The following is a 72,089-nucleotide window of genomic DNA, read 5'->3' on the forward strand; positions in this document are numbered from 1 at the left end:
GAGGAGACAATTCAGCAGAACAAATTAAACAAAAAAGCTGACACCAAAGAGTATACAGTGTGTTTTGGATTTGATAAATGAAAAGTCTATCAAAATATTCAGATAAGAGTAAAATTATCTATAGCATTAAGATTTTGCAACAACAGTTACCTTATATACTCATGTATAAGTCTGCTTTTTAGCACATTTTTGTGCTGAAAAAAGCCCCCCCCCCCGACTTATACGCGAGTGAATGGGGGGCGAGCGGGTGGGAGGAATGGTTGGAGAGTGAAAAAAGGCTGGGAGCTGAGGGTGTTTTTCTGCACCTGCTCCCTGCTATGTGGACACAAAGGCAGCTCCCATGTAAGCCTTGGGCTGTTGCTTTGCTGCACTACAGTAGCTTCATTCACAGTGAATATTCAGTGAATAGGTGTGAATATTAAATATTAAATTTATATGTTACAGAATTTTTGGAGGAAGCTCCATGAATGCTAGGGAGCCATACTCATTGGGAAATCTGCACCATTGGAGCTCATGGTGGCAGGAATCCCCCCACACACAGGGTGCCCTGGGGTGCAGCTACTGCCAGCACCTTTCTCGGCCCCCACCCAGTGTTTTTGGAAAACAGGTGGGACTTCTGTCCAACTGAGCTTGCAGACCTGCAAAAAATACTTGCTTTGGAGCAGCGGCTGCCATCACCATGCAAGCATCTTCACTGTGTAATGATAAGCTATCTGTGTTGAAGGAGAACCTGTAGGAACTTTTTAAAAGGGGGATCTTGTTGAGCATCTTCCCTATGAAACTCTGAAGAGATACTGTCTATGAGAGTTATATATTCCACTTCAGAACTTTTAAAGTTATTGTTGATACCATACTGTTTTTCTTTGAAATAAATATTCAAAAACATTTTATTGGTACCGATTTTTATTTTTGAAATTTACCAGTAGCTGCTGCATTTCCCACCCTAGTCTTATACTCGAGTCAATAAGTTTTCCCAGTTTTTTGTGGTAAAATTAGGTGCCTCAGCTTATATTCGGGTTGACTTATAGGCGAGTATATACGGTATCAATGTTGACTACAAAAGAAATTGAAAGAAACTTGAGTGTTCTAAATTAAAAAACACACACTTTTGAATGGACTAACAAACCAGGAGAAATGCTGGTTGTGAAACTAAGGAAGATTTGCAAGAACAGATTTATTACAAAATACAATGGAAAGGTGGTCTAAGCAATGCTGAACAGACTATCAAAAAGACATTATTTAAATATATTAAAATTATTTGAAAGTAACATATCAAAGGAGGAAGAAATTGAAGATTACTTAATAAAGCAAAAATTGCCAATAAAATATAGGGTAAAATATAATAATATCAACAAGATAACTACAATCATAACAATATACCTAACAAAATATCAGTAAATATAAATAAATATTGCACAATTATTTAACAAAAAACAACAATGATCCTAGCTTAATAACAGTTCAAAATACAGATAAAGATGGAGACTTCAAAAATGAAAACTACAAATACAACCTAGTTCTAAGTATCTAATAGTCTATAGGGTGGTAGGGCAATGGCTAAACCTAACACTAACTTAAAGATAAGAACAGCCACTAAGCTTAATACATAAACATACTATCCTAACACTAACTCTATAAATGACTAAGAATATAACAGCATTCCCACCAGTGGATTTGCCTTTCCCCTTTGGATGAGGCTGTTAGTAACAAAATAGATATGACTTCAAATCTATACGAATATTGATTCTGGTTCATAGGCTATTTTAGTTGGTGGATGTACAAGAAAAGGAAATCCATTTTAACAGAAGTTCTGAATTTTAAAAAAAATTCTTAAGCTTTGGGGGAGATCATTTTTGCAAAATACTTCACATTTCACATCTTCAAGTTGTGATATTCTAAATCAAACAAATAGCTCCAATTTTGGAATTTGAGTGTATATAGATTCTAGTGATGATTGTGTATGGCCTGAATCAGATGCTGAACATTGAATTCTTGGCTTCTTTCCTTTATTGTTAAGCAAAAGGTCAAATTTGATAAAAATAGTCTGATAACATAACAAATGACTTCTTGATTTCTGACTTAGCTTTAGTGTATAAAGCTGGAAACAATGTCCTAAATAAAGTGGAAAGTGGAAGCAATGTCCTAAATAAAGGCACATAATCTGCCTAAAAGAGAAAAAGTCCCCGTAGAGTTTTCTTGGACTGAAAGCAGAGATTGGCAAATTAGCTTTTATGAAAAGCTTAATTTTGGTTTACTAATGTAGGCTTACACATGGTCTAATTCTTAATCAAATATATTGCAGCAGCAGGAAGCCTAACATTCAAATGATTAATTGAAAATGTAATTAAATGCTGTAGAATGCAGATGAAAGTGTTACTGTAAAGTTTCAGGTCATGTTATTCATGCAGCCGACCAACAGCTGAATATGAAGCAGCTGGATCCAAACGTAATTACCATTACTGAATCAGCATTGACAGGTTTCCAGGTCCTACTTGTAAACTTGCACAAACACTGTACAGATCCATTATCAAAACCAGTTAGCCCCCTGTCACTCTGAGTGGCACATACCCATAACTAGGGACCTGCTCCACAGTCTGTTCCTCCACTTAACAGAGATATGCCTCTCCTGATTTGAAGTCAGCCTTTTTATGTCAGCCTTTTCTCTGGCTTTCCTTGGGGCCTTTCACTATGAGGAGTTAGTATCCGACTCCCATCATGACTGCAGCGGGTGGGCTATCACCCTGTAGGATACCTGGGATGTGTGTGATGCAAAGATACATGTCTGGCTGCAACACTCTAAGACAGACCAGCAAGGTCAAGGTACACAGGTGGTTCTATGTTCCTCCCCCCTGGCCAGTCATACCCAGTCAGGGACACAGCTGAGTACCGTATATACCGGCGTATAAGACGACTGGGTGTATAAGACGACCCCCCCACTTTTCCAGTTAAAATATAGAGTTTGGGATATACTCACCATATAAGAGAACCTGGCGTATAAGACGACCCCACACTTTACAGATGATTTTCCAGGGTTCAAAAGTAGTCTTATACGCCAGTATATACAGTACTTTTTGCCTTGGCCAGCAGTCCCTCGCCCTCACTTGTTGTATGCTGAAAGGTCCTGCCTATCCCAGTTTCACTTCTCCAGTGTTCTGAGAGCTTGCTAGGGTAGCATGGATCTCCCCACTAGCCCTCACTCCTTTCAGATCGAGACAGCAATCTCAGTGGCTGATGAGGGAGTTCATCTTGAGCATATCAGGTCACTCAATTGCTGACATCCTTTGGCCTACATGAGCTATATTTGCCCCAACTTGGTATGCAATAAATGCAATAAGATAACAGTAAACATTAAGAACATGACCCTTTTAATGCAACTGTAAATGTTACAATATGGTTCCTATTTCTCTTAATTTTCTGTTCTGTTTATGCAAAAAATAAAATGAAAATAAATTGAAAAAAAAGAACATGACCCCAAATTTCAACTATGGTGGCAACTAAGAATTAAGATTCCATTAGGGTACCCATCAAGGATACTGCAATAGCCTGACAAAACTCTACCTATCCCCAGAAATGTTTTTTTCTGCAGCAGTTGGGGCTGGGGAATAGCACCAGAAGACCAGCAAGTTATAAAGGGACCATGACTGCCTCAACCCAAGGCCGGGTGGAACATCTCCATTTTTTGCATGCCCTGCAGGATTAAGGTCCCTCAAGACCCTGATGTCAGATGGTGGGGAGTTCCACCAGCCCAAGGTCAGGTCCATGAATGCCTCATCCCTGGCTGAGGCTAATCAAGTGTCCTTGGGACAAGGGACTATCCAAAGGTTACTACCCATACAACAAAGTGTTCTCCAGGGGCAATATAGGGGTATGAAGGTCCCAAACCAGTCAAGACCACAAAGGTTAACACAAAAACCTTGAAGATGATCCAGAACTCAAGGGGTAACCAGTACAGGTGCACAGTACAGGTCAAATGTGTGCTCTTACTGAGGTCCCAGTAAGAACTCTTGATACCACATTCTGAACCAGTTGTAATTTTCAGAGCAATCTCAAGAACAGGATTGCAATATAGCAAATTACAGTAATTCAGCCTGGAGGTGACTTTTGCATAGATCACTGTGGCCAGGTCCAAAAAGGACAAGTAGGGTGGCAACTGTGTAGTTGGTAGAAGATGGGAAAAGGCCATTTTGGTTGTATGTGTGATCTGGGCCTCCATAGAAAGGGAGGACTCCAAGTTCACACCTAGGCATTTGACAGAAGAGTCAGATGTTAAATACACTCCATCTAATTCTGGCAGTTGGAACCTCCCATCTTCAGCCCCCACAAGCCAAGCACAGGATTTTCATCTTTGATGGATTAAGTTTCAGCCTGCTCTGTCTCAACCATCCCACTGTGACCTTCAAACACCTAGCCAGATTATCAAGAGCAGCAGCCAGATGGCCCTCCATCAACAAAAAGGTGGGTGCCATCAGCATACTGGTGGCAATTCAACCCAAAGCTCCTGACCAGCTGTGCCAGGAATTTCATATAGATGTTAAATAACATTGAAGAGGTGAATGCCCCTTGCAGCACCCCACAAAACAAGGAGTGTTGCTGGGACATCTTCTCCCCAATTGCCACCACTGTCCCTGATTTTGGAGGAACAAGGACAACCATTTCAAGGTTGTATCCCAAACCCCAATAATATCAAGGTGGTGGGTCAAAAGGTCATAGCCAACCAGGTCAAATGCGGCTGTAAGATTTAAAAGTAACAGCAGTGCAGACTAGATTCAGCTGAAGTCAGAGCTCGACTGTGATGGGGTGGTCAGCACAATCTCCATCTCATGGTTTGGCCAGAAGCTGGACTGGAATGGGTCCAGAGCCAATATTTTATCCAAAAACAGCTGCATCTGCTCCTTGACTACTCCCTCAATTACATATGCAGAAACTACCTTACCCAGGAATAGGGGAATAAGGTGGTCCATAACAAAGGACGGAAACTATTTACAAGTGTTACACAGTCTTGCTGGCCAATTAACCTCCTAAATTATCAACTGTAGCTCTACTAATGAATGGGCCAGCAAGTGTAGCACTTGTAAATAGTTTCTGTCCTTTGTTATGGACCACCTTATTCCCCTATCCCTAGCAGTAAATAAAAATTATCTTTCTTTTTCTGTTTCTCTCACAAGCACTAAATATATTTCATTCAAGGGCCACTGGGTTTAAGTCTGTAAGGTGAAAGATTTAGGTGGAGACCATATAAGCAAATCTTTACACCATGCTACCTGTTTAAACATCACATTAAAGACTCTGACCTTCACAGGGGGTCCTTAAGATCTGTGGGTGCCAAGCCTCATAGGGTTTTATGTGGGCCTTCCCTTGAGACTAACCCGGAAGCTGAAGCTGGTCTAGAATGCAGTGGCTTGGCTTCTTACGGGGCGTACTTATCAAGATCATATTACCCCCGTGCTGCACCATCTGCACTGGCTCCCGATGGAATTCCGGATCACCTTCAAGGTGCTGGTAGTAAACTAAGTAAGGCCCTTCATGGCTTGGGGCCCTCATACCTGCAGGAACGTCTTTCCCCATATGTCCCAAATAGGCTGCTGCATTCGGCGACGGTGTATTACTGGAAGTCCCCAGCCCTTCAATGATGCAGCTAGCCTCTACCCGGGCCAGGGCCTTTATGGCCCTGGCCCCTGCCTGGTGGAATGCTCTTCCTCCAGCTGTCCGGGCTCCGCAGGGCCTGTAAGACTGAGCTGTTCCACCGGGCTTTGGGTGAGGCTGCGGATTGGCTGCCCCCTCATGAGGCCCCTGCCATATTTTGTCATCCCTGGCAGTGCCCTATATTGGTTTCATCCTTAGGTGCTGCCAGCCCCTCCCGGCCTTAAGCCCGGGTGCTACCAACATGGTTTTTAGACTGTTGTCAGTTGATTTGTTATGCTGCACACTGAATTTTAAATATTTTTAGATGTATTTTAAGTAACTTATTCGACATTACACTGTATTGTGAACCGCCTAGAGCCCTTTGGGGATGAGGCGATCTATAAAATCAAATAAATGAATGAATGAATGAATGAATGAATGAATGAATGAATGAATGAATGAATGAATGTCAATACCAGCACCTTGATTTGAGCCTGGAAAGCTACTGAAAGCCAGTGTAGATTAAAGAAGACTAGAATTACATGTTCTGTACTGCCCTCTCCAGTTAACACTCCAGTCAGAACTTGACTTTTGAGAACATAAAAACATGATATATGATACTTGCTACTTTTTCTGTATCTAAAACAAAATTGGTATGTCATAGTTATGAATGTATTTGCTGGAATTTGGGCATTGTTTCTGCCTATACTTTAGACACATTAAAAGAAAAAAGGAATAGATTTCCTTCAATTCTTTCAAATTGTTCTTCAGAGGATTAACACTGCAGCTATGTCTCTTCCTCTTCCTACCTCTTATTCAAGAACTAAAGGATAATCACATTAATAATATGTTGTATGGGCCAGTTCATAGTCTGCTATGCAGGAGTCTGACCATGGCACTTGTCTGATTATAGCCTTTTCACATTACAGGATAGTTAGAATCACTAAGCCATAAGTGTACATCTTAAAGAAGGTCATCACATTATAGCCTACTGTGAAAAACTGGTAGCATGCAGACAATGTTAGATCCTGTAGCTAATCTCTTTCAGCTTCCTAAATGTGCACAGATGTTAACTTTGTATATATCATAGGTTTCTGGCAAGCTGCTCATGCCAAGATACTGAACATCAAATGGCCCTAGTAACTGCTATGTTGAATCCCAAGGGAATTTCAAGAAACATTTAACTTCTATGCAGTAAACAAATGTATCATCTTTCATCAATTTTCTCCCTGCACTTTACTCCAGCTATTTGCCTCTATATTACTTTTTCAGTGTTTCAGTGAACAGAAGTTTGTACTACAGAAATATATTTCACGTTTTTAATGACATTTCCATGTTTGTGCATGACTTGCAGCATAGGACAGCAGTAAGCAAAATCAGCTCTCTTCTACATATCTTGCCCTCATTTGTACTAAGCAGGTGTGTGCACCAATTATTGGTGGCATTTTTAAGATTTGACTTAAACAAATCTAAAAATTTTCATTAAAAAACTGAAATAGCCATATCCCCATACTGATACAGGATTGTTTTGGTGATTTTTTTAAATCCAAAATGTTGAGGGTTCATTAAACTCTATGACTAAATTTGCAGGGCTCCAGGGAGGCTATTTTTAGAAGTAGAGGCACTAAATTTGTCATGTATCTGCTAGTGTCTCTCCTTGAAAGACCCCTGAGTTTTGTGAAGATTGGGTCAGTTTTATGGGCCCCTAAATTATCCTCCATTGTTTCCAATGTAGGATGGATGGGACACTCTCTTCAGAGCACCATAAAATTGGACCCACTAATCAAATTTTCACCAAACTCAAGGGTTCTTGTAAACAGAATCACTTGCAACTATGGGTCAAATTTGGTGACTCTATCCCAAAAAACTGTTCCTCTAGAACCCCACAAATATAATGAACCTGAATATAATGAAACCAGAAAACCTGAAACCAGCACATGCATATCACAAGGCCTCCTTTTTCCCAATGAAAAATAAACTTGAGAAACTGCGCTTTGATAAGTGACTGTGAAAGGTCTGTTCAGTTCTTTTCCCACTAGTCATCTCTCTGCTTCAGACGACTATTCCGGCTGCTTTTCCTTTCATTAAAGTATAGATGTATATTCATCAAAGTAAATATGTATCCAGAATTCACTGAGGTCATTTCTGCATGGCCAGTTGAGCGGGGATGCATCGGCAAAGCTCAGTGGTGGCAAACCTATGGCACTCCAGATGTTCATGGATGGCAATTCCCATCAGCCCCTGCCAGCATGGCCAATTGGCCATGCTGGCTGGGGTAGATGTGAATTGTAGTCCATAAACATCTGGAGTGCCATAGGTTCGCCACCACTGGCATAGTTCATTCCAATGCACCCCTGGGGGCCATTTGCATGAACGGCCCTGCTGACTGTACAACCAGCTGTGCAGCCTTTGCATGGGCTGTACTACTCCTGAGCACCTCCTACTTCCTGCCGCCTTCCATCACTTTGTGGAGGCCAGGGGACACGCACCCATAGCCAGAGTGACACCTCTGGGATTAGAGGCCAGGGGACATATCCCTTGGCCTCCACAAAGTGATGGAAGGGGGCAGGAGGTAGGAGGCATCCGGGAGTGGCACGGGAAATTTGCTGGCTTCCACGCGTTGCTGTTCGCTCAGCAATGGATGGAAGCTGGCATTTTCTACAAACCTTGCTCAGGGAGTGAGGATCAAAAGCACTGTTTTGGGGGGGAGCACCACTGCATCTATTTAGAGTGGTGCTTGTGCAAAGGCTCCCCCAAATGGTGTTTTACCGGGAAACAGCCTGAGTGTAAAGAGAGAGGGAAGTTATGATGTGAAGCAAAAAAATCTCAAAGATACTGAATTATTTATGACCAATGACTGAAGTTTATCTTCAGTGTTCTTGAGCAATAAAAAGTTGCAAAAAATATGGAACATACAAAACAACAGAGTATCTTGTTCAGACTTTAATTTGATTGGTTTTTGAATTTTCTTGCTATGCCCAGAAGTTTCATCCTTACCACAGTAATGGTTTCTGCCCTATGCATAATACTCATGCTGCAATAACAACTCTTGTAGATGATGGCAAGATTTGAAGACCTCCTTGGGAAACCACTGGTTCAAACCGCCTTTTGAAACTGGATTAGTGGTTATGTCAATGCACAAAAGGACTAAAAAACTTACCTGGTTAGCAGGTAAATCCAGTGTTGATGGCATCTTCAATAGAAGCAGGATTTTATATAAAGGTGTTTTCCAAACAAAATATTTGCCATGTGTATGTCTGGACAGGAACAAAAGAAAATCTATATTACTTCAGTTCCAAGTCATCCCATTCATTAATTTTGTTTGGTTTCAATAAAAAGTATTATACTTTTTATTGAGTGGAGTATCTTTTAAAAAGTGGATTTTTTTTAGATATTCCAAAGAAAGATAGGAAATCATAGAAAAAGAAGAAATAAAATTAGGTAGTTATTCCACATTTTTAATACTTAATTCTTGATGAGTCTTTTACTAATTTCTTTTTTGTTATATCTATGACAATGTATTAAAATGTCTCCAAAAAGTTTTAAAAGTTTGAAAGTGTTCAAGATTTTAAAAATAGAAATAATATAGAACACTGCAATATGAACATTGAGTAATGCTTTCTGAAAGCTGTGAGAAACAGGGTGATAAGCTGGATGGGTTCTGAATGCATTTTAGTGCACCTGTTCCCTAACTTCATTACAGAAGAATAGCAGATGAGTCACAGATTGGAATGTTGTAGCAGAGTAATTGATGAGAATTTGTATAAAATTTAAGATGCAGAATCAAACTGTGAGTGAATGGCTTGTCTCCAACTGCATTGGAAAGAAATCCTTTTTTTATTTTTAAAAAACTGGAAACACTGCTTATATTCTTTAAAAAAAATACCCCATCTCTGAATTAGCCTGCAGCATGTTGATTCTGGAGTTCTTTCAACTCTCTAAGGCATAGAACGTAAGTGGCAACCCCCTGCTGAGCCTAGCTACAGTTGAATCCTAGTTATGATTTGTTATAGACAGAGAGTGTACCATTTCACACACAGAGAAAGTTTTAGTCAGACATGAGTTTTTTACTTATTTTTAAAAAGAGTTTAAATTAATAGAATTATTCTGAAGAGCCGTTAGAATTCATTCCTCTACACAGCACATGCCAAATTCCTGTCTCAAATACAAATCTGCTCAAAAAACAGGCAGGCAGGCAGGCAGGCAGGCAGGCAGGCAGGCAGGCAGGCAGGCAGGCAGGCAGGCAGAAAGAAAGAAAGAAAGAAAGAAAGAAAGAAAGAAAGAAAGAAAGAAAGAAAGAAAGAAAGAAAGAAAGAAAGAAAGAAAGAAAGAAAGAAAGAAAGAAAGAAGGTGAGTCAGTGAGTGAGTGAGTGAGTGAGTGAGTGAGTGAGGCAATACTCAAGTAGGTGGTAGAGATGTCATAGTGTTGGATCCTGAGAATAAACCTGGCCAGAGCGACACAGTGTCAATTGCTTTAACCAGTGAGATGATGAGCAGCTACTTTATGTGAAGACATGATGTTATTAATTTTGTCAAAGGACATTCACTGCCTTCATTAAAACCATGATCACACAAGATTGTAAGGCATATGTCAAATACCCCTGGAAGGAACACCATCATTGCATCCATATTCTGAAATCCCACTTTGTGTACTGTCTGATTTGACAATATAAGCCCATTCTTGTTAATGCTTCTCTCCTTCTTAATGCCATATCTTTCAGGGAGCTAAAATGCAATCAGTTTCTGGACTTCCAAAAATAAACTGGAAGGGCGCCAAATTCACAGCATTAATTAAGATCTTTAGTTGGTGTGCTGAGCTGTTGTTTGTCTCCTACTGCTGAAACATTTCTGCTTAATATATTGCACCTTTTTATAGCTATAAAGCTCTTTCTTGACATTATTTCTTTTTTCCGATATGTGCTTAAATTCCAAATTAATTTTAATTAGTAATTTGTCATTAATCCTAGTTGTAAGTATGTGTACTTAGTATGCATACTAATAACAAAGCAGGATGTCTCACTCCTACATTGTGTTTACTATGAAAACAATATTCAAACTCTTGACCTGCTGAGGATAATATTATTAGAATAATGTGATATTAACAGTGCACAGGAACTTAGGATACCTTACTAAACAAAATTCAGACATCACATATTATCAAGGATGAACAGATGCTCTCTTGAATCATTGAACTTAAGCAAGTGGGGAGGGGAAGATAAGTAATCATTCATCTTCCACTAAAATGTAATCAAATGTGATATTCAGATCATAGAGAACAGTTTTCAAACTTTATAAAAAATCAACTGTGATGGATTGCTGATGAAGGGTTAATTTTAGAATGCATGTACACCAGTGCCTCACTGCTCCCGGGGCCCATTCAGAATCTGCCAGATACTGAAGGAGTATTGGTATAAAATGTTTTTAGATGGTATATGACACCTGGAATGATTAAGAAGATGACTAAATAACATGACGGTGTCTGCTAGAGATGTAATGAAGTTAGAACTTTTTTTCATATGTGATGGACTTGTAAAAAAAACCCATTATGTCCTGGATAGAAATACATAAGAGGATACAGCAGATAATCAAATTTAAATTTCCTCTAACTGCAAAAAAAAAAAAAAGCTGTTGGATATATTACCAGAAAAGCTTCCTAAGAAACTGAATGATCTGTGTTGGCACTTTGCTGCAAGAGTTATAATAACAACAAACTGGAAATCCAACAAAGGCCTCACAATAAAATGCTGGGAGGATAAAATCAGAGAATATGCTATCATGACCAAATGAACTAATCTTGTGAAACAATTTCCAAAAGATGAATTTGATGAGAAATGGAGTCCTTATTTTTCATATCAACCCGACCTGACCATGTAAAAACAAAATATCTCGAAGTCTGGAATTTAACAATGTTTAAGATATAATTAATTGATTAGTAAAAATGCTTAGAAGTATATAAATGATAAAGATTTCAAAACCTTATAAAGTCTCTCTAACAATTAGAAAATGTTATATTGGAATCCATTATGTAATATGTACTTAATATAATGAGGGGTAAACCTCTCTCTCTTTTTGATGTAATCATGTCTGTTTTCTATTATTACTTTTACTTTTCTTCTTTTTTCTTTCTTTTTAAAATAAGTTTAATACATTTTAATATGTTTAATAAGTGTTGAAAAATAATTTTAAAATATTTTAAAAATAAAAAAGGTGCTGGACCTTCTCTTCCAAGAAAGCAACCAACTTGGACTTACTGAAGGTATAGCTACCCACATCTTCCGGCAGAAAAACAAGCCTACAACAGCTGTTGTAGATAATTGCAGCAACTCCCTGACCATCCATATTTAGTAGTCTTAAATAGTACAGAAACAGACCTATGGGCCTCTCTTTCAAAATGTTCCTTACTAAACTCTCCCACAAAATATGAGTATCACTTTGCCCGTTTAGTCAAACCCCTGTTCCCTGAGGTCCAGGGACTGAGACCTTATGACTGAAGCAAACCCCCAGTCAAGTCTCTAATTTACCTTCTATTCTCTCCCAAAAGATTGGTTCTTAGTGATGAAAACTGCATGTACTGTTACGTGTACTCCATGTACACGCGTACTCTGCCTCTCAGAGGTTTCTCAAAAGAACTGGATGGCAGTTAAAATAGAGCTGGTGACTCACTAGAAGCTTGACATTTTAGAATCCTGAGGCAAGGCAAGCCCCCAAAACAAAAAAGAAAACTCGCACAAACAAAAGCCTTCAAACAACAAACACAGAGGTTCTAAAAATACACAGTGTTGAAGATAAGGTTTTAAGGCTAACCCCACAAAAATAGAGCTCACCTTTTGTTTTCTGTTCAACTGAGAGTCAGTGTGATGTAGTGGTTAATATCAGGTGCACTCTAATCTGGACAACCAGGTTTGATTTCCCACTCTGCCACTTGAGCTTTGAAGGTTTATCTGGTGGACCAGATTAGCTTGTGCACTCTAACACATGCCAGCTGGGTGACTTTGGGCTAGTCACAGTTCTTTGGAGCTCTCTCAGCACCACCCACCTCACAGGGTATTTGTTGTGGGGGGGGAAGGGAAGGAAAGGAGATTATAAGCCCCTTTGTGTCTCCTTACAGGAGAGAAAGGGGGATATAAATCCATACTACTACTACTACTACTACTACTACTACTACTACTTTTTATTTCTTCTTCTTCTGCCATTTTCTGCTTCTCAGAGATTTCTGAAGAGAGCTGGATAGCTTTTTCTGTTTCAACAATCTTTTTATTAAACTTTTGAACTTTTGTTGTGCTTTTGTTCAGCTGTGACTTACACACAATCCTTACTACTCTATCCCTGCAGCAGAACAAGCAGCTGAGCAAAACGAAGGGGGAAGAAATATCTATTGCTTATTCTATAGTAATAACTCTGGAGTAATAATTCCTATTATCCTCTGGAGTAATAATTCCTATTATCAGATGTGGGGATAACAGTTTATGGCAAACCCCATCCATCCATTGGATAGGTAGAAAGGAAGTAAAAAGGGGATAGGGGACAAGGCAATCTTCAGTCCAAGAAAAGGATTCCTAAGCTGATCTTTCACACCCAAGCACCCCGCTAATTCTGAAATAGTAGGTCATTGTTAATTTCATTTCTTTTGATCAGCAAGAACATATTCCAAATCTGCCTGTGCTTGAGTCCTAATTTTGACATCTTAATAATAATGTACAAAATGTAGAAAATTGTAGACAATGGTTTATGTCAAAATGTAGCATTCATTGTTACTTTTTGTTAAAAAAGCAAAAATACTTCATAGTCAAGCTGAGACAATTTTTTAGTTTCCTCCATAGCAGCAAAGTCATTATAAGCTCAGCCATGTAGCTGTTTGTGGAAACATTCATTTCTTACAGTCATCATAAAAGTCTCCTCTCCTCATTTAACAGACAGCACACAGAGAATGCAGCATTCTCAATGATTTCATTACTCTCTGAAATTCTTACTACTTTGCCTTCTAGCTCTACCTCATGTTTGTATGGAAAGAACAAGCAGATTGCCTGGCACTCCACAGAGACTAGCTCTTCATGAGTGGGAAATATTAGAAGCCAACTGAAAAGCAGCAGGGCAGGAAATAATGTGACCTCAGACTATAATGTAGAATGGTAAGAACAATCAGAACTGTGTTTCAAAAATATAAACTTCTTGCTACTACAAATTCTGCAAAAGAGTACCCTCCCCCAAAAAGATACAACCCAAATATAAAATAATTGAAGCAATGAAGCATTTTTAGTATACCTTATTGTTTTACTTATCTAAATAGAAGCTGTTCACTGTAATTTTAATTTACATTGTTCTTTATGTCCACATATTTTGAATGGAAATATAGGGCTTCATTCCTGCCCAGATTTAAATAAGAATCAAAGCAAGCAGACAGACTATTTCCAAATATTAATTTTAAGCACCATATAGAACACAACACTGAAACTGGCTGAAATTATATCTTTTGGTGGATACTGAACCTAAGTTATCTTAATGATCATGTGGCTTCAGGTTCCAATATAAGGCAGTTGTGATTTTACAAAATACTGCAGGAATCAAGATCAGTTCAATAGAACTATTCTCATGGAAGATGTGCAAGATGGTGCATAATTTGTAAATGTCCTGCAACAGCTAAAAGCTTCTAGTCTTTGAAGCATGAACAGCCAATTAGCAGTTACGCCTAAGTCTATTTGAATGCTACTCTAACATTCCAATCCATTTTTACAAAACTGAATGTAGGGGAGGGGAGTGTAGGAGCTGAGAGTTACTATCACCGGAGCAAGACATATGCAAAACTCAGCCTCAGAAAGAGTGTGGAATGGCATTAACTCTTAGGAAGAGAACAGAGTGAACATTACAAGCCTGTCTCTCATGATAGGCAGACCTTTAATAATTTGACTCTTGGGGTAGAAGGTACACTAGTGTGGTTAGAACTACAGTGTGTGACATGGTCTAATGTGGGGCTATACTAGATGCACTGGGGCAGAGGCGTTCCTCCTATTGGGCAAAGTGGGCAGTTTTCCAGGGCGCCACCTTGTGGTGGGCGCCAAAAATGCAGGTTCGTTTGTGGGATGTTTTTGTATTTTCAGTTTTTTCAGTTTTTGGCCTGCAGGGGGCACAGGTTTTAGGCTAGCAGCACCAAAATTTCAGGGATGTTTCTGGAGATGCTCCTGATGCTATCAGCCAGGTTTGGTGAAGTTTAGTCCAGGGAGTCCAAATCTATGGACTCCCAAAGTGGGTTCCCCCATCCTTCATTGTTTCCAATCGGAGCTAATAGAAGATGGGGGCTACACATTTGAGGGTCCATAACATTGAACCCCCTGAACCAAACTTCACCAAACCTGGGTGGTATCATTAGGAGCTTCTCCTAAAGATGCCCTGAAAGTTTGGTGCTGCTAGCTTAACAATTGCACCCCTGACAGCAGGCACCCCCCAAAAAAATTTCCCCAGATTTTGCTTTTAAAGAGAGAATCTGAGGTCCCCAGTTTAAACATTGAAAGTGATGCTGTTTCAGGGTGGAGGAGAATCCACCCCAAAATAGCATCACTTTCAATGTTGTTTAAACTGGGGACCCCAGATTCTCCCTTTAAGGTGAATTTAAAAGGAGAATCTGGGCTCCCTAGTTTAAACATCATTGAAAATGATGCTGTTTGAGGGTGGATTCCAGCATCACTTGTTTAAACTAGGGAGCCCAGATTCTCCTTTTAAATCCACCTTAAAGGGAAAATCTGGGGTCCCCAGTTTAAATACCATTGAAAGTGATGCTGTTTCCCCCAATTGGGGGGACTGGATACAACACCATAAAATGTTTTCATAGCAGTAATAAAACATTTTGAAAGCATTTTGAAAATGCTTTCAAAAATATTTCTGCTGTGGGCATGGTCCATTGCTATGTTCAGATTTGTGAGGTGGGGCATGTTCTATAATGTGACTGTGACTTTGAAAAGACCTGGTGTCAAAATCATTGTTTGGTCATGGTGGGGGAGGGTGGCCAACCATGGGGGGGGGGGAATCAAACTCAGGTTTTGCCCAGGGCTCCAGTTTGCCTAGGTAAAGTGGAATGCCAGCCCTCAACATGGAATGGTAGTCCTTAAAACCAGATAAATCACTCTAGGCCTTGAAAAACAGCTCCCAGAGTGGAATGATAGTCCCTGGTAGTAACAGAAGTGTTCCTAAACTAGAAATACAGCATCCAGATTGGAATGATAGTCCCTGGAACTAGAAAAACTGCTTTTGGACTAGAATGACAGTTTCCAGGGTGGAAGGACTATCCCAGAAACTAGATAAACTGTTTATTTGGGTCCAAGTACTATAATTCCCCTCTGAGTCCTGCCATTCCAGTCCCAAAGCAGTAATTATATTCCTGGGGACTGTTGCTCCACTCTGGGAACTTTCATGCCACTCTTAAAATGTTTATGCTATTTCCTGTCATTTCACTTAGAGGGATATTATTCCATACCCAGAGTATCCTAATTTCAGGGGCTATCATTCCAGTTCCAGAGCAGTTTAAGAACATAAGAACATAAGAACAAGCCAGCTGGATCAGACCACAGTCCATCTAGTCCAGCTCTCTGCTACTCGCAGTGGCCCACCAGGTGCCTTTGGGAACTCACATGTAGGATGTGAACGCAATGGCCTTCTGCGGCTGTTGCTCCCGATCACCTGGTCTGTTAAGGCATTTGCAATCTCAGATCAAAGAGGATCAAGATTGGTAGCCATAAATCGACTTCTCCATAAATCTGTCCAAGCCCCTTTTAAAGCTATCCAGGTTAGTGGCCATCACCACCTCCTGTGGCAGCATATTCCAAACACCAATCACACGTTATGTGCAACAGCGCTTCCTTTTACAGTCCTACTCCTTCCCCCCAGCATTTTCAATGAATGCCCCCTGGTTCTAGTATTGTGAGAAAGAGAGAAAAAATGTCTCTCTGTCAACATTTTCTACCCCATGCATAATTTTGTAGACTTCAATCATATCCCCCCTCAGCCGCCTCCTCTCCAAACTAAAGAGTCCCAAACGCTGCAGCCTCTCCTCATAGGGAAGGTGCTCCAGTCCCTCAATCATCCTTGTTGCCCTTCTCTGCCCTTTTTCTATCTCCTCAATATCCTTTTTGAGATGTGGCGACCAGAACTGGACACAGTACTCCAAGTGCGGTCACATCATGGCTTTATATAAGAGCATGACAATCCTTGCAGTTTTATTATCAACTCCTTTCCTAATTATCCTCAGCATAGAGTTTGCCTTTTTCACAGCTGCCATGCATTGAGTTGACATTCCCATGGAACTATCAACTAAGATGCCTAAATCCCTTTCCTCATCTGTGACTGATAGCACTGACCCCTGTAGCGTGTATGTGAAGTTTGGATTTTTTGCCCCTATGTGCATCACTTTACATTTTGCTACATTGAACTGCATTTGCCATTTCTGAGCCCACTCACCTAATTTATCAAGGTCCGCTTGGAGCTCTTCGCAATCTTTTGTGGTTGTCACCACCTTACATACCTCTAAGTATCATCTGCAAACTTGGCCACCACGCTACCCACCCCTACTTCCAGGTCATTTATGAATAGGTTAAAGAGCACTGGTCCCAAAACGGATCCTTGGGGGACACCAATTCTCGACATCTCTCCATTGTGAGAACTTCCCATTTATACCCACTTTTTTGTTTCCTGTTTCTCAAATCCAGCTTTTAATCCATAGGAGGACTTCCCCTCTTATTCCTTTCATATTGCTGAGTTTTCTCAACAGTCTCTGGTGAGGAACTTTGTCAAAAGCCTTTTTAAAATCCAAGTAAACAATGTCCAATCGTTCACCCCTGTCCTGTGCCTGCTTACACCCTCAAAGAACTCTAGTAAGTTTGTAAGACAGGATTTGCCCTCTGCAAAAAGCCATGCCACTCTTTCTCAGCAGGTCTTGCTTTTCTACATGTTTTATAATTTTATCTTTAATGATAGATTCTACTAACTTACCAGGAACAGATGTCAAACTGACTGGCCTGTAATTTCCCGGGTCCCCCCCTAGATCCTTTCTTAAAGATTGGTGTGACATTGGCCATCTTCCAGTCTTCAGGGATGGAGCCTTGATTTCAGGGATAAGTTGCATATTAAAGTGAGAAGATCAGCAATTTCATGTTTTTGCTCTTTAAGAACTCTTGGGGTGAATGCAACCTGGGCCAGGGGATTTGGCAACATTTAGCTTATCAATGGCTGCCAGGAACTTCTTCCTTGCCTACCACAATTATCTTCAAGCTAGTTCCTCTGATTCACCTCCTCCTAAGAAGCTTGGTTCAGGTGCAGGAATGTTCCTCACCTCCTCTTGGGTGAAGACAGATGCAAAGAATTCATTCAGCTTCTCTGCAATCTCCCTGCCATCTTTTAGCACACCCTTTGTTCCTTAGTCACCCAACGGGCCTACCGCTTCCCCTGCTTGCTTAGCTTGACATGTACTTGAAGAACTGTTTGTTGCTGGTCTTGATGTTCGCAGCCATGCGTTCCTCATAATCCTTTTTTTGCCTCCCCTACAGCTAACTTGCTTCTCTTTTTTGCCACCATTTGTGTTCCCTCTCATATTCTTCTACTGTAGCCAAACTTGACTTCCATTTTCTAGTAAAAGACATTTTTCTTTTTTTTCTGATAATTTCCTCAACCTCTCTCTTTGTTAACCATGGTGGCTTTTTTTTGATCATTGGTGCTGCCTTTTTCTAACCTGTGGAACACATTCCAGCTGAGCTTTTTTTATTACTGTGTTTTTAAATAACCTCCAAGCATCCTGGACAGTTTTGACTCTCTTGATTTTCCCTTTCAGCTTCCCTAAGCAGACTATCCCCCTCATCTTTGAGAAATTTCCCCTTTCTGAAGGCGGAATGCACCACATTAGTAGTTGCCACTTCTTTTCGTGATGCTGAGATACTGAATTTGACAGCATTGTGGTCGCTGTTCCCTTTATCGGCTCAACAACACTGACTTCTCCTGCACCAGGTCCTGGGTCCCACATAGAATTAGATCTAGGATCACCTCTCCCCTGGTTGGTTCCACAACCATCTGCTCTAAGCCATTGTGTCATTTAGCATATCCAGGAATGCTCTCTCTCCTTACTACAGGACCTGACCATGCATTTTTCCAGTTGATATGGGGATAGTTAAAATCACCCATTACCACTACATTTTTGTTTTTGTTGGCCTCTCTAATTTCTTTTTTTTTCCATCTCAGAATCCTCTTGTGCACCTCTTTTGGTCAGGGGGACTCCATAATATATTCCTAATATTAAACTGTCCTTCACACCTGGTATTGATATCCACAGTGATTCTGTAGGGGAACCAGCTCCTCTTGCATGCATTGTCTATTTTATGTATTACTATGCTCTCTTTGGATGCAAAGGGCAACTCCACCCCCAATGCGCTCTGTCCTATCCTTTTTCCTATAGAGCCTGTAGCCTGGTATAACAGCATCCCACTGGTTCTCCCTCATTCCCACCATGTCTCTGTAATGCCCAATTATATCAAAGTCCTCCTTCAAAACTCTGTACTCTAGCTCCCCCATTTTAGGTCGAATGCTTCTACTATTAGCATAGAGACACCTGTATACCTCTGCTCTCTGTCCTTAACCTGGGATTTATGTGCTTTTACCCTCAAGTCTTTTGTAGACACTATCCTTTTGTCATACATGCACATTACTAGGTGTTCACTCTCTTGTATGTGATTGATTTTAGAAAAAAACTCCCCTCTCTGTCTGCAGGATCCCCATAGATACTGTATTCCGAACTGAAGTCACCTCTAGCTCCCCAGTCGGCTTTCCCCCAGTGATCAGTTTAAAAGCTGTTCTTACATCTTTTTAATGTTGAAGTTTCAGCAGCCTGGTTCCTCTTTGGTTAAGATGAAGCCCGTCCCGTTTGTACAGGCCTGCCTTGTCCCAAAGGTTCCCCAGTTCCTGACAAAGCTGAAACCCTCTGCCTTACACCACCTTCACATCCACGCATTGAGACCCTGTATCTCCACTTGCCTAGCTCGCCCTGCGCGTGGAACGGGTAGCATTTCTGAGAATACCACCTTGGAGGTCCTGGACTTCAACCTGTTCCCTAGCAGCCTAAATTTAGCTTCCAGAACCTCCCGAGTTTTTCTGGGCCGAGATATCATTGTAAATCAATTCCACATTTTCATTGCAACTTTTGTGTGCCATAATGTATTTCAAATCAGTTGGTTATTATCGGCTCCCATTATATCCAAAGGGCATTCTAGTATCCCCCATTGTTCCCAACAGGCAATCCTGTCATTTGTTTTAAAACATCCCTCTTTGTTAAATTGATTTGGCTTGAATTTTTTATTTGACAATTGGCTTTAACTTTTATTTTAAGATTTTTGTTAGAAATGCCACATTGCCTGGTGATTCTTCTGGGATTCCTTATTTCTGCATTAGTTCTGCCAAATTAGTTGGTTTTGTTTGCATTGGGAGACTTTTAGCCAGTGGTTGTTTTGCTTGCTTTTGCGTCTTTGGCTATTCTTTGCCCTGGAGAAAGCATGGAATTTCCTTCCTATACAAAACTGTGGAGGATGGCTGGAGGCACCTTGTTCAGGGATGCATAGAACTAAACTTCTTATTTCAATTCACTTGAAACTTGGGAAAGGCTCCATCAACTCTGTTGCAAATTGGGTGCTGTTTGCTTAAAAATACCCCCGCCATCCTTTCCACTATTCATCCATGGGTTAGTTCCCCTAGGAAGTAATGAAGCCACATAATATCATACTTGGGAAGAGGAGGTGTCAGATACAAATGCTAAACAGATATTTGAGACCTGGATAATTGGCAATACCAACATTTTTTTACCTACCCAAAAGTCATATCTGAAAAATACCAATATTTTGGACATGCCAACGCAACCCCAGGGCAAGAACAATGGAGGAGGCTGGAATCAGGATAGGACTGAAGTGGGGCCAAGTCAAAAAGAACCAAGGAGAGGGAGAGAAGGGAATCAGAAACTGGGTAGGGGCTGAGGAGAGAGAGAGAGAAATGCACATGCCAGGAAGGGAAATTTTTAAGTTAATAATTTTGTATGTCCATTGAATTATGTTATAAATATCCAAATGGCCCTTGGCAGAAACAAGGTTCTCCACCCCTGTCATACAGCATGTCAGGATAAAATAGAGGAACATGATGTAAAAAGCATTGGGTTCATATTGTGAAGAAAGTCAGGATATAAATGAAGTAAATAAATGGAGCAGATAAAAGGTAGGTGGTGTATGGATGTGAAGGACAGAAAAAAGAAGGGAAAGGTGTGGATATTATTATTTATAAAATTTAATAGACCACCCTACCCCCGAAGGATATAGGATTTGCTAGAAATCAGGGAAAGGGGAAATAGTGTGGAGAAGAAATGAAAGAGAAAATGATGTGCCCCCTGCAAGTCCCCACAGGTTAACTGCAGTGTAAATGGGCCCAAATCAACTGGCACCATGCAACTGGGCCACAGTTTTCATGAAAAGAGGCTACCAAAAGAAGGCAGGAAAGAAAGCCGAAGAGAAGGGGCAGATGGCTGCCAGATGGGAAGGAAAGAAAAAATCAAGAAAAGAGAGGCTGCAGGGACATTCAGGAAAGGCAAAGAGAACATACTGTTGAAGGGGAACATGAGATTTCTCCCACAAGTGTTTGCAGGCCCCACATTTGTAATTATCTAGGACCTCCAGAGTGGACAAAGTTATTGCTGAAGTAGTTTACCTATAGGGAGTCTTTCTTACAGGTTTAAATGAATAAATAGGTAGGAATTAGTGCCTCAAAACTAGAATAGCTGGCAAATAGTTACAGAACCTTGGACAGCTACAAGTCTCAAATATAATCAGAAGAAGACTCATCCTCTTTACAGTGACCAAGGCCTAGCTATTCCTCCCTATGATAAGGAACCCATGTTTGTTCTTGGATCTTGGTTTTCTGTGGTCCTATGTGAACATCTCAGGTGAATACATTATGTAATTTCAGCATAGTATAGTATCCTGCATAACTTGTATTCTTACTTTTTTTTACTATCAAGTTGTAGCTGACTTATCCTGTTTAGCTTCTGAGATCTGATGAGATCTGGCTAGCCTTACCTATCCAGGTCAGGACATTATTACTATTACCATTATGATTACCTAATTGTGTTTTGTAACATCCTATTTCTTAACATTCAGCTTCAAGAGTTTTATTTTTTTCCTGATTTATATCCCGCCCTTCCCAACAGGGCTCAGGGCGGCAAACATCAGTAACCATACAATAATCATACAGCATAAAGCCAACACCAAAACTAGTATTATTTAAAACATTCACAGTAAGCAATTAAAAAGACAGATGGTGATAAAACCCTAACCAGAAACCCATGGGAAGCAATGATGTTCCAGTCAGGCTGGCTGGCATGATATAAAAGCCTGGTGGAAGAGCTCAGTCTTGCAGGCCCTGCAGAACTCACAGATGTCCTGCAGGGCCCTGATCTCAGCTGGGAGCTAATTCCACCAGGTGGAGGGCAGGGCCAAAAAAGCCCTGGCCCTAGTAGCATCCAGCCGAACCTGTCTCGGGCCAGGAACCACCAGTAAGTTCTTCCTGATGAATGGAGGGGTCTAGAGGGGCAATATGGGGAGAGGTAGTTCCTTAGGTATGTAGGTCCAAGACCACTCACGACCTCAAATGTCAGAACAAGCACCTTCAACCTTATCTGGAACTTGATCAGCAGCCAGTGGAGCTTATACACAGTGGCGTTCCTGCCTAGGGACAGGGGGTACCCTATGTCCCCGGGCGCCCCCCCATTTGGTCACATGGGGGGGCGCCAACATTTCAGGGTCGTTTGTGTGTTTTTAAACTTTTTAAGTGTTTTTCACGTTCCGGCCTGCAGGGGGCGCATTTTTAAGGCTAGTTGCGCCAAAATTTCAGGGTACCATCCAGAGACTGTCCTGATGGTACCACCCAAATTTGGTGATGTTTAGTTCAGGGAGAGCAAAGTTATGGACCCCCAAAGGGGGTGCCCCATCCCCATTGTTTTCAATGGGAGCTAACCTGAGATGGAGGCTACCCATTTGAGGGACCATAACTTTTTGAGGTCCCCTGAACATAACTTCACCAAAACTTGGGTGGGCATCATAAGAATAGTTAACAGATGATACCTCTGGAAGGATTTTGCGTAATCACTAACACAAAATACAGCCCACCTTCCAGGCACCCCAAGAAATTTGCCCAAGATTCTTTGTTTTGCAGTGACTTTGCTCCATTGTAGCCAATGGGGAATTTCTGAGTGTGTAGGCAGGCTGCACATTTTTGAAGATAGAGGCACCAGACTTTCAGGGTGGCTCCAGGAGGGCCTCTTGGAGGCCTTTACTTCTGGGGGTTCGATTTTATGGGCCCCCAAAAGGCTTATTTTGTTTCCCCGCTCCTGCACATGAAAGCCTGCGGGCTGAGTTCTCTCAGAACTCTCTCACTCCCCTCCCCACTCCAGAAGCAAAGCTCACCAAGCTTGGATGCTATTATTCAAGGCCTCTTGGAGCCACCTTGAAAGTCTGGCACCTCTATCTTAAAAAATGTGCAGCCTGCCTCAGAAATTCCTCATTTGCTACAATGGAGCAAAGTCACTGCAAAACAAAGAATCTTGGGCTAATTTCTTGGGGTGCCTGTAAGGGGTGAATTTTTAAAGCTAGTGACACCACATTTTCAGGGTTTCATCTGTTAACTATTCTTATGATGCCACCCAAGTTTGGTAAAGTTATGTTCAGGGGGACCAAAGTTATAGTCCCTCAAATGGGTAGCCCCCATCTCAGGTTAGCTCCCATTGAAAACAATGGGGATGGGGGCATTCCATTTGGGCATCCATAACTTTGCTGCCCCTGAACCAAACATCACCAAACTTGGGTGGTATCATCAGGGCAGTCTCTGGATGATGCCCTGAAAACATGGTGCCGCTAACTTTAAAAATGCGCTCCCTGCAGGCCAAAAAACACCAAAAATACCCCCCCAACCCCAAATACCTCGCATTCGCATTTGTTCATATTTGGGCAGGACATAATCGGACAATTTTTGTCCGAATGTGTCCAAATTTGCCCAGATTCCAGCCGAATTTGCTATTTGTTTCATCTGAATCTCCAACCCTCAAAAGTGATGCTGTTTCAGGGTGGGGGGAGAATCCACCCCCAAACAGCATCACTTTCAATTTTGTTTTAACCGGGGACCCTAGATTCTCCCTTTAAGGTAGATTTAAAAGAAGAATCTGAGCTCCCTAGTTTAAACACCATTGAAAGTGATGATGTTTGGGGGTGGATTCCACTGCAGGTGTTTTGTGAGAGATGATGCTGACATTTGTTTGGTAAATGTTTTGCTGGGGGTGATTTGTGAGAGATTTACTTGCTTAATACCCACTTGTACTGGCTTGGAGTTGTTTCTCAGGCTAACAACCTACCTCATAGGGTTGTTGTGAGTAGGAAATTAGGAAAAGAGTTGGTGGGGAGAGAGCCATGTATGTTTTGATGGGAGTGGGAGGTATTTTGTGAGTTGGTACAAAAAATCATTGTTTGGTCATGGTGGGGGAGGGTGGCCGCCCGTACGCCGGGCGGGGGGGCACCAAACTCAGGTTTTGTCCCCGGGCGCCAGTTTGCCTAGGTACGCCCCTGCTTATACAAGACCGGAGTAATCTGGTCACCCTAGTGTGCCCCTGAAAGGAGCCTGGCTGCTGTGTTCTGAACGAGTTTTAATTTCTGGATCAGAGCCAAAGGAAGGCCAGTGTACAGAGAATTACAATAGTCTATTCTAGAGGTGACTGTTGCATGGATCACAGTGGCCAGGTCAGAGGTAGAGAGATATGGAGCCAACTGCTGTGCCTGATGCAGATGGTAAAAGACAGCCCAGGTAGTTTCTAATATTAGACCATTACACCATTAATTAGCCCCTCTGCAGGATGATATAGAACTACGTATATTTTTCATCCCACAAACAAAACTATCTATAAAAGATAATATTAAAATAACGTTATTGTTTGACTTCAATGTCCATCTGTTATACATACCTACATTTTAAGAATGTAATATTCTAACGGAAGTTATTTACATAAAAGTCTTTATGGATATATTGAAGCTCAAGAAAGTAAAACGTATCTTTGATAAATGGGCATTATATATTTTAAATATATCTGAGAAAGAAATAAGAAATGTTGAGGACAGTTTAACACAATTTATGTTCATGGAGGATCTTTGCAAAATTGTCTAAAACAGATGTTTCCATAATTGTGATAGGTTTGGTAGATTAAATGTTCAATTGGCCTCAAAAATTTCCATTTCTTACCTTAATTTAAGATAGATTCAAATTTGCCTTTGAGACAAAGTATTCAATAATGGTTCACTCTCTTTCCAAAATTATTTTTTCCAACATAAACCTTTAGGTTTACTGCGCTAATGAATTCCTCATTTTCTCTCCATCCAATATACCTATCTATTTTTACATTTTAAGATGTGAAATATTATACAAAAGAAATTCTGAGTATAATTTTTTTTTTAATTTTTATTAAAAATTATAAAAGTCATTACAATTTTCATTGTCTTTGTCATTGACTTTCAAAAACACAAAACACACATTTTGCAACCAAAAATAGACAAACCTAACAGGCAGTCAGACAAACAACAAAAAAGAGTAGTAAAATCATAGGTATAATAAAAGAAACCCTGGGGGATGACATTCTAATACTATATATCTACACCTTTGAGTTTCTAAATTCAAAACAAAACTAGCCTGGCTTCCGCAAACTTTGTGCGAGAACACCTCAGTAACATCTTAAGTTTTTAAATCTATCTCTAGTGTGACTTGTTAAATTGTATATTTCCAACTAACTAATCTCTAGTCAGATTAACCTAAATTTAAAGTATCTTACATTTCATATTTAAATTGTCATATATGTTATGTTATTATAATTCAGCCTCTAAGCTTTATAAAAATATCTATTATTTTTCATAAACATTTTCATGTTACTTCTCAGAGCGTACAATTAAACCTAATACTAATACATATAACCCTCGACGAGAGTTTTAATGCCTAACCTTCGTCTTAATCTTATCTATATACATACATTATATTTCTAACAATGAATCAGTACATATTATCTAAGCTTAATAATTCTATGCTTTTCCCAAAATTCTTCAAATGGTTCCCATGTTGATTTATATTTCTTCAGAGGGATATCTTTCAGACGAGCCGATAGTTTATCAATGTTTTTATAGTCTCTTAAAGAGTTGATCCAATCTTTGCATTTTGGGGTTCTACAGTTCTTCCAGCTCTTCGCTAGCTGTATCCTTGCCGCCGCGGAGATATACAAAAATAGGTTAATATTTTTTGGTGGAACATTGTCCTGGAATATTCCTAACAAGTAGGACTCTGGTAACAGTATAAATTTATGCCCCAATATATTTTGTGTTACTTTATGTGTTATTTCCCAGTATTTCCTGATCTTTGGGCAAGCCCACCACATATGGAAGTAACTTCCTAGTTCTCTTTTGCATCTCCAGCAATGTTTTGGGTGTTTTTTGTCCATTTTGTTCAAGATTACTGGGGTCATGTACCATCTATGGTACACCTTTAGATAATTTTCTTTCAAATCTGTACTTAATGTATATTGATGTTGAATTTTTCTTGATTTCTCCCAGTTATCATATTCAACATTTTTCCCCAGGTCTTGTGCCCATTTTATCATTGTTTCTGTCACGCTCTCTTGGTCTAATTCTAGTGTGAGTAAGAACTGGTAAATTCGGCTAATCATTTTCTTTTTGGATATTCCCACTATCTTATCAAACTCATTTTCTTTTCTTTCTATTCCCCATATTTTAATGTCATTCTCAAATTCTTCTCTCAATTGGAAAAAGGAGAACCAATGACAATCCATTTTCCCTATTTTAATCTCACTCTTCAATTTTAGGCTCGGAAATTCTGAGTATAATTTTTGACGTATGAGGAAATTGAGCATTTAGGCTCGGAAATTCTGAGTATAATTTTTGACGTATGAGGAAATTGAGCATTTTCATTTTCTATATCCCAGCACCTTTCTCCCAATGCAGATAACAGCATTCAAATGTACAATGACCACAATAAAATAAACGTCACCAGATCTCCTTAAAGATAACAATAAATAGCCTGATAACATTGTGCTTAAAACTGCTCATCCCATTTTGGACCAGCATTTTGGACCAGTTTCAACTTCCGGATCAAATGGAAGGGAAGGCCCGCGTAGAGCGAGTTACAATAGTCTAGCCTGGAGGTGACCGTTGCATGGATCACAGTCGCTAGATCCACTCGAGAGAGGTAGGGGGCCAGGCGCCGGGCCTGACGCAGCTGGAAAAATGCAACCCAGGTTACATGGGCCCCCTGGGCCTCCATTGAAAGAGACGAATCCAGGTGGACCCCCAGGCTGCGAGCGGAGGAGGCCGGTGCCAATTTGGCCCCCGCCCACACCAGCGGCTGGAAATCCCCAGCCCCTCCTTCACGGCCCAGCCAGAGAATCTCCATCTTCGATGGATTCAGCTTCAACCTGCTCTGCTGTAAACAACCAGCGACCGTCTCCAAACAGTGCTGTAGAGCTGCAGGGGCAGTGACCATTCCCCCCTCCATCAACAGAATGAGCTGAGTGTCATCAGCATATTGATGGCAGATCAGCCCAAAGCTCCGTACCAACTGAGCAAGGGGTCACATATAGATATTTTATGCTTAAAAGACTTGGTAAACATAGTTATCAATCCTGTTTTCATTGGTATTTAAAAGGAATTACAGTAGATTTTCATTTTATCTCAGTTGATAGAGGAAGTACTTAACAGCTTTGGGTATTTGTATTGCAGAACCTTTTTTTAAGCCTCCTCTGAACTATTGAGGCATATGAGAGATTTTCCTGCCCTCCACCACATTGTTTGGCAACCTTTTTATAACTTAGAAACTTTAGACTACTTGTGTCTATGTGGAGAGGGGCAGCAGTGGCTGGCCCATTTCAATGGTGGTTGGCTCCGGTTCGGCTTATGGTGACCGGCGTGGGCAAAGAGATGGAGGAAAAGTTGGTAGCAGAGACTCCTGGTGTGGCGAGATGGAGGGGGTCAGTGACAGGGACCCCCGAATGCCATCTGACTGTGGCCAAGATTCCTGGCAGGGTTCAGCTGAGTGACATTGGGGAGGAGACAACAGAGATGATTGAGACGGAGGCCTCAACACTCGCTTCATCTCAGAGAATGTTTGAACGAAGGGGTCAGTGGCAGAGACCCCTTTGCAACATAGCAGCTTTTCCTGACAAAGTTTGGGGTTTGGCGGTGAGGGGGGGAGGTGGTAGGGCCCTCAGAATTAACATTGGAAAGCCTCCTGCTCAAATAACAACTGAGAGCCTCCCGGTGAAGAGCAGGGTACTCCCATCAAGAACATGGTGGTGGCGGGCCAAAAAAACACTAGAACTACTACTTGTAACATTGGTAGACATTGGATTTTTTTGTTTTTCAGTTACCCAAGGTAGAATGACAATTACAGCTGCAGTAAAATTGGGGTATTTTTGTGGGGTGTCATAGTAGAGTTTAGTTTAGTGGAAGTACAGTATTAGGTCAGATTGAGTTAAGAGGCTGGCACTAAAATTGGATCCTGTTAGTGTAGGTAGGATGTTTTTGGGGTGTGAAATTAATAGGAAGTCGCCATATACTTTTTCGTTCTTTATATCAGGTTAAATAGGATGTTTTTCATTTTGTGGGACTATTGTACTGGATTTGTTCTTATGTTTAGTCCTATTGTATTATTGTTATTTATTATGTTGTGCACTGCCCTCAGCCCTCCTGGGGAGAGCGGTATATAAATTAAATATCTAAAAAATATCTAAATATCTATATGCCAGGCAAACTTCAAAGTATACAAAAACAGTCATTGAATGCTTCTGATGTTAAGAAATGCATCATCCCATGAATTACATAAAAAGGTGTCTTAGGAAAAAGGTAGATGGATGACTGACAGTTCTGCCTGTCTTGGAGAAGAGTTATGTTTCCTTCTGGGGGTTCTGGGGGTTCAATTTGTTGGGTCCCCAAAAGGGTAGGGCCTATCTCCCACTGCCCCCTGAAGCAAAGTTCACCAAACCTGGGTGGTGTAATTCAGAGAGTTTGCTGAAGATACCCTGAAAGTTTAGTCCCTCTACCTTGAAAAATGTGCACCTCATAGATCCCCAGAAAGTCCCCATTGGCTGCAATGGAGCCACTTCAGAGCACAGAATCTGCCAGGCTCTTCTTCATCAGCAAGTTCTATGGTGGGAAAAGTCAGCTGCCAGTTGATTTCTCTCCCTTCCTCCAGCCAGTGTTTCTGTCCTGTCTCTCTCTCCCTTCCTCCAGACAGCATTTCTCTCCTTTTCTCTCTCTTTGTCATAGAATGGGGGCATTCATTCAGGCCAAGGATTTTTAAAGTTTAAAGATCACTGACCTGAAGGAATGCCTTTTCAGTGGTGCCAAATCAATACAAGCCAATCTGAATAGCTTGCATTCAGATTTGCTTGCATTTAGCTCGAGTGCAAGCCAAATTCACCAAATTGCGCTGCGATTTGGCTCTTTTTGCAGTTCGGCACAACTGAATCGCCAAGCCCATTCACATTGTCAGCCTGAGAATAGTATGATAAAGTTGCTGGATCTGTTATGGTTTCTTGGTAGCTCAAAGTAACCTTAAAAAGTCCCTCAGTCTATTTTTTTCTAGGCATTGTTTTTATCTTATAGGACATGCCATAAATATCACTTCATGTATTTGTTATTCTCTATGTTATTGAAATTTCATCAATCATGTTATGATATTTCAATGTCATATTTTCAATGAGCTGACAGAAAAAATTAACATTCAGATATGATGCAGACTTTTAGATTGGACGTGTTTCATTGGATTTCATTGGACCTGTTGACTTGGATTAAATTCAAATTCTTTTTTCCTCTGCTAATTGTTCTGGGATAAAATTAGGATGTAGAAGTTTTGCTACATAGCATAACATAGCTTGTATGTGTGTGAAAATGCAAACAACTGGCAGCAGAATTATGGCAACTGCAGCAAGGAGCTTTTAAGATGAATGGGAAGTAGTGGTGGTTTGCCACTGCTGTCCTCTGCAGCTTTCTTTGGTGGTTTGTGTGCTGATGTGCAGAGGGCTCACAATTCACAGCTCCATTGGAATGAACTCAGCCACAGCCCATTTTTTAAATAGGAAGGAAGCTGGGCGAGCATAAGGAGCATATGCTAGTCGCCGGGCAGCAAGCCTGCTGAACCCAGCACCATCCCCAATCCCAGTGTTAAGGAATTGGAACAGCATGTTACTAGGAGCCACCTGAACAGGGGCCCATTAGGTGATACTCCTTCCTGCCAGGGGTAGCTGGCTCCCAAACAGAGCCTCTGCAGATTGTGTTACCAAGCCCGCCCCACCCCTAGACCTCTTATTAAGGCTCCCAACTGAGCAGAAGTCTGGCATGCAAGCTCCACCTCCCCAAAAAGGATGTGCCCTTATGCCCAAACCCATCAGGTTGCTACAAAACATTTTAATGCAACATGATAAATACAACTAGTCCCAATCGACAGGGTGGGAGGGAGTGTTCCACTTGCCTGGTTGCCTCAAATGGGGCCAGGACTTTGCCAGAGTAGCTTTATATACGCCCCAGCTCCAGGCCCCTTTCATGTGATGGGTCCCCGTCATGTGACCACCCAGCCAGGCCCACACATGCTCAGTACACCAGACCTGGCTTCTCTGCTCTCCCCCTCCTCAGCTGCAATGGCAGCCCCAGGTAACTCCAGGGCTGCATTTTCTAATTCTAGTACCAACATTGCTTAGCATCCAATTTCTTACAGGATCAGGCTGTACCATGCAGCCTTCCTTCCAAACATAATATAGTATTTTCGAGGCTTTCACATCCAGAATCACTGGAGTGTTGTGGGGTTTCCGGGCCATATGGACATGTTCCAATATCATTTTCTCCTGACGTTTCGCCTGCATCTGTAGCTGGCATCTTCAGAGGATCTGATGGTAGTAAAGCAAGTAGAGTATATATACTTGTGGAATATCCAGAGTGGAAGAAAAAACATTTGCATCAGTTAACAAGTGTAAAGGGTGCAATTAGCAAATGTGATTTGCATGTGTTCAGTGGAATCCACCCATTTTAGCATATGTAAGTAACAATGAAGATGCATAATCAGTTAGTGAGGACATCTGCAAAGTAGTTGCCTGACATTTTTAATCCCTTTGATTGCTTCTTGCCTGGAGACATGCTGTGTCTGGCGAAACAGTAATAAACAGTAAGATGGGAAACAGCAAGGATTCTGAGAAAGGCAAAACTTCCCTCTAGTAACATAACAAGGAAAGAAAGAAAAGCCATCAATGATCTCAATTCTGATTCAGAAATCATCATTATCCCAGCAGACAAAGATAATGCCATGGTAATCATGAAAACAAAACAATCCAAAGGAAAAAAACAGACAACTTTTGGATACCACAACATACAAAACACTGAAACAGGACCCTACAAACAAAATCAGAAGATGACCATAATTGTTTTACAAGTTTGACAGGGAGCAGATGATCCTGAAAGTATATTGGTCTCAGCATCAGCAATTTGAGTTGTATTGAATAGAGTTGGAACCAGTGTATGTGGTCCTCATGACAAAGAATTTCTGCTATTGATGATAAAATTATATTCTTTTCTATGTTTTCAGAATAAAGCTACTAGAATTATGCAAACTGATCACATATATGAACAACCATAAGAACATTCCCCAGGGATGAAAACATAATATTGTTGGCAAGTGTGTCTTGTTTGTACAGAAAGTTTGATGTTTGCTATGCACACAGATCATGAGCTCCCCAAGATCAAAATGAATTTGATTGTGAGTGATTTAAAGGTTAGCAACATACCACAGACTCTCCATTAGGTCAGTTCAGTATAAACATCTTCAGTAAATTAGTGTAAATTGGAAGAGTAGCTGTTTAAGTGGATTCCAGCTTACCTGCCACATTTAATTAGTTAACCATCTGTAAGCTGCAGTACATTTAAAGAATTTCAAAGAGCTTGCATGTGCGTATGTATACTTCTGGAATGATTACAATTAGAAATATAATTTACTTGGATTACATTCAGATGGAATTTAGTTTAAGGCCCCCTCTGAGATCTATAGATGGAAGAGAAGCAAATTATGAACTGACTGTTCAAATCAGTGGTAACTTATGAATGCTGACTATATTCATCAGCAGTGAAATGCCAGTCCTCCATGCTGCTGTTTTTTTAAGGAAATTTCAATAATACTTTAGCCTTTGTTGCTGATGACAGTGTCAGAAGGCAGAAGCTTGTGGGCCAAGGACACAGAAAGAGGAGGCATGGTCACTGCCAGTGGGCTCTTCCTATGTCCTCCAAGAAGTGCCTGGTGCTTGATTCTCTCCTGGTCCCCTTGGTTTTGCATCTTTGCAATTATATTGGGGACTATATGCAAATAATGTGTTCCACCATGAAGCCATGTTCCCCTCTCTACCACTGTACATTGAGTTGAATCTTTGTTGGGTCATATGAATTTAATACAGGATAAATATTAAAATAAATAGCAAAATGCCCTCTTAGTACTACAGTTGTCTAATAATTCCTTTTATTTAGATTAGAGTTTATAATAAACATGTCTTCAGTTTTTTAAAAAAAAACTTTTGAACTAGTTTTCCATATTATACATTTCAATTACATTTGAGATGCTACTAGGGTGAATTGTTTATACAATCTGTACTGCTTAATGAGACATTTTATTATCTCTTTCAAGATCATATGAAGAGTTTTCTTCAGCATTGTAAATATGGAACTTGTTGGAGTTGAACTGCATTTTATGTTTTCCCAATCTCTTTTCTTTGTACTTGCTGTTAAATTCCAATATAGAAACATATGTGAAATACCATTTTCCTGTAAGAATGAATTTTAACACTAGTTACCAAAAGCTATTATTCTGGGACATTGTGTCTAGTTTTGTGTCTAGTGAACCATAGTTGTAAGACAATATTAGTAGACAGAGAGGTGTCCAGAGATATTGAACACTGGATTCTGGGACTGGGCACTTCTTATAAGAACATAAGAACATAAGAACTAGCCTGCTGGATCAGACCAGTCCATCTAGTCCAGCACTCTGCTACTCGCAGTGGCCCACCAGGTGCCTTTGGGAACTCACATGCAGGATGTGAAAGCAATGGCCTTCTGCTGCTGCTGCTCCCGGGCACCTGGTCTGTTAAGGCATTTGCAATCTGAGATCAAGGAGGATCAAGATTGGTAGCCATAGATGGACTTCTCCTCCATAAATCTGTCCAAACCCTTTTTAAAGCTATCCAGGTTAGTGGCCATCACCACCTCCTGTGGCAGCATATTCCAAACACCAATCACATGTTGCGTGAAGAAGTGTTTCCTTTTATTAGTCCTAATTCTTCCCCCCAGCATTTTCAATGAATGCCCCCTGGTTCTAGTATTGTGAGAAAGAGAGAAAAATTTCTCTCTGTCAACATTTTCTACCTCATGCATAATTTTATAGACTTCAATCATATCCCCCCTCAGACGTCTCCTCTCCAAACTAAAGAGCCCCAAATGCTGCAGCCTCTCCTCATAAGGAAGGTGTTTTAATCCTTCAATCATCCTTGTTGCCCTTCTCTGCACTTTTTCTATCTCTTTGATATCCTTTTTGAGATGTGGCGACCAGAACTGGACACAGTACTCCAAGTGCGGTCACATCATGGCTTTATATAAGAGCATGACAATCCTTGCAGTTTTATTATCAACTCCTTTCCTAATTATCCTCAGCATAGAGTTTGCCTTTTTCACAGCTGCCATGCATTGAGTTGACATTCCCATGGAACTATCATCTAAGACGCCCAAATCCTTTCCTGGTCTGTGACTGATAGCACTGACCCTTGTACCGTGTATGTGAAGTTTGGATTTTTTGCCCCTATGTGCATCACTTTACATTTTGCTACATTGAACTGCATTTGCCATTTCTGAGCCCACTCACCTAATTTATCAAGGTTCGCTTGGAGCTCTTCGCAATCTTTTGTGGTTCTCACCACCTTACATAATTTGGTATCATTTGCAAACTTGGCCACCACGCTACCCACCCCTACTTTCAGGTCATTTATGAATAGGTTAAAGAGCACTCGTCCCCAAACGGATCCTTGGGGGACACCACTCCCTACATCTCTCCATTGTGAGAACTTTCCATTTATACCCACCCTTTGTTTCCTGTTTCTCAACCAGTTTTTAATCCATAGGAGGACTTCCCCTCTTATTCCTTCATTGCTGAGTTTTCTCAACAGTCTCTGGTGAGGAACCTTGTCAAAAGCCTTTTGGAAATCCAAGTAGACAATGTCCACTGGTTCCCCCTTATCCACATGCCTGTTTACACCCTCAAAGAACTCTAGTAAGTTTGTAAGACAGGATTTGCCTCTGCAAAAGCCATGCTGACTCTTCCTCAGCAGGTCTTGCTTTTCTACATGTTTATAATAATTTTATCTTTAAAGATAGATTCTACTAATTTACCAGGAACAGATGTCAAACTGCCTAGCCTGTAATTTCCTGGGTCCCTTCTAGACCCTGTCTTAAAGATTGGTGTGACATTGGCCATCTTCCAGTCTTCAGGGATGGAGGCAGATTTCAGGGATAAGTTGCATATTAAAGTGAGAAAATCAGCAATTTCATGCTTGAGCTCTTTAAGTATGTCATGCCCTTATAGAGAAAGGGGGACCTCAGAGTTATGCAGAGTGACCCTTAAATTCCCAGGACAAGGAGGAGTCCTGCCTTTCTGGGGAAAGACAAAATGCAGACATCAACCTTAATTATTGAGTTGTTAATCTAATTGTGGAGGCATTAGCTTGTGAGAGTGCCCGAAATGGGGGAAGGTAGCTGATTAAATTACAGCTTCTATACCAATGACAATGTAGATGCGGTGGTCATCAGAGAGCTTAGTCAGAGAAAGAAGTTTTGGGGTTAATACAATACTGACAGGAACACTTGGGGCAAATACATTAACAAGTCCTTTGTTTTTACAGGGTGTGTAGTCCAGGTCTGGAGATGGAAATGCTCTCGAGGGAAGGGGCATTGTCTCCTCTTTTAGGAAGGATGCAGCAGCTATTTGTAAAGCGGATGTGGGTGAGAGCCAGTCCAGACAGAATTTTACTGTGTCCTTGTGGGTACACTAGCCCATGCAGAGAATGGGCTTCCCATTTTGGCACTGCTCTGATAGGCATCCCATAGTTAGCAGTATAGGTAGAGGCACCAGGGTCTTTAAAAAAAGTCGTCGTCCCCCCCACCCTTAGTCAGTCAGGTAACACATGAGCTTAACATTAATTATGGTTCACTAGACACAAAACACTGATTTGTACTCACCTTCAGGCCCAAAGTTCACTATTTTTCTGCACAGGGAACTAAATAACTTAATTTACATGATAAAAAATGATGGCAGTACAGGCATCAGTACACAGAATCTCAAGGTAAAGCTGGGATGGTATGTAGTGAATTCAGAGAAAGGAAGTCATCTATGCAACCCTTTCTTTTCAACAGTTAACATTCCTTTCTAGAGGCTGTGAAGAAACTCAGCCCATAATGTTAGGGTTCAAGCATGAGGTACATTTTGTCAGTTATAATAGTAGTATGTTGTTTGGGCAAAAACAGTTCTTTCTGATAGACACAAAACACTGATTTGTATTCTCTTTCAGGTTCAGAGTTCACTGTTCTTTCTACACTAGGAGCTAGAGAAACGTCTTTTTCCAGGCCATGAAGCTGTTTGTGTTTAATTGTCACCCTTAGAATGTTCGTGCAGCATGTCTGTGGCCTGAGGGCTTGGTATGAGGGCTTAGAATGTTCGTGCAGATGGGCAGAGATGAGCAGTGAAAACAGTAAATAGGTAATACTGTTAGGTAATACGAGTGGAAGGGAAACACATACACACTTTGCCGTGAGAGACGTCAGGTGGGGTTCCCCCCTCACACGCAGGTAACTTTCACTCTCTGTGTCTCACCCACTGCTACCACACAATACATATCCAGCTCATCCTCACACATTTCACTCTGCCCTCCCTCACATCCAACCACCACTTATCCACTTCCTGACCCATATTCACCACAGCTCTCTTTTACTAAAAGCAAGCTGCAGTTTGCCTTTTTCTTCTAAGAAAATCCATGGGGTAGGGGCGAACCAACACTACTGGCTCCGCTTCTTTTGCACATGGCCCTTTAAGAACCCAGAGAGCTGGCCTCGATCTGAGCACCTCACCACCCTGCCTCTGCCACCTGACTGGGATAGCCTCCTTGCCCCAGTTCTGCTTTACCCAAGCCAGGACTGTGTGTGTCAACCAGCCTCATGGACAGCAGGATTCACATTCTGGACAGTTCCGTTGTGGAATAGAAAGGGCTACCTTATACTAAAAAAGAGACATCACCATAAAACAATGTGAATTGAAAAGGGAAAGAGGGGTTCCATTTGACCACCCCAAAAAGCTATGCTGGGATCATTGAACCTGCATGGACATCTGTGTGGGTTGCGGACTGTGATGAGAAGGACAATTGCCACAGCAACGCGTGGCCGGGTCCCACTAGTTTACATAATAAAAAATGATGGCGGTGTAGGCATCTACCAGAGCTAAGACCATACTACCTAGATTGCATGCCCATTATCATAATATGGTTAATTTATATCATTTCCAAAATATAACTTTTTCTTTTATCTTGATGGAATACTATAGCAGGGGAGGAGGTACAAGAGCCAGAGAAAGGACAATTGACCTTGCATATGGACTTGTTTCTTACTAAACTTTAACCCATTTATCAACCTGATTTTTGCCCTGTACATGGTATAACTCTGTAAAATAGAAGTTACCCTAGGGAGAAAGTTATCCCAAGCCTATTTTCCTCTGCCGTTGCTTTTTTCCTACTTTGTCTTTGAGCTGCTTGTAAAAATCTTTGAACAGAATGATAACATTAACATTACAAATTTCTCCTAATGTAAAATTGGGTAAAAATACATATCTTGAAAATTATGCATCACAGCCTAAAGATGTATTTACAATGAGACTGACACAATTTAAAATATCTTTTAAATTAATTATTATCTCCTTATGCTTCAGCTGAAATACACCTTTGCAGCCATGAGCATTTTGCAACTGAAATACAAATCTCTGGAGTACATTTTTATAAAAGCTTGCTTGTTTGTTTTTACAATTCAGTTATAATAGCAGAATGTTATTTGAGCTATCAGTCTTGGTTTGGCAAAAACAGTTCTTTCTGCTTTTGACTCTCACCACTAAATGAAAAACTTTATATTTATTTACTTAAAGCACTGAAGGTGAGGCAAAAATTGGAATAGTTTTAATTACTATTTGTACTTTCTTTGCCCTTTCACATTTTCATGGTGGTTCTTATCTAGATATAAAACCAAGCAAGGCAGCTGGAACATAATAAAAAAGACAATCAGCTTGATTTGAGCAAAATCCACTATAACATTAATTTGTTGTCTAGAGACCATTGTTCTGAAAAAAATATATAATTTAGAATGAAATACAACAAATTACTACCAATTTACACATACCATTACTGGTACTTTTGCCAGTTTAAAATGTAAATGGGGATGAGCTTGTTCTTATGGAAAATTGTGAGCTGGTTCACAGTCATGTGAAAAGCTCAAAATACCTTTCATATGGAGAAAGACCAATCTGGTTCATATTTCAGGCTGCCGGAATAACAACTAAAGCTGTTGAATTGCTTTCCCCAATCCTGCTGCAGGGGCCGTGCAATGTAGAGTGTGTAGTTCTGATTGTTGAGGCATTATTAGCAGGCTAGACCAAGAGGCTTAACAGGCTTAAATGTTTCTAATTCTGTTCTGGAAGCTTACTGGCTTGAACAAATCCATCTGAGCAGTGACATAGTGTGATAATATCATTAAAGCTAATGCATTCAAGTAAAACCTAGTCTGCTTGGGCCTCATTACATTTAACAGAAGTCTTTGCTAGGCCAATGGCATCATCAGCCAACATGTCCCATGATGGAAGAACCTTACTTTCCCTCTTTAATGAAGGACAAACATGCTGTGATGAAACAATGCAGATTATAAGAAGTATTACAAATAGAAAATTATGCAGCTATCATGTAAGATCCCACTTTCTAGAAGATGTTTAATAAGGTTCAAATACAGAATTTAGATTGGTGTATGGGTGTTCATGAATACAGAGGTTTTGAACAAACAGGATTTTTTCCCCTGTTACTGGAATTGGAAATAGGTGGGGGGAGGAGAAGGGTGGCTGGGGAAAAGTATGCTCTAGGAGCTCTTTAGAACTTCTGCCACTTAAAATTTAATAGTCCATTATTTTTTGTGGGCAGACTTGGCCACTGACAACATTTGTTTTTTAAAGCTGCAGGGACTGTTTCTTTTATTTTGTATAGTTTTAACATTCCCCAATTTAAAAAAAAATCTTCTCCCTCCCTTGTCCATATCCTGACAAAAAAAGTTTGAAAGCTAGCAATATGGCTAGCAATAGGAGCATTTTTTTCCTTTTTAAAATAAAGATATAAGTGTTGATTCTATTATTTGGGGTTTTTAACCCTCCAGGGTTTTTTTTAAAGTTTTCAGATTTTTTTCTTCAAAAGTATTTTCAAGTTTGTAGAAAGATGTCTTGTTCTGTAGCCACAGATGGAGAAATAATAATAATAACAACAACAACAACAACAACAACAACAACAACGATGATTATGATTATGATGATGATACTTTAAACTTTTATACTGCCCACCCACAAGGGCTCTGAGTGGTATACAACATAAACAACATAACATAACTTAACAAGTAGAGCATTCTCATAATTTTAAATCTAAATATAATATAAATATGGGCTCTATGACAATAATAATTGCTCTATAATAATGATGATGATGATGATGATGATGATGATGATGATGATGATGATGATGATGATGATGATGATGATGATGATGATGATGATGATGATGATGATGATGATGATGATGATGCTCATGGGAACCCCCTTGTCATGGGGAAAGGGCTTGTGTGCTAAACCCAAGCCAGACAGGTCTCAACTGAGAAACCAGACTAAGAGTGTCCACCAATCCATACAATATGGTGATACAAATGAAAAAAAATTATTCCATACCGCATTGATCATCATGCAGGTTAACAAGGGCCACGTCACATGCTGGGGTCCCTGAGCATGTGTTGACAAGTGGGCTACAAGTGGACCAACCATCCAAAAGAAAGAAGTATAGTGCGCAAGAAAATTGTGCCATCATGGCTTGTTACTACAACTCAGAGCCAGAAAAAAATTGATACTTGAAGCGGATATACGAACTGTGGAAACAACGCTACCCAGATTCGAATATCACTGAGCAAAGCCTGGCAGATCAAAGGTGATTCATTATATGGAATAAAGTGTTTACAGAGATAGAACTGAAAGAAGTCCAAAAAAAATTGTGAAAAGAAAGCAACTGTAATACCAGAAGAAAGAACAGTACATATTCCAGAAACAACAGGAGAGCTAATAATAGAACTGCTAGATGAAAATGCCAGTACAGGGGAGAAAATAATAGTACAACCACTAGAGAAACTTCCCATGGAAAAAACTGATAGACTGACAAAAAGAAGTAAGAGAAAAGATCATCCACTATAGACAATCAATTGAGGAAATACAATGGCTGCCAGCATTAAAAATGGTGCCCAAAAAAGACCTGGCAACCATAACGAGGGATGTAAACATGGCACTGATGACAATTGAAACAACATCCATCAAACAAACAAATCAGCTCATGTACAGTACGGCACTACTGGTCACAAGAGAATTGGGCATTGAAATACCTAAACCCAAGATAGATCAACCATCAAAACCAAAGTGGAAAATTAGACTGGAACAGAAGATCAAAAAACGAAGATCAGGTCAGTAACCTGAAAAATGTGAAAGAACAAAGATTAAAGAATGGCAAGATCATGAAAGAATTAAGTGGAAAGTACTGGCTAGATACTACAACAATTGAAGAAGCACTGGAGATCACCAAACAACAAATAATAGCTACAGAAAGAAAAACTGAAAGACATGAAGTGAGAAACATCCAGTACAGACAAAATCAGCAATTTTGTTCAGACCAAAGGCATTTCTGACAAAGCCTTAATACAAAGATCAATGTTGAAAGCAAAAAAACCAGAGAAAAATATACAACACTTCTGTTTTGGAAAGATCTCTGGTAAAATGAGGAGGATTACAACAGGAAGGCGCAGTGGATAAAAGATTTTGAGAAAGATGTGGGCCAAAAACAAATGCAAGAGTTGGAAATAACAACTGATATGATAACAAATTGAAGCAAGAAAGTGAAAAACTAGATGGCACCAGGACATGATAAATTGCATGGCTTCTAGCTCAAATACCTAACCAGTTTGTATCCAACATTGGCCAAGCAGTTCAATGAAGCCATGCAAAATGGTGAAATCGATGAATGGCTAACAATAGGGAAGACATACTTCATTCAGACAGATCCAACCAAAGGAACAACACCTGGAAACTACAGGTCAAAAACATGTTTACCCATGATGCCAAACTGCTCACCAGCATAATAGCAGATAATAACATGGACTACTTGGAAGGAAATAGCATCCTGCCAGTGGAGCAAAAAGGGAACAAAAGAAAGATCAGGGGTACAAAAGATCAACTTCTGATAGACAAAATGATAATGGAGAACTGCAAGAATTGAAGAACGAATTTGTGTTTTGTCTGGATCGATTACAAGAAGGCATTTGATTCACTGCCCCATAGTTGGATCATGAAATGCTTGGAAACAATTGGGGTCAGCGAAAACATTTGAGTATTCACTGAAAAAGCGATGAGACAGTGGAAAACTGAACTGACAGTCAGAAATGAAAACTTCAGAACAGTCAACTTTAAGTGAGGAATTTTCCAAGGTGATTCACAATCATCCTTACTGTTTATCATTGCCATGATCCCACTAACAGTAATTTTAAAGAAAACAAAGTTGGGCTATCAAATGGCCAAAGACTTAGCAAAAATATCACATTTGCTGAACATGGATGATTTGAAGCTCTATGGGAAATCAGACACAGAAATCCACTTACTAGCGAACACAGTCTTAATATTCAGCACAGACATTTTGATGGAGTTTGACCTGGAAAAGTACTGAGAGTGATGGCACAGAAATGCCTGATGGTCAACACATCAACTGCAACCAAGAGGCAACTTATAAATACCTGGGCATTTTATAGCTGGATAACATCAAGCATGGGCAAGTGAAGACTGTCGTCAGCAGAGAATATACCAGACAGGAAAATTTTGAAATCTGAATTAGTGGGAATACCATCAAGGCCATCAATACTTGGGTCATACCCGTCCACTGCAGGAATCATCAACTGGACACAGGCTGAGTTGGATGCATTGGATAGAAAAACTCAGAAGCTTATGACAATGCACCATGTCTTACACCCACACAGTGATAATGATAGATTATACCTTCCCCTGGAGATCTGGTGGCAGAGGCTTACTGCAAGTACAGCAAACAGTGGAAGAGGAGAAACATGTGTAAAGTAAGGGCCGTTATATTCTGCTCTAAAGGAAGGATTCCTGTCAGGTGTTTTAGGAACCTTCCTAATAATTAGCTTGATTTCCTTCGCTGCCACCAATATATATATATATATACTATAGCCCACACAAACTGATGAAACGATCACCACTCTTTTTGGGAACACAGACAAAAATAGAGACTGGAACGGATTTAACTGGACAAAAAAATTAAAACGTTTATTTCTGGCTTAAAAGAGGCTTCTCAGGTAACTTGAGAGGATTTACACTTGTTGGTTTCAGAATTTAATGATTTCAGAGCTTAGCGGTAGCAGAGATGTTAATGGCACTTCACTTAAGTTTTAAAACGTTACTAGACACTCGCAGGTGTCTCTTTAGTAAGATTTTTCTTCAGAAAAAGATGTTTCAGAAAAGATGTTTCTTTAGAGGTTTTACACTCTCTGTTGACAGACTCTAGTCCACTGTACCTAACCACTAAACAAAACACCCAGTCTACGCCCAGTGGGATTCTGGCATAACAGCCTCCCTCTCCCACAATCCCAAATTTGGCCTCTCTGCCACAGGACTGGGCCTCCCAAGACTGGTGTTAACTGTGGAGGGCAGATTTTTAGACTTGTCAGAGGTTTTCCCTCAAAACACCTGAGTGGCGGCCACTCTCCTCCAGACTCAGGGTTTCAGATGTCTTAATAGCTTCCTCAGCTATTAACAAACAACAGCAGTGAGAGATCTTGGCGGAATCTCCTCACTCTGGCACAAAACGTACCTGAAGGCACAAAAGCTCACAGACAGAGCCAAAAAGCCAAAAAGACCAAAAAGAACTCCTCAGCACTCTCGCTGACTCTATTTATAGTACCTGCATTTTTTTCTCTGGCCAATCAGGGCTGGCCAGGGCTTAACTCTTTCAGGGTAGATTCTCACCCTGGAAACTGAATGCCGTATAAGGGCATTCATCACACATGTGCTGGCCGATTATGTGAATAAAAGTCAAGGCATTGATTGAGGTGAAGAACAGACATTTGCTGAAGACCCTGAAAACCAAACAAGAATACAGAAAAAAATGTGATTAAAATACGGACTGAAAGCTGGCACAACAAAGCACTGCAAAGCCAATTTCTGGAGAAGATCAAGGACAACGTGAACAACGAAAGGGCCTGGCTGTGGTTAACAACTGGAAGTCTGAAAAAGAAAACAGAATCCCTGATTTTAACTGCTCAAAAGCAAGCCATTAGAACAAATTCGATCAAGGCCAGAATGGAAAAATCTTCAGAGGATGCAAAATGCAAATTGTGCAAAGAAGCTGATGAAACTGTAGATTGCGTCCTCAGCTGCTGCAAAAAGATTGCCAAGACTGAGTACAAACAGAGATGCAAGTCAGTGGCCAAGATGATCCACTGGAATTTATGCAAGAATTACAACATAAGAACAGCTAAGAACTGGTGGGAACACTGTCCAGAGAAAGTAATGGAAAATGAGAAGGTCAAATCCTGTGGGCCTTTCAAATCCAAATGGACAAAGTGTTGAAACACAATACACCAGACATCAGTGTGATCGAGGTTAAGAAAGCAAGCATCATTGACATAGCAGTCCCTGGTGGCAGCAGGGTCATTGAAAAAGAACATGAGAAGGTCACTAGATACCACAATTTGAAAATTGAGCTTCAGCGTCTATGGCACAAACCAGCTGAGGTCATCCCAGTGGTAATCGGCATGCTGGACGCCATCCCGAAAACACTAAGGCAGCACTTGAAACATTCTTGAATTGACAAAATTACACACAAGATTCAGAAAGCAGCCCTGCTGGGATCAGCATGAATAAATTCGCTGATACATTACAACTTCCTAGGCCTCTGGGTGAAGCTCAAATTGTAATGAAGGCAAACAACCAGCTAAAGATCTGGCAGCTGTGAAATCTACCATCATCATCATCATCATCATCATCATCATCATCATCATCATCATCATCATCATCATCATCATCCTTCCTAGGCCTCTGGGTAAGGCTTGAATTGCAATGAAAGGCCAACAACCAGTTAAAGAACTGTCAGCTGTGATATCAAACATATTTAATACTAATGATAATAATACACCGGACATCACAGTGGTCGAGGACAAGAAAGTGAAAATTATTGACAGAGTGGTACCTGGTGACAGCAGGGTCATTGAAAAAGAACATGAGAAAGTCACTAAATACCACAATTTGAAAATCGAGCTTCAGCGACTATGGCACAAACCAGCTGAGGTCGTCCTAGTGGTAATCAGCACCCTGGGCACCATTCCGCAATCACTGGGGCAATGCTTGAAACATCTTCAAATTGACAAAATTAACATCTGTCAGATTCAGAAGGCAGTCCTGCTGGGATCCACACAAATACTACACCGGTATATTACAACTTTCTCTGGGTAAGGCTCGAATTGTAATGAAAGGCCAGCAACCAGCTAAAGAACTGGCAGCTGTTGTATCAAACAAAAGAATAATAATAATCAATGAAACAGTAGAAAACTGAACTGAGTCAAAAATGAAAACTATGGAACAGTCAACATTAACTGAGGAATTTTCCAAGATGATTCACTATCTCTCCTAGGCCCTTTCCGCACGGGCCAAAAACGACGGCCTGGGGGCGGTAAAAACGCCGCCCCCAGGCCGCCGTTCACACAGGTGGCGCTGCTGCAACGAAGCAGCGCCGACCTGACTGCGCTCCCCCTCCCCCAGGGCGGCCTCAGGCCACCCTAAACAACAACCCTTTAAAGGGTTGTTGTTCAGGGGAAAGCGTCTTCCCAGCGGCGCGGTGCGAACCACGCCGCCAGGAACACGCTGTTTCCCCTTCCCTTTCCCATGTACCTCTCGTGTCACCATCCTGCTGGCCTCCTAAGTCCCTCCCTCGCTGTCCTCCGACCCCTGGAGGTCGGAGGGCAGCATGGGCGGGGCTGAGGAGGCCAGCAGGACGGCGACATGAGAGGTACATGGGAAAGGGAAGGGGGGAAGAGGCGGCTCCATGTGGAGCCGCCTGCCGCCTGCCGTCCTCTCCAGAGGCCGTCCGCATGCGAACGGCCTCCGCCTCCACGCTGGCGGAATTCCTGCCGGCGTGGAGGCGCCCTTACGGCCGTGCGGAAACGGCCTTACTGTTTATCATTGCCAATATATTACAACTTCCTCTGGGTGAGGCTTGAATTGTAATGAAAAGCCAACAACCAGCTAAAAACTGGCAGCTGATACTTCTACTACTACTACATTATTATATCACAATAATCACACCGCACTTATGGCTCTATTTCTTATTTAAGTCATGTCAATAAACCTTCTAAAACAGTACACTTCACATTTCATTAAAGAAGCAGGACTACATATTTCGTGTATTGAGGAACCAAATTCCAAGTTCATACAACCCTATTTTTGTCCGATGTAGCCTTCACCGTATCAATAGTCCAATAGTCCAAAGAATTCTTGTTTATAATCCATTCATAGATGGTAGAAATTGTAATCCATTCATAATAGATAACGTTGGCAAGAACGCATCGCACGAAAACTGTGTTTTTCATATGCTTCTTCAGTGCCACAACCTTATGTGTAAATATATCATGGAGGTATCCAATGGGTAATCTGTCAAATAAATCAAAAAACAGTTTACTACAACTATGCAAACTATATATTATTATGTACTAAACACTCCCTGGAACCCGATAATCAGAATAATAATTTACCAACACTTACATAATCTCTGTTAACAGAGCTGACAAACATCCCACTGCATCCATTCCTCAGGTGCTCACCTGTAGGTGATCAGTAGCTATATAGTCCATTTAATTAATCCCACCTGGGCTCATCTATAGTTGCTCATAAGTGACAAAAATAATCTAAAGCTTTATTTAATCCTAATGAGTCTGTTTTGAGTTTATAAATAAAGCGGTTCTCAAGATTAACATATGGGGCAAATTTTGCCTCATATATGAATCTTGATAAACTTATTCTGCAAGCTAAGAATGCAGTTTATGTGCAATGCGTTCTTGCCAATGATTGTAGCTTTTGGTGACTATGTTTGGACTTTTTATTGATAAGAGCTGGAATTACAATCAAAACTCATGGGAACTATTTGTATGTGTATATATTTTATGCATTCTATTTGTTTTTTATTGATAAATGTTTTACCGTAATTAATAATGCCAATAAAGGCTTTATACCGTGTGTGTGTGTGTGTGTGTGTGTGTGTGTGTGTGTGTGAGAGAGAGAGAGAGAGAGAGAGAGAGAGAGAGAGAGAGAGAGACCTACTGCCCTATAAAAATAATTTTTGGGCTTTTCATGGTGCAGTCATCCTCTATAGCTTGCTAAATTTTAGAATGTTCCATGGGTATAAATAAAACACACACACAGAGAGACACTCAGGGATTTTTTTTCCTACAGCAAGGTTTGAAATGGATGTGAAACAGATTGTAAAAGTGAATTGGACACAGTTACTTTTCAAATTACCCTGGGAACCTTTCATGTGAGTTTTATGAGTACTTATGAGGACTGATGCATCCTCACCAGAATGTTCTATCTGATTCACACTGGGTGGGATCTGGGTGAATGCTGTGCTAATACTCTCTAGCACAGTCATATGTTAAGACTGAATGTATATCTAGAAGAAGAGCAGAGATGAAACATTAAATCCAACTTTAAGAAATAATAGAGTCAGGTTTGATACTTTTCTTTATTAAACTAAGACATAGTAATGAAAATATAAAATGTCACTCAGCAGTAACATTATTATTATGACCCTTTAGCTGCCATTCTATGCACTATAGCATTTACTAAGATTGTTACAATACAAACCATTCATTTTTAATTACAGTTTATATGGCAACAAAACAACCTGCTTAATAATGGAAAGCTCAGAACACTCTTCACCTTTAAACTGAAAGAAAAATTATTACCAGATGGTCAAAGCATGAAGTGTGAAGTAATTCTGAATGTCTTCTATAATTATGTTTGTTTTGTATAGTATTTCTTAAAAGAAAAAAAAATTATCTCAGTAGTATATTTAATTTCCAGTCATACAGAAATAAAAATCTAATCTGAACTGGCAGTTGGTTCATTAAGTTTAGCAACAAGGATCTCAACCATCGTTCCCTGTTGCCTGAGATCTTTGCAACTAGTATTGGGAGGGATTGAATGTGAGATGATACACACAACAAGTATACTATATGAGAACAACTTTTTTTAAAAAAAATGAAGAAGCAACAGCATCAGTAAATGTAATATGTAAATTTAGAAAAATATTTGTTCACAAGTTGCTGCTGCCCCTTTCATCAGTGTTTTATTCTACAATAAATCCATTCACATGAGTAATTCATTTTCACAACAACCCATTTTTGTAAATAAAGGAATACTGTGCATCTGGAAAAAAAATTCATATGGACCTTTTTGAAGTGGGTGCAAATGCCCAGATCATCTTGTGTGGCTGTCATTCATTTTTTTTAAAACAGCATTGTAGTGATTAAACTTAGCCTGCAGGGTTTGGGTTTTGTTTTGTTTTTTTGAGCTGGATAAACAAGTAATTTCATAAAATATGTATTTGTCCTGCCGGATAGATACATCAATACAATTCTGCAAAGCTAGGCAGAAGAGGTATTCCTGTCTAATGAACCAGGGATTGATTTACCCAGGGACATACCACCCAGGGGGACATAGGAGTCAGATGTCCCTGGGATGCGGCCATTTAGTCACTTGTGGGCTGAAAAATCGCCCCCACACTCTCCTTCTTCTCCCCAGGATCCATTCAAGGCCTGGTGCAAAAAAAGTTATTTGGTCATGGTGGGTGAGGGCGGCTGCCCATACAGGGGGGGAGGGGGGGCTCAGATTTTGCACCAAGCTACATTTTCCCTAGATACACCTCTGGATTTACCCCAGTCCCTTTTCAAATGACTTTAAAGAAAGGATTTGTTGTTATCAAGAAGGCACCAATGAAAACGCCCAAGCTCTTGTTGCTTGCTGCCTAATATGAAGGAAGTATGTTGGAGCTTGACTTTGAAAGTGTTTTTATGTATTCTGTTATTGCTCTGTTTTCTTTGGCTAACTGGTGAATTTGTATGTTTTTTTGCAGGTTTTCCTGGAAGTAGGGGTGGGTAGCGTGGTGGCCAAGTTTGTGGATGATACCAAATTATGTAGGATGGTGAGAACCACCAAGGATTGTGAAGAGCTCCAAGTGGACATTTATAAATTAGGTGAGTGGGCTAAGAAATGGCAAATGCAGTTCAATGTAGCAAAATGTAAAGTGATGCACATAGGGGCAAAAAATCCAAACTTCACATACATGCTACAGGGGTCAGTGCTATCAGTCACAGACCAGGAAAGGGATTTGGGCGTTTTAGTTGATGGGAATGTCAACTCAATGCATGGCAGCTGTGAAACAGGCAAACTCTATGCTGGGGATAATTAGTACGCTTGGAGATTCGAGTGCAACAAATACTGGATTCGGCTTGAAACTGGGCAAATTCATGCCAAAATTGGCCAAATATGTCCTCTCCAGATATGAATGAATCCGAATGCAAGGTATTTGGGCTTTTTTATTTTTAGGTGGGTTTTTTTTTGCATTTTGGACTGCATGGGAAACATTTTTAAAGCTAGTGACACCAAAATTTCAGGGTATCATCCAGAGACTGTCCTAATGATACTACCCAAGGGTGGTGAAGTTTGGTTCAGGGGGGACACAGTTATGGACCCCCAAAGCGGGTGCCCTATCCCCCATTGTTTCCAAATGGAGTTAACAGGAGATGGGGACTACCCTTTTGAGGGTTCATAATTTTGGTCCTCCTGAACCAAACTTAACCTAACTCAGAATTATTATTTTGGTGTGCCTTATAAAAGGTGTTTTCCAAGGAAGTTTTTAAATAACATGCATCCTTCATCTTCTGGAGAATCCAATAGGGCTGCAGGAAAGTGTTTCTTATTACCAAATACTACCATATTCGAAGCAGCTCAGTCCCCAAGCTTAAAAAGGCACAAAAAATCTGACTAGCCTAGTGAGTGAATGTTTTCCCTGCCTGTATGATATTGGAAGGTGTGGGGGCATCGATCTCAGAGGGCATGTCCTGAATAGACCATCACTGGCTTTCTGGTGAGATGGGGTGAAGGAGTGTCTTTGGTGCTGAGAGACATATTGTGAAACATGATAGTTGCTTATCAATGCTTCAGGTAAGCAGGATGGGGCTGGGCACCATTCTGCACATTATATGTGGGCAAGAATAAACAAACCCAGCAGCAACTTCTGGCTGAGTTTGGAGCCAAGATGCATTTGCCAGAAGAAGATAAACTGCCCAGCATAGCACACCCTCAATTATTAGTTTGGTTAATTGATAATGCAGTTCAGCTGTTTTAAATGAACTTTTTATACCCACACTTCACTCTCAATGTTTTTTTGGGGGGGGGGCAGGGATGAGGGTACTGGAGCAAAAGCCTTTACTACCTAAAACTGTCCAGATAACTGGAAATTCTATATGGTACAATAGGAATAGCAATCCTAAGCAGAACTAAACCCCATTTGAAAGTAATAGGCTTAGTCTTCTATATAACTATTTAGAACTGGACTATTAGTATCTGTTTACCATCTATATAATGATATAGTAATGGAATACTTGGCTATGTTTATTTTAATAAGCTTGCAATTATAAACCATTTTACTGAACAAATCTTTGTTCAGTATTTTTAAAATTATATTGCTGTTAAGCTATCCAGATTAAATTATATTGTCATTAAGCTATCTAACTCTTGCCAATCCCGAAGCTATTCAGGTTAAATTATACTGCTATTATGCTATCTAACCACAACAAATTATGGTTAATAATAATATTATTATAGCACTGGAAAGTCACAGTGCTTGGCTGGTAATGGGTTAGACAATATTAAGGAAAGTTCAAGTACATGGTTTAATATAACATCTGGATTATGTTTGTGCAGGTTTGAGAGTTTTACTCAGTAAGAGTTTGAGAGTGATAGTCATCATGAATCACTCCAAGAAGGTAGTTGTGAGTGTGATGATTAATAGTTTTTTCTACACAGCAGAAATAAAACATCTTGCAAGTTTAAAAAATCAATTTTGGCTTATTTTTGGCTCTGCACAGACAGCACTAAAGGGATTCTTTTTTTCGTCTGCCACCCAGCAAAGTACTTGTCAATTTCATAGTTGCACCCACCATTTTTTGTGCTGCTACAAAGATTCTCTAGTCTCTGCCATCAGGTGAAGGTTTCCCCTGAAGGTTTACTCTGCTTACAGCACATCTGCTTACATTACAGCACATCTGCATGTAAAAAGTACATGATTAAAGTTTGTTTTGTCTGGCAATCTCACACATGTGTCATTTTTCCTTTTCTTCTTTTTGAGAGGGATGCCTGCGAAGCTATGATAACACAACATGAGAATCTGTAACATGTGCATGTTGATGTTTCCCTCAAAACAAAAACAAGGAAAAATGATGTGTGAGATTGTCAGGCAAAACAAAGTTTATTCAAGTACTTTTTACAGTGAAATCATATGTGAATGAGCTGCAAGCAGGGGAAACCTCTATGGAAAACCTTCACCAAATGGTGGAGGCAGGAGAATCATTGCAGCAGCAGACAAAATGGTGGGTGCAACTGCTAGGGTTGGTCGATACCCCAAAAAAATGGTAAAATTCAGATTTGGGTTGTTTTGGGGCATAAAATGATCTGTATGCCCGAATCCAACTCATAGCCGATTCGAATATGCCCCAAAATTTGGGTAAATGTTAAAAATTTGGGTCTGTTTTAATTTTAATTGGTTCAGGGGGTGCAAAGTTATTGACCCCCAAAAGGGGTGCCCCTATTCCCCATTGTTTCCAATCGGAGCTAAGGAGATGGTGGCCACCCCTTTGAGAGTCCATAACTTTGGCCCCAATGAACCAAACTGCACCAAACTTGGGGGGGGTGCCATCACGTCAGTCTCCAGATGATACCCTGAAATTTATTTATTTATTTATTTATTAATTATTATTTATTTCATTTTTATACCGCCCTCCCCCGGAGGGCTCAGGTATAATTTTGGTGCTGATATGTCTAAAATGCACCCCCTCCAGGCACCCCCAGAAATTTCCCCAAGATTCTTGGTTCTGCAGTGACTTAGCTGCATTACTGTCAATGTGGAATTTCTGTTGGAGGACTGTGGGGTGCACATGTCTGAATGTACAGCCAGGGCATCTTCAAGAGAGTCTCTGGATGACACCATCCAGGTTTGGGGAACTTTGCTTCAGGGGGCAGTGGGAGATGAGCCCTACCCTTTTTGGTTCCCATAGACTTGAACCCCCTGAAGCAAAGTTCCCCAAACCTGGATAGTGTCCTCCAAAGACTCCCCCTTTGGGAGTCCATAACTTTTGCCCCCCTGAACCAAACTGCACCAAACCTGGGGGATATCATCAGGACAGCCTCCTGATGATACCCAGAAATTTTGGTGTCGATATGTCTAAAACTTTGTCGGCACCCCCAGAAATTTCAAGCAGATTTTTGGGCCACTACGGTGCCACAGAGCATGGGAGGAGTGATTGTTGCATTCAAACATGTGTCTAAGGCCTTGCGCTGTGATGTAATTGTGTTTTAGGGGTTAGTTAGTGCAAAAATCATGTGGATCCATGCTTTTTAACCATGTTTTTGTGCCACTGCGTTTTCACGGAGCATGGGATCCGTGATTGTTTTGTGCAGACATGTGTCTAAGGTCTTGCGCTATGAAGTGGTGGTGGTTTTGGAGTGACTTAGTGCCGAAATCCTGAGGATCCTTGAACATCCCTGTTTTTCAGGCAGGTTTTTGCGCCCTTGGTGCGCCAGGGAGCATATGCTACGCTATGTGATTGTTTTAGTCAGACATGTAGCTAAGGGCTGCTGTGATGTGATGGTGGTTTTGTGGTGACTTAGTGCAAAAATCCTGAGGATCCTTGAACATCCCTGTATTTTAGGGTAAGTTTTTGCGCCACTGGTGCGCCAGGGAGCATGTGCTGAGTGATTGTTTTGGTCAGATATGTGGCTTGAGCTTTAAGGCTTGTAAAAGTTTTTTAAAAAACCCATGCAAATCCTCCCCTTTTCTCTCAGCTGATGCAGGGGGCTTGGAAAATGTAAACAAAACTCTTCCAAAGCCCCAGTGCACCAGCTGAGAGAAAGATGGATTTGCAGGGTTTTTAAAAAAACTTTTACAATCCTTGTGAGTAGGCTGAGAGGGATAGATTGGCAAATCCCCCCCCCAGCTGCCCCATGAAGCTTGTAAATGTTTTAAAAACCCGCAAATTCACTCCTTTTCTCTCAGCTGGTGCACGTGGGCTTTGGAAAAGTTTTGTTTACATTTCCCAAGCTCCGTGCAGCAGCGAGTGTGAGTCTTTCTTTTTCTTTTTCTGTTTTTTGCTGCACTGGGAGGAAGGAGGACGGGGAAGACTCGTTTGTGTGTGTGTGTGTGTGTGTGTGTGTGTGTATGTGTGTGTGTGTATGTGTGTGTGTGTATGTAATTGTCTGTCTGGATTCGAAAGTCCCACAGGATCTTGACCTTCCCATTTTCCATTACTGTCTCTGGACAATGTTCCCACCAGTTCCCACTGCAATGTCAATGATGGTCACTTTCTTGTCCTCAGTCACTGTGATGTCCAGTGTATTACGTGCCAACACTTTGTCTACCTGGTTTTGAGAGTCCCACAATATCATCATTGACAACCATATTGCCAGTCCCAGAATTGCAACTTTGCAGGTGGAACAAGGATCTGACAATCTGCAGGCCAAGGTGGTAAACAGCTTCTCCCAGTCACAGGTCTCCCCTTCATTTCAGATGAATCTAATTCTTTAAAAATATGCTTGGAACTGCAAACTTAGATTGATTACATTGATTATTCTTTCATATTGTGCTACTTCAATCAGTCACTTTCAAGAAGTGTCTCTAACAACAGACTTCTGGGTCTGTCTGCTCATTTTTCTTGGGCAAATTTTATACTGGAAACAATTTAATTAGCTCTTTGTTATCAGTAATGAGATAGCTATTCTTCTCTGTCCTCAGCAACAAACATTAGTTCCAGTTTTTACTAGTTTCAAATAAGGTTTCAGTTAATACTCTCACTAATAAAGCATTAGTGTTGCAAGTAGATATGTGCAGTATTAAAATTTCTTTTTTCTGATTAATATTAATTTGCTTTCCATGCTTGCTTGAGTTTGACTTTGCACAACAACTGAGCTGTAACTTAAAATTTCATTTAAATAGTATTTGGCCACACAGTCCCCCTTTTCTCCTCCCCAATACACATTTCATTTTCCCTTATTTGTAGGTGGAGTGGCTAGAAATCCTATGATCTTACCTTGCCTGGTTCTCTCATTTGTAATCTTCAAGATCTGCCTGTGAAGATACAAAAGTCTGCAGAGAGATAAAGAGTTTAGACAATATACAGTGTCAGCTGGAAAGAGTTTACATATTAATCTTTTGAAACTAGTTCATTACTTTAAAGTGGTTTCCAGTATTTTGCCAGCTCTGACCTTTTTCTAAATTCAGAATGGAAATGCTGCCGCTTCTCACTTTTCTTTGCTCTGCATACAAACGGTTGTGAAAGACATGCCTTATTAACACCATTTCTGTATAATCAGCATGATCAAAAATAAGCAATTGTGAGATTATATATTCTGGGAAGTCCCAAGTACTGCACTGAGGAGCATGTCTGACTCCCTTTCTTACAGCAGAAGCAGAAAAAGAGAAGGCATGTGATAAAGGCTTCTCCAGTGTGTTTACATGAGGTAACACATGAATCCATCCCAAGGCTTTCTTCTTAAGCATTTAACATTTACATTTTTAGGAATTAAAGTACTGTCACATGAGGACAAGGTTGTGAGACTCAGATACCCCTAAAAGTCTCATTTACAGTACAGGATAAAAAGTACACCAGAACATGTAAATTGCAACCTGAAATTCTGTAAGTGTGAATTAATGCAATCACAGAATCTTTCAGCTGCTTCCATGGTGATTCCCTCTCTCCTTGTTAGTTAATAATAACTGCCATATCTGTGTGCAATGATACATATGATTAATTAATATTCAGACAACCAACTTTTTGGGGGGAAAAACAGTTTCAGAGTTTGGAATTTAAGTGTAGAATTCAGTAGAAATATTTTGCAAGCCTAACTTATAGGTCGTTGTTGTTTCAAATAAATTCTTACAGTGGCAAAGAACAATTCTAACAAACAGAAATTTGAAATACAATTCATGGTTTTAAATATAATAGTTACCAATACATTTATGACACTGTCATGAAAGCTTGGTATTAAAGTCTATAGAGAAGTAACTGTTCTGTCTTGCTCTGACATTACTAAACAAGTGATAAAATCTGGACAAATCTGGACAAAGGGAGATGCTTCGTGATAACAAACTAGGGAATAATTCTGGGACCTGGAGGAGGTCCCAAAAGTTGGTTGTATAACCTTTGAAAGCAGATTGCAGCCCAGCTTCCCCTAATGGTGGCTCTTCATCTTCTCCTTTTTTCTTTTCACCTGCTTCTCATGTTCTCAATTCCTTTGTGAAAATAATGAGACAAAAGTCATCTGGCAGCTAGTAACTTCACATTAGCAGCTGAAAGAAGGGGGGAGTGGACAGTAGATGGGAGCTGTTTAGCATGCCACAGAAAAAAATCAAAGAAAGATGGAAAGAGATATGTGCATGTTTGGACTCTGTCTTGGTATTGCTCCTTCAATAGTCCAACTTTTTGTCCACCTCTTCCATTGCTTCACTCTCTCTATATGCTGTGGAAGATGTGCTGCACCAATCCCCTTGTTGCCAACCTCTTCATTGCTATCTATCATTTTCATGTATCTGTTCAACAAAGTGCCCTCAGATTATGCCTCCTTAGAGTCTGGCTCTGGCCCAACTGGCAGAGAAGATATTGGGGTTCATAGTAGGGGCAGCTGTTCCCTTTGTGTGATGTTTGTTGGTTTTCCTTATGCCCGTCAAAAAATATGGTAGGTCACAGTAGAAAACGTAATGGTGGAATTGATGGGTCCCAAGGTCGTAGTTGGCCTAGGCCCTAGGGCAACAAAAAACCTTGGGCCAAACCGTAAATTTGGACATATGGGTCACCATCCCAAAAAAGATAGGGAACCATTGGTATAGAAGAAGGTAAATTTTCATTTTGAACTTCTTTGTACACCATTTCTAAGACTGTTGAATGAAATTGACTGAGATAAAAAGTACACCAATGATTTCCTATTTCACAACAAGCCTGTGAGATTGGAAAAAACTCTATATCCAGCTTTCTGTTATTATTAATGCAGATTTTTTTGCAAATAAAAATGTACTTAAGAAGCATGCTCATGTGACCTAATTACATGTCTGCTTCAACTCACTTATCCCTCTTTTTACTGAACTGTACAAAGCCCTGCTCAGCAGGCCGACACAGGACTACTGGATAAATGCCACATCATGTTATAATTGCATCTATTTTATAGCCTTGACTCCCTTGCTTTGTAACTATTCTGAAGGATTAATGAAACAATTAAATCATTGATCTAGAATATGACATATCTTCTATAGTATTTTCTGAACAGTAAGTTGATACAAATGTAATAAAATAAAAAAAAGGAAATGAAAAGGGAAAACTAGAAATGGAACTGACCGCAAAGCCATCTTTGCCCCAACAAATCTATTTAATTTTTAATAGTTTCTAATCCTGCTGCTGAAGCTTTTGGTAAAGGGGAAAAATGCTTGCTGTAATTGGAAGCTCTATTAAAAATTGCATTGCTATCCTATATGTAGATGACGGCCTTTTCTGCACAAATCACTTAGAACAGGGGTAGGGAACCTGCGGCTCTCCAGATGTTCAGGAACTACAATTCCCATCAGCCTCTGTCAGCATCTTTAGAACATTTTTGATTCCCCCCTTTACCATAATGTTTGTCTGCACTCAATTTCTCCAAATGTTCTTAATTTGATGCCTTGTCAATCTGTTGAATCATTACTTCATATAATTATGAGTTTACTCACAAGTAAATTTACCCTCACCTAAGAGAAACTGCAGGAAGAAAATCTGTTCAATTGTGTTGCATAATCATTTGTTTACTCATGAATATATTTACCTGCATGTAAGAGAAAATGTGAGGGGGAGATGAGTGAGAAAAACAGCCAAAAAATTATAAAATGCATGAATGATAAAAGCCAAGAGATAAGCGGGAAAGGAGTAAGGCAAGGGACAAAAAAAAATAGTGGGCCACTCTCCAAGGGAAAAGTTGAATGAGGTCACAAGAGTTTGGAAAATGGGCCAGCTTTTTGGTGAGAAATTTGAAACATTTCAGGAATACCAAAGCCAGCTTAGAAATGTTTTAGTAATTGTAAAAAAAAAATCAGGGAAAAAAATGTCCAGGTTGGAATTAAAACAAAAACGGTGTGGAACTTCATGAAAGAAACATTTCATTTTCTGCCTGGAAGCATTTTTAAAAGTGTGTGCAGAAAGGGTCACAGGTTCTTATACTAAAGTATTAGAACTAGATATGTTCCAATATATGAATCTCAATGGAAGGTGCTTAAAATAGCACAATGGAAATTATTACGCTAACTTCCAAAAGACCAGTAATAGGTTCCCAAATAGCTTTTCTGCACAGACAAATAATTATAAATTTGAAAAAGCATACTGTTAATTTGACACAATGGTAATGACATCCCCGTAGGTGGCACATATCATGCACCATTTTTTAAGCTTCTCGGAATCCTAATAGAGGCATTTGCACAATAGGGATGCGGGAGGATGAGGTAGCATAATTGCAGTACCACTGAAGCATGAATACATGCTAATTAACAAAATTGGAACTGTTGCACTCATGCTCCCATTGCATCTATCTTATTTCATTTAGTTGAACATGCTGTTGTGGCCAAAGAATTGCTGTAAGTGTTGTTTGAATATTATAGTAATTATTGTCCACTCAATGCTTCCATGCTGCTGAAGTGCAGTAGGCTGTTCAGTTGGCTAATAGTTCTATCCTGCAGTCTTTTTTCTTGGGGCTTTGTTTTAGATTGCAGACTTATGTTACTGTGATCTGTGCAAAATGTTCTCCTGTGAATGATAGTCTTGTTAAGGCATATGCATCTTATTCTTTCTCTAGAGCCTAAAATAAAGGAATAAAAATCTTCCACCTTACTCTTCTGTTTCATGTTGTCATTCTTGAGTGTATCTGTGTGGGGAAATTGCTCCCCCCTTTGCACCGAAAATATGTCTGATCCACTTAGTGATATCTGGTAGCTTTTACACCAGGAGCCACTTCTTATTTAATCCTCCACATATAGCAACCCTATGAATTCAGTTGCAAGAAGTAATATATGTGTGGATGCTAATGCATGCACAGCAGAGGCATACCGAGGGTAAATGGCACCTAGAGACAAATTGTCTCAGGATGCCCCACAGGCTCTTCCCCCCACTGCTTCTGGGTGCCCCTGACCCTGCCCATGTTGATGACACATGGGGCAAGGACACTCGAAGACAAGGCAGCAGGACTTCCTGCTGCCTCAGCTCCAAATGCCCTCCACCCCACCCATGTCACCATGGACACGGACAAGGTGTAGGGTGCCTGGTGCTCCCCCACTGCTCCCTCCCCCTCCTTTCCCCCCTGCCGGCTTGACTCCCAGCCAGCAGCCAGCAGTCTTTTCTTACCTCCCCTCCGGGCAGGCCAGAAGAGACTGCAATCCCCAGTCTTGGAGTCCTGATTTTATAAGCACTGAGGCCTGGGGTGGGGCTTGGGGAGCAGGAAGAGGTGGGGCTCGGGGAGCAGGACTTCCTGCTCCCCAAGCCAATTAATAGTTCAGTCAAAAACTGCTCCGTGGCATAAACTATTTAAAAGAGATCACACTAGACCCACATATCTGACCACTTCACTAACAAGAAACTTAAGAATAGCTTATACCTCTATTAGATTTCAATCAGTGCCTTCTGCAGTGCTCAGTGGTAGATATACACGAACACCTTTTTCCTAGCGTTTCTGTATTTGTGGAAAATATGTGCCTGAGGATCTTTCCCATTACATGCTGTCCTGTCCTCTATATTCGGCAATAAGAAAAAGATTCTTGGAGCCAATACTACCCAGGACAGCTTTTTTGTCTGATGATGAGAAATTGACTTTTTTACCATCTGATATTGATTCCTGTGTTTCTTATAAGATGGCTCTTTTTGCCCTGGTGGCTAAGAAAATGAGAGCAAAGTATTTAAAGCACTGTTTGAACTGATGTATCAATGAGCTTGTGGTCAACTTAGTTTAGTATGAAGAAGCTGTAAAAACACCTGGCATGGAAAGTATTTGATGGGACATTTTAATTCGGATATAGTGAATGTAAATCATTTATATTTTAACCTAAAGATAAGTTTAGGTGAACTTTGCTTTTGGGGCGGTTGGAGCGGGTGCTTTGAGATAGTTCAGAGATAACTCAGCCAGCAGGCTTCACGTGCAGGAGCGGGGACACAAAATAAGCATTTTGGGGACCCATGAAATTAAACCCCAGGTTTAGATCATGTGAGATATTCTGTAAGGGAAGTTCATAGAGGGGGTGGGAGGGTTGGTGAGGGGAGGGAAAGGAAGAGTGGTTTTTAATAATCTTAATGTTAACATTATAGGATTTGCTCTTATCTTCCTTGTCTTAATATTAGTCAGTTTGATCATCAGTAGGAGAGTTTATTGCTATCATTATTAAGCATAACTGTTTCATTTATTTTTTCTCTCTTGTTTAAAGACAATAATGGATTATATAAAGAAATAATGAGAGTTATAGAAGGTTATTAGATAAAAAAGGATATTCTTTCTGGAATTAATCTCTGTATTTTTTGAGCTATCAAATCATAGTGTAATGAGATGTGTATAATTTTCTATTATCATTTACTGTATGTTCAGTTATAGTCATGTAATTAAATTTTAAAAATATGAACAAAAAACAAAATATGCTGCATTATAGAACAAGCTAAGGGGACACAAATACGCTTATTAACGCAACATATATAAGTGGAAAGGAAGTTGCTTGCAAAAAACATGGGTCTGACAGAAAAACAGGATGAGCAGATGTCTCAAAATAGCTACCTAGCAGGCTACAGAAACTGAAAGAGAAGAAGTATCAGATTAGTCGTACCAAAGACCAAAGGATCACGAAGGCATTCTAGACTGAGCATGCTTAATGAATATTAATGAGCTTTTGAATATTATCTAACACACCTACTGTGTGGAATAATGAGATGCTAATGAACATGCTTTAGTGATGGGCATGTAGTATGCAGAGGGAGGATCAGGAGAATAGTGACTCCCAGTTGTTCTCTCACCCAATGGGGTCAAAGAGGAGGAGAGAGGAACTGGGCTGAAACTGGGTGGAGGAAAGGGAAACAAAAAGGTGTTGCACAGTATTGTCAGGGTGCCTGCCTGCTTGTAGACGGGTGTCCATACTTGCAAGTATGAATAAAGAATGCTGCTTTCACCAAAATTGTGCTCATGATGTTTTGAGAATCTTAAACCTACATTTCTCACAGGTTCAGGCTCAGTTGGATAGTGGAAAGTTGCTGAAGTTCTGATAACATTTCTTAAAGGCATCTTTCATATGACTCTGGAGGATGAAAAAGTAAAGATAATTTTAAAAGTGCATTCTAGTGAGCTAGTATTGGTGGGTAGAAGCTCAGGAAGCACATCTGTAGGTCAGCCATAAATTTATTGCATATTGTGAAACCATGTGGATATGTGTATACAAGCTACCAGAAAATCTGAAGTAATCATTGGCAACAACAAAGTAGTTAATCTTGGTGGGGAAATGGAACTATCAGAAATATTTATATTCTGCTTTTTCCAAAATTTAAACTTATAAGAATGCAAATATTCAGATAAACAAATAGAAAAATATATTGTTGAAGGTTTTCATGGCCTGATTCAACTGGTTGTGGTGGGTTTTCCAGGCTGTGTGGCCATGGTCTGGGAGATCTTATTCTTAACGTTTCACCTGCATCTGTGGCTGGCATCTTCAGAAGTATATCACAGAGAGAAGTATGTAACACACTGTGTCTAGTCCTACCAGACCACGAGCTAGGGTTGATAAATGGGAAAAAAATTCGGCCCCGGTTCGGATTCGGGCCCAATTCGGATGTATGGGGTCGGATCCCCCCATATCCGAGCCTGCCAGGCTCGGATACACCCGAATTTCCGAGATTCTCGGGTTCGTTTTTATTTTTTTGCTGTTTTTCCCTGTTTTGGCCTGCAGGGGCGCATTTTTAAAGGTATCGGCTTGAAAATTGCAGGGTATCTTCGGAATACTGTTCTGATCATGCACCCCAAGTTTGGTGCAGTTTGGTTCAGGGGGAGGCAAGTTATGGACCCTCAAATATAGCCCTTATATTGCATTGTTTGCAATGGGAGGGAGCTGATTCAATATAGGGTCCATAACTTGGCCCCCCTTGAACCAAACTGCACCAAACTTGGGGTGCTTGATCAGAACCGTATTCCAAAGATACTCTGCAATTTTAAACCTGATACCTACAATGCGCCCCCTGCAGGCACCCCAGGATTTTTGACCAAGATTCTGTGGTTTGCATTGAATTTTTTCAATTGCTTTCAATGGGGGAATTCCTGGGGTGCCTGCAGGGGGCGCATTTTAAAAGGTATCGGCTTGAAAATTGCAGGGTGTCTTTAAGGCAGTGTTCTGAGCATGCACCCCAAGTTTGGTGCAGTTTGGTTCGGGGGGGCCAAGTTATGGGCCCTATATTGAATCAGCTCCCTCCCATTGCAATCAATGCAATATTAGGGCTATCTTTGAGGGTCCATAACTTGGCCCCCCCTGAACCAAACTGCACCAAACCTGGGGTGCATACTCATAACAGTATTCTGAAGATGCCCTGAAAGTTTGGTACCGATAGCTTTAAAAATGTTTTACTCACTGCCACTTGACATGGAGGTTCCACTACCTGGAAATTGACAAAAAAAATTTTTTTCCAGCTACTGACACCAAACTTTCAGGGTATCTTCGGAATACGGTTCTGATCAAGCACCCCAAGTTTGGTGCAGTTTGGTTCAGGGGGGGGGCAAGTTATGGACCCTATATTGAATCAGCTCCCTCCCATTGCAAACAATGCAATATAAGGGCTATCTTTGAGGGTCCATAACTTGGCCCCCCCTGAACCAAACTGCACCAAACCTGGAGTGCATGCTCAGAACAGTATTCTGATGATACCCTGAAATTATGGTGTCTGTATAAATATACACCAAGGCTTTTAGAAATTTGGCCAAGATTCTGTGTTTTGCATGTGAACAGTGACTTTGCTCTATTGCTGTAATGGGAATTTCTGTGGGAGGCTGTGGAGTGCACATTTCTCATGGTAAACCCACAAAACTTTCAGGGTGTCTTCAGGAGAGTCTCTTCATGACACCATCCAGGTTTGGTGACCATTGCTTCAGGGGGTTTATGAGCCCCCTGAAGGGTAGGGTCCATCTCCTACTGCCCCCTGAAGCAAAGATCACCAAACCTGGGTGGTGTCATCAAGAGACTCTCCTGAAAGTTTTGTGGGTTTACCATGAGAAATGTGCACCCTACAGCCCTCCACCAGAAATTTCCCAGTGGCTGCAATGGAGTGAAGGCAGTTCACTCCAGAGCACAGATTCTCACACAGCTCTCTTCAGCAAGTTCATTGGTGGGCAAAAACAAATTACTTTTCACCACCAATGAACTTGCTGAAAAAAACTTAATGAAAATCTGTTAGCTTCTACTCTGCTGAACCCTGCTGGTTTTGTGTTTTCACCATTCCCCTCCACATGGAAAGCCTACTGGCTCCTGTGTTTTTTAACCATTATAGGCATTAAGCTTTCATTTGCATTCTCTCAGCCCCACCTACCTCACAAGGTGTCTCTTGTGGGGAGGGGAAGGGGAAGGAGTTTGTAAACTGCTTTAAGATATAATGAACATGATTCATTAAAGGTACAGAAAAGTAGGGTACACTACATCCATTCCAAACTTCTCTTGAATGAGAGCAATTTAACAACAATCACAGAACAGACTATAACACCATGAACAATCACATTTCCTCTCTTTCTGCTTAAAATACACACATACACAGAATACATGCACACACACCTAAGAATCCACACAGCTGAAGTGAAACACTTAAAATTCTGTGCAATTCTGTATGTCCATGCATTTTAGTGTACACTATTCAAAACATCATGCCCCAAAACCCTTAACCCCCCCCCCTCCCACAGGAAAGCTAACTATTTTAAACTGGTAAAGCAAAAGGTCCTTAGAAGTCAAAATTGGTTTGGTTACTTGAACCAAGCTCTTACCTTTCAGGCATTCATCCTTCTGCACAGGGCTGTTCCATTAGGCCAGACTCTCAATGACCAGTCACCAAAGGGAGGGCAATTTTGAGGCTGTCTTGAACTGTCTCCATCTCTGGCACTGAATGAGGTGGGAAGAACTACCAGCACTTGGGGGGCAGATTGAGTTTTGTACAATCCAGAAAGAATCCTTTAAAATAGGATTCTGGGCAAGTGCTGCAGTGCTGTGCTGTCTGTTAAGCAATCATCTGGGGGGATGGAAATGTGTTCAGAAACCCAGAGGTCAAAGAGGCTTGAGCCATTTTATATGTGGTAATACATTAAGAAAACAATAGGATGGAATGACCACCCAAACCACCTGACCTCACAAACAACTTGCTATACCAGTTTGTCAACATCAGTCCTGATTTTTACAATTACAATGAACTGGAAGGTTTGACCTGCTGAAAGATAAAAGCAGAGTTGGGAAATTTTCCCAACCCCTTCTCTCCTATGAGAGGAGTCTTGGGCTGGCATAGGAGAATCAAGTCTTAAAATTGTCCTTTCCCCTTCATCCACAGCTTTCCTGCTTCAGGCTGAAGCACAGAGCTGAGAGAGCACCCACCCACTCACACACATTACAGCAATGTAAACAAGATAGGTCAGTGGTGGCGAACCTATGGCATGGGTGCCAGAGGTGGCAATCAGAGCCCTCTCTGTGGGCACTTGCAGAGTGCCTTCCCCCCCCCCCCCACACACACACACATCTAGGCTGGCCTGGGCTGCTGGGCTCGATTATTAGCATTAAACCTAAGACCTAGATTTGGGGAAGCAGTGCAGGTAACCCTGTTAAGCGCTGTTAAACCCCACTGATTTTCATGCAAAGAAATAAAGCACGATCCTTTACCTGGGAGTAAGCTCGGTTGCTGGCAATGGAGCTTGCTTCTGAGTAGCTCTCCTAGAATTAGTGATTCACCCATTGAAAGAGAGTTGCACAGTTGCTTCACCTGGCTTACTCCCAAGTAGCGATGTACTCGAATAACCATTTTTTCTAAACCAAACCCTCAGTATTCTAGGTTAAATTGCCCTGTTGTACTGTGATAATTAAGTGGGTTTTGGTTTGCAATTTAGGCATCCCAGTCTCTCAAAAAAGGTTAGCCATCACTGAGATAGATTGAGGTAGATTACTGGGGCAGGTGTGAAACTCCCAGGGGGGGGGTTCATACTTAATGTTGTTAAAGTTGTTTAGTTAAAGTTGTTAGTTTAATTTGTTTTAAGTGTTTAACCATTTTTTTAAATTTTAGGGAGATTCTCTGTTTGTGCGGGGGTGGGTTATAACAGTTTTGCAGCACTTTAACTTCCAGCCTTGTGTCTTTCCTTAGTATATGGAGAGAAGACTTGTGGGCAGTGCAGCTGGGGTATGTGGAGACTTTTTTATTTTTTTACTGTGGATTGGGGGGGGGAATGGGGGAAGCCAGTGGGGTGGAAAAGTGGGTGTTGTATATATTTATTTGAACTAGGGGAGAGTGGTGGGGCGACTGGGATGTTGTTTTTGGGGGGAACTGGGTGGGAGGAACTGGAAGGAAGCCTTTTGCTGGCACTGAGTGCTGCTTCGCTGAACAAGGCTAGTTCCTTCAAAAGAAAACTTTAAGAGTAAGGAAGGATTCCTCCTTCCTCACCCAGCAAAGTATTTTCTTGAAGGAACTAGTCTACAGTAACAAAAACAAGCAGCACTAAGGTGCGGGCAACAGGCTTCTTTCTTCCATTCATAAAAAAGTAAAGTAGAGGGTTGTCACCATTGGGGGGGGGGGAAGTGATTGTTTTATTTACTTTAGAGATGGAAGGAAGGAGGAAGCCTTTTGCCGGTACCGAGCGCTGCTTTGCTGGTTCCTTCAGGAAAAACTTTTAAAAGTAAGGAAGGGATTCACTCCTTCCCTTACTCTTAAAGGATTTTTCTTGGGAAAAGGGCTCAACAAAGAAACGGCCTTAACGGCTACCACAACTGAAACTTTCTCCCTCCCTTCCGATGTAAAAAAAAACAAGGGAGGAGGAGTCAATACTCAGCTTGGCCGGAGGTGGGAGGAGGCGATTGTTTTATTTACTTTAGAAGAATGAAGCAAGGGAAGCCTCTTGCCGGTACCGAGCACTGCTTTAACTGGTTCCTTCAGGAAAAGAACTTTGAAGAGTAAGGAAGGATTCCTCCTTCCTTACTCTTAATTAGGAAAATTTTCTGAAGAACTCAATAAGCAACCCGGCCACCAGCAAACTCCACTTCATTAAAAAGTAAATAAAACAATAAACTTCCCTCTTGTGCCGCTAGAGACAAGCTCTCCCTCTCTTATGTGAATGGAAGGAAGGAGGAAGCCTCTTGCCCGGCCAGCACTTAGGCTAGCTGCTTGGCGAGTTCAGCTTTGGTAGAATGCATTACATCCCGAACTCATGGTGTTGGGATCGGGAACCTTTTCATACGCGCAATTAGGGTCAGTGCTGCTCAGTCCACTATCCATCCGAGACCAGAGTAGGGTTTCTGGCCGAATTGCTGATTCGGCCGAACCGAATTGCCAACTCTAACCACGACCACACAGCCTGGAAAACCCACAACAACCAAATAGAAAAAATATGTAGGACAACTTCCACCCTTACACTGGTTTAAGATCTTGCAGGGTAGTTCACTTAGGATCACAGATTGCAAAAAAAAAAAAAGGCTTTGCTGGTTCTTTGGTTCACACCCAGTCTTGAATACCTGTAACATGGAGCAAAACATAAGTTCAGCTCAGGATAATTGTCCCAATCAATGCCTTGCAGTCCTTCTTTGTGAGGATATAGTTAAGATCATATCCTCTGGAAGACTAACAGATTGCAGTTTTCTCAGGGAATAAGTAGTGTCCTGCTGGTGGAATTGGCCTGATGTTAGTGCTTGTGCACAGGGACTGATGAGAGATTTCACAGAAATAATGAAATTCCTACATAATTTTCATGCGCCCAAAACAGTGTGGTGACCATCAGTGTGTTCATCAGGGAAATGTAATAAAGTTTATGTGTTTTAATGAATGTAAAGACATGACAAGGCTATCACTTGTAGACCATTTCTTCTGTCATTTCTGTTCTGTAGCAAGGTATACCCATCAGTTTCTTCTTGAGTCATTAACCATTTTATGATTAGCTTTGGTGCTATTTTTTATTGGGTGGAGCTTCACCAGTAAGTGCCTAGATAAAACAACATAAGATTAGTTGTTACTGTGACACAGTTTATAATGTAACCAGCAAGATGAGTGTGCCATGCGAAAGTAAAAAGATAGTAATCATAAAATCAGTTTAAAGGAATTTAATCCCTCCAAACACACTTCTTCATCCAATAGTTTTTAGAAAAGAAACTGAGCTCTTACAACATAAAGTCACCAGGCAAATTCTAGTCTCTACTGAACTGTGGATTGAATGAAGTCCAGTCAGTTTGTGAAATGGAGTAACATGATCTTCTAGGGAAGGAGAAACACCTGACCTTGGCTTTGGAAAGCTAATCTGAAAATGTGGCCACATAATGCAGCAAAACACACACAATTTACTAACATAGAAAGATGTTGGTTAAAAAGTAACATTAACATATTAATGTTAAATGGATTTATATGGTGTTCAGTTTTAATGCCATTTCAAGGGGTATGAAATATTTGGTAAAATGTCATACTTTACATTCTAGTGAATATTTTTCCATACTCATTTTCTGGTGTACTGCTAACTCAGCAACCATCTGTTTACTCAAAAGGACACTATTTGATTCTCGTTCTTTCTTCAGGACTTTTATTGTGTCCTGATTTGCATGCTAATGCATGTTACAAGTCTCTTGTTAGAAGCCACTTGTTGTGTGCTGCTGATATAGTAATATGCATGAAAACCTGTCTTCAAAATAAAACACTATCCAGCTTGTTATTATGTAGTAATGTGGGATAGAGATCAGACCTGTTCTCCTAAGAGGTTTGCTAATCAAATTGCTATTTGAATGGCTAGTGCTTCTAAAAAAAATTTAGTACACTTTCCTGAGGAGCATTACCAGAGTTTTTAACAGAGTGTAAGTTGCAGGTTGTTTTATTAGGTGGAGAGTGGTATTGGATTTTATTGTAACTAGATGTTTTAAATTATGCATTGTAAGCTACTTCCAGCCAAGGGAAAAGGCAGGGAGTGTTTTAATATTTATGTAGATGGATTCTGCATGGATTAGGTGTCCTAAGTGTGGTGTAATAGTTAAGAGAAGTCGACTCTAATCTGGAGAAGCAGTTTTGATTCCCTGCTCCTGCACATGAGCGATGGACTCTTTTACAGTGAACCACAGCACTATGGAACATTTCCACCTTGTTATTTCAATAGCAATCAAATCCGTCACAGCAATCCTCAGATCTTTTGTGAGAGTCAGCATGGTGTAGTGGTTAGGATTGGTTAAGAGTGATGGACTCTAATCTAGAGAACTAAGTTTGATTCCCTACTCCTCCACACGAGCAGTGGATTCTTATCTGGTGAACTGAATTTGTTTCCCTGCTCCTACGCATGAAGCCTGCTGGGTATGGACCAGTCACAGTTCTCTGAGAACTCTCTAAGACCCACATACCTTACAAGGTATCCATTGTGGGCAGAGGAAGGGAAAAAGTTAGCAAGCTGCTTTGAGAAAGGTGCGGTATAAATCCAAACTCTTCTTCTGACTTCAGTACTTGAGGCAAGCTATTTTTTTCCTGCTTCCCCACAGCATTGTGGTGCATTTGTGCACTTCCTAGGGCTTCCTCAGCTTTTCCACAATCTTATCACTGCTTCTTTGCTCCAAAGTTTTGGGAAAGATTTCATTACAGCCTGGGTGGCAGCTGAGTGGGTGAGAAATTTTGGATTTTCACTGATACTGCAAATGGTGGAAGAGTCAGGGGTTACATACTAGTGAAATTATCAGATTTGGGAAGTATCTCTCTATCTCTGCTGACAGTCCTTGTATATTAGATGCCAGAAAGAAGATTCAGTTACTTCTGAAGTGTGGGAGTTGATGCTGGTCACTCTCCAATTGTACCTAACCATGTCCTATCTATCAGAGAAAAACCCCAATCCTATTTGCCAGCACAAGTAACCCTTCCAGGGGAACACTTTCTTAAGCCCCAGCTGGAAAAAAAAATATCTGTATTTGTGTTGTATTTTGTTTGCAGATGGTTAGTTTTCAGTAGTTTCTTTTTTGCACTTTTGCTCTTGCATTGTATCAATGGGCCATTTAATGTCCCCATTGACTCATGCAGATATTGTCCCAATGCCTACCAGAAAATAATACCTTGACTGTCCTTTTGATTGATTAGCTGGTTTACTGCATTAGACAGGTTGTTTTGATTGACTGTGTTGACCTTCCTTCCTTTTTTTTTTTTTTTTTACATTCTGGGACAACAGCTAAAATTTAGTGTAGCCTAAGGATCATCCCTTAATTACAGAACAAAAGGCAAAGGTATTTTTTTATAAGAGTACTGTTGTTGGAGTTCTTACAAGAGAACCTACATAGTTTAATCTTCTATTTAGAAACTTCTATTTCTGTGTTTAAACTCCATTCATTATTAGTGTGCACAGATTTTCATTCACAGAAAGTGTGTTTGTGTGGAGGGGATCATACGCATTACAGGAGGGGTCTCAACCCACCTGCCTACAAGGGCTAGTGTGCTTGTTGGGCTAGCACCTCCCCTACTACCACCTCAGCTTGTCTGCAAGGGCTTATCAGGCTACCAGCTCTTTCACTATTGTCCCAACTTGTCCACCCACACCACACACAAATTTTGATAGTGGTACCAAGGCACAGTGCTCAAAGGTGCTCTAGGAATATAAACCTTGAGGAAGCCAGGCAATGATTGGATGCTTATTTGGGGCCTTCTGGTTGGTCATGATGAATGCACAGTCTAATGCTAAATCACTGGAATCTGGCATATATATATATATTTTTAAAAAATCAGTAAAGCTTATTTGTACTTTAATTTATACCCCCCCCCCATCCCCGTAGGGCTCAGGGCAGCTAACGATATCCCAAAACAAGATACATGATAACAAAATAATACTAATAAAATACATAAATCTAATAATAAAGATCTTATTACAGATGGCGACTTAGAACACGTCAAATCTAACAATTTGCTAAACCAATAAGAACAGCACTAACAAACATATCAAAATATATCTATACTAAATCTACACAATAGCAATAAACCAACAATACATTAACAAAGCACTATATAAAAATATCAATACATGGACCATATCAATACATTAACAATAAATCAGTATCAATACATTTACAACAATACATTAGCAACATTATATCAACATACAACATTAAACTAAAACTTCTCCATTCTATCTATAACTGCTGCCAAGCAATATTATATAATCACTCCAACAAGGGAACGGGCTATACCTGACCAACTGAGGCGAATCTGAGGAACTAGCGAAGATAGTGGTAGACAAGGAAGAAGTTCTGGCAGCCATTGATAAACTAAATGCTACCAAATCCCCTGGCCCAGATTGCATTCACCCAAGAGTTCTTAAAGAGCTCAAGCATGAAATTGCTGATCTTCTCACTTTAATATGCAACTTATCCCTGAAATCAGGCTCCATCCCTGAAGACTGGAAGATGGCCAATGTCACACCAATCTTTAAGAAAGGATCTGGGGGACCGGGACGAGTACAATTACAGACCAGTCAGTTTAACATCTGTTTCCCTGAGTAGAAATTAGTGAGAATCTATCATTAAAGATAAAATTATAAAACATGTAGAAATAGCAAGACCTGCTGAAGAGTCAGCATGGCTTAGCATGAAACTTTGCAGAGAGCAAATGCTGTCTTACAAACTTACTAGGGAGTTCTTTGAGGGGTGTAAACAGGCATGTGGACAGAGTGTGAACCCGGTGGACATTGTCTACTTGGATTTCCAAAGGCTTTTTGACAAAGTTCCCTCACCAGAGACTGTTGAGAAAACTCAGCAATGAAGGGAATAAGAGGGAGATCCTCCCTATGGATTAAAAACTGGTTGAGAAACAGGGAAACAAAAGAGTGGGTGTAAATGGGAAGTTCTCACAATGGAGAGAGATGTCGGGGGAATTAAGTGGTTGTCCCCCAAGGATCCAGTTTTGGGACCAGTGCTCTTTAACCTATTCATAAATGACCGGGAAGTGGGGGTGGGTGGCCCCGTGGTGGCCAAGTTTGCGAGATGATACCAAATTATGTGCTTAGGGTGGTGGCAGAGAACCACAAAGAGTTACTTGAGAAAGTGCTCCAAGCAGGACCTTGATAGAATTAGATGAGTGGGCTCAGAAATGGCAAATGCAGTTCAATGTAGCAGCAAAATGTAAAGAGTGATGATGCACACATAGGGGCAAAAATCCAAACTTCACATACAACGCTACAGGGGTCAGTGCTATCAGTCACAGACCAGGAAAGGGATTTAAGTCTTAGTTGATAGTTCCATGGGAATGTCAACTCAATGCATAACAGCTGTAATGAAAAAAGGCAGAACTCCTATGCTGGGGATCATTAGAAAAGAAGATTGATAATAGAAACTGCAAAAGAGATTGTCATGCCCATATATATAAAGCAGTGAAGTGCTGACCGCTGCCGGAGTCACTGTGTCCAGTTCTGGTCATAGCGCATCTCAAAAAAAGGATATTGAGGGAGATAGAAAAAAAAAAAGGGCAGAGAGAAGGGCAACAAGGATGATTGAGGGACTGGAGCACCCCTTCCCTATGAGAGGGAGAGGCTGCAGCGTTTGGGACTCTTTAGGTTTGGAGAGGAGGCTGACTGAGGGGGGATATGATTGAAGTCCTACAAAAAATTATGCATGGGGTAGAAAATGTTGACAAGAGACATTTTCTCTCTTTCTCACAATACTAGAACCAGGGGGGCATTCATTAGAAAATGCTGGGGAAGAATTAGGACTGACTAATAAAGAGAACACTTCTTCATGCATAGTGTGATTGGTGTTTGGAATATGCTGCCACAGGAGGTGGTGATGGCCACTAACCTGGATGAAAGCTTTTAAAAGGGGCTTGGACTTGAGATTTATGGAGGAGAAGTTGATTTATGGCTACCAATCTTAATCCTCTTTGATCTGAGATTGCAAATGCCTTAACAGACCAGGTGATCGGGAGCAACAGCCGCAGAAGGCCATTGCGTTCACATCCTACATGTGAGTTCCCAAAGGCACCTGGTGGGCCACTGCGAGTAGCAGAGAGCTGGACTAGATGGACTTTGGTCTGATCCAGCTGGCTTGTTCTTATGTTCTTATGTTCTTAACCTAACCACTCTAGCTGTAAACAGGAAAAAAACTACATACCTTAACAATATATGAGAAAAGCTAACTAACAGTATACAGTGTACAGAAAACTACTACACCTAGCAGCCCACATTCCTGATAGTTAAATAAGCAATGGAGAAGAAGGGATAGCAATGTAAAGCCCAAATTGAAAGGGCCAGTGTCTCTTAATGTCTCTCCCTCCCTCCACCGGTCTACTGGAGGTTTCTGCCACCAACCCCCACTGTTTGATCCATTGTCAACTGGCCCGTTGGGGGTCACATTCACAGTTAGGGCAAAGCATCGATAACATTCCTTGGCCACAGGTGGCATGAGCCAGTTCAAGAAAGCCCATATCTGCCATTTCTGATAGTCCTAGTCCATCTCTGTGGGGAAACCTCTGCTCCCGCCGCTTTTTCACACAATTTAGTGGGATGCTCCCACCATTAGCTCCCTGCACTTGCACTTGCACCTACTGCTGTAATGATCCATGCACTCTTTGCCATGAGGGGGTCTCTGCCACTGACCCCCTAAGTCTGCCCCACCAAGGAGGCCGCTCCCATTTTCCCTTCTCCAAAGTCACACCCACTGTTGCAGAGGGCCCCTGCCACTGGCTCCCTGTCACACAGCTGTCATGAGGGGGTCTCTGCCACTGGTCCCCCATATCTGCCCCACTGAGGAGATCACAACTATTTACTTCTTTCTGAAACTGTACCCACTGTTGCAAAGGGGCCCTTGCCACTGGCTCCCTGCTGCTCAGTCGGCCGGGGGAGGTTCTGCCACCAACCCCCTCGACCAGGCCACTGGAACCAGGTCCTCCAGGCCCTCCACAAGCTGAAGTTGGAGCCCGTTGCCACCATCTGCTGACATCTTCCGGCAACCACACAGCATTCCAGCAAAAAAAAGCCAGAGATGTGCTGGATCTGTGACACTGTAGCACTGGCGACCCTTCATTCATTGTCACACAAATATCTCCACAAAAGGTAATTAATCTTACGATAGTATTTAGACAGCAAATTTAAGTAGCAAATTTTTGCCCATTTTCACCAAATTTAAAGTTTGGAGAAAAAAAATAACCAGAGCTCCTTCTTAACGGACCACTCTGGGCGCCATCTTGCCTTTATCTGAATTACAGGGTGTTATTGCCCTGACAGCAGCTCGAACATTTTTTTTTCTCTCTCTATGCTGTTTCCTCCAGTTTACTTCTTTGTCAGTCAGAACATAGCAAGAGATTTATGAGAAAGTAGTTTCGTTTTTTTGCTGACACATACCTCCTGATTCCTGGCAAGGCTGGAGAGGTGCCATCTTGGCTGGCAAAAAGTGAGGCTGAAGGGTGTGAGCTCCCCATGACAGAGTTCTGATTGGTAAACTAGAGAATTGTGGACTGGACTCAAGAATAGCTAGGTGGATAGGGAACTGGTTGGAAAACTGCACTCAAAGCGTGGTTTCAATGGCATTTCATTTGAATGAATGAAAGTGTCCAGTGCAGGGGTGCACTATTTTAGGAGGTATTTTTGGGTTCATTGTTAAAAGACCCAGAAAGGTTTGCAAAAGCAAAAAAAGCCAAACCCTGTCAGATTTTTTGACTTTTTCAAAATTTTCAGGTCTTTTAAAGCAAAAAAATCTGGATAATTCTGAGCAGCAGAGATTAATGTGGGGATCTCTTGGCTGCCCTGCCACCTCTGAAGCCCACTTGGGCAATAGAGAGAGCAGGACAGAGCTGGTATAGGGGTTTTTCTATTTTGTTTTTACTAATGTTTTGGTACTTAAGGGGCTTGGCTTTAAATGACCTGGCAATATGCAAAAAAGCTGAACCCCTCCCCCATACCTGCATTTTTGGTTCTTTCATTTTTTTCAGGTCTTTTAAAGCTGTATACAAAAAAATTTGAACAGCTGAGCTGATTTCAGGGATTGACTGAACTGACCTCTCATTGCAGTTCTCCTGGCTGCCCCACCAGGCGATGTGGTGGTGGTGCTCCAAGACAATTTGACTGTGGGCACCATTTATATATACCTGGTATACCTCTAATTAGATTACAGCAACTCGCTATTTGCAGGGCTATCCTTGTGCCTGCTCTGAAAACTTGAGCTGGTGCAAAATGCAAGCAGCATGGGTTCCTACTAGGATCCTTTGGTGGATCCACATTTCTCTGACAGCTGCATTGGCTTCAGGTGGAGTATCAAATCAGTTTCAAGGTTTTGATTTTACCTTCAAAGCCCTAAATTGTCTGGGGCCATTGTACCTGTGGTATTGTCTCTTCCAGTATGTCCTCAAATGGTGCTGTGACCAATGAATAATAATTTACAAGTGATCCCTGGCCCAAAAGATCTTTTGGCTAGTCTTGACTAGAGCCAGGGTATGTTGGGCCCTGAACCCTACCTCATG

The sequence above is a fragment of the Sphaerodactylus townsendi genome, linkage group LG04 (genome assembly GCF_021028975.2).
Source record: "Sphaerodactylus townsendi isolate TG3544 linkage group LG04, MPM_Stown_v2.3, whole genome shotgun sequence".
NCBI classification, from domain to species: domain Eukaryota; kingdom Metazoa; phylum Chordata; class Lepidosauria; order Squamata; family Sphaerodactylidae; genus Sphaerodactylus; species Sphaerodactylus townsendi.